Source organism: Elaeis guineensis, chromosome 1 (genome assembly GCF_000442705.2).
Source record: "Elaeis guineensis isolate ETL-2024a chromosome 1, EG11, whole genome shotgun sequence".
Taxonomy (NCBI): domain Eukaryota; kingdom Viridiplantae; phylum Streptophyta; class Magnoliopsida; order Arecales; family Arecaceae; genus Elaeis; species Elaeis guineensis.
In genome coordinates this window covers 103583521-103655609 of record NC_025993.2, presented here as the reverse complement: position 1 = coordinate 103655609, position 72089 = coordinate 103583521, and the positions used below count along the sequence as shown (strand labels likewise).

Genomic DNA, 72089 nt, shown 5'->3' with positions numbered 1-72089 from the left:
TCTCAGAAAACTCAAGATGGAGGGAGGAAAGATATGAAAACAAAAAAACCCTAGAAGAAGATCCTCTTCTTCTTCACATTTTTCTCTCTAGACACCCTAACTTGTGTCTTTTATATCTCCACAACCCAAAGGTCTTTCCCTCTGATTTTTGGATGGCTCAAAGGTCTCTCAAATCTCTATCTTCTTCAAAAATTTCATAAAGAAACTCATTTTATACAGAGAGATATGATAGAGTCCTTATCTAGGTCAAATACCTAGTCAAGGCTTATCCAAACATGGCAAGTTAAGGGGCGTCCAACTCTTGAGCACCTCCTCCATATTTTCATGCATGGATTACTAGCAAAGGGTGCACAATATATACCCTAAAAGTCACAAAAATTTTAAAAAAAATTTGGATAAATTCGATACAAAATTGAAAGAGTTTTGGATTTCTAAAACTCTATCTCATAGAATTCGAAATCCAAACTTATTCCTTTTTGATTTGATCCAAACCACCTTCCATGTAAGAAAGAAGAGAGGAAACCTTTTGTGAACATGGGAGAGACCTGGGAGAGGGCTTTTGTCGCACAAATAAGTGGAGATTGGCGTTGAATAAGAGAGAGGGCGTGGGGAAGGCTTATGTGGTGCAAGGTGGAATCTTAGTCTTACTAGGATTCTATCTCATGACTTGTTTTAATTTGGTTTCCCAAACCAAATCAAACCAAAATTAGATCAACCCAATTAAAATAGGCCTTAATCCAATTAAAAACCTAATTTAATCAGATTAAATTAGATTTAAATCTGATTTAATTTTCTAATCAAATTAGAAATTAGATTGACCCAAGTCCTAGTTGAACTAGGACTAGTTTTTTCTTGCACTTGGCTTATCCAATAAACCAATTGGACTTGATCCAATCAAGCCCAAATAAAATCTAATTAAATTATATTTAATTAGACTTAATCTCAGCCCATTGGCTTAATCAAATTAAGCCAATTAGCAATCGAATTGCTAATTGATCCTCCTGCAACACTTGCACTGGATTAAATGTCAATCGTATTGATCATTTAACCCTAGAACGATTTTTAATCGTTGATCAACCATCCGATCGGATCATGAACCCTAATGTGTGTGACCTCATAGGTCCGAACCTAAACCGGTAGCACAGGAATAAATTTTTGTACCAATCGAAGTGACCATCTAGCAATGGTATCCGACGATCGGATAGGTCGAATGTATAGAACAACATCCTTAGAACCCATGCGGATATAGTTTTCATATAATTCATCCCCTTGACCAAAATGATCATAGGACACTCCAGAGTTCAACTGTCAACTCTGATCAGGTTGTCCACATTGTATTTCAAAATATCAAATCCATCTGATGGATTACCCTGGCCAAGGTTTTGCTAAATTGAAATACAGCGACTCATTCTTCTCCAACTCTTGGAGTGGTCAATCCCATCTCGATCACACTCTGACTTCGCAAGTACTTGACTGTGCCCAGAAGCCTTCCATCCCTGAATTAAAAATTCAGTTAGTCCAGTACCAAAGCACAGTGAGTTGCTTGCAAGTCACTGAGACGATCTCAAGTCTAAGGGACACTTATACCTATATCCCATCAGAGACATTCTCGGCAGCAGAATACTCTGGAGTTGGTCATGTTCAATGATGATGTACCCTTACATCTCACCTGTATGCCATACCAGTGTCTCCACACTCCTTGGTTAAGAGGACAACCAACCCATATGGCCTACAGCGACCTATGCTCGATAGAAGCTATCGTCCTTATTAACAGCTTATCATTTGGTCGTGAACAATTTTAAGGACTAATCGATAAATCCTCTCTTTATCGAACTTAAATAGTCCTAAAGACTTTATCATAACAACGGAGTTCATTAGAAGATGAAAGCTTATGATGAAGATGCTAAATATATTTTATTTATTAACAAATCAATTACAATACTTGGTTGCTCAACCGTCAACAGCTTGACGATTGACTTTTTGGGATACATTTCTCAACAACTCCCACTTGTCCTAAAGCTACTCGGCACAGTATCTAATACCCATCTTTGACTTGTGGTTGTCGAACTCCTTTATCGCCAGGGCTTTAGTGAAGAGGTCGGCTAGGTTCTCCTTTTCGTCGATCTTCTGAAGGTCGATGTCACCTCGATCCATGATCTTCCGGATCAGATGGAAGCGGCGCAAGATGTGCTTCGTCCGCTGATGTGCTTTGAGTTCCTTCACCTGAGCTATGTACCAGTGCTGTCGCAGTAGAGCAAAATCGGACCATCAAGGGACGGTGCTACTCTGAGCTCGTTGATGAATTTCCTCAGCCACACAGCTTCCTTCGTGGCATCCGATGCTGCGATGTACTCCGCTTCACAAACAGAGTCTGCCACAGTATGCTGCTTGAAACTCTTCCAGCAGATGGCTCCATCATTCAGAGTAAAGATATAACCCGACACGCTCCTGCTGTCATCATGGTCAGATTGGAAGCTAGAGTCTGTGGACCCCATAAGTTTCAGATCTGACTCGCCATAAACCAACCATTGGTCCTTAGTATTTCTCAAATACTTAAGGATGGCTTTAACCACTTTCCAGTGATTTTCTCCAGGATCAGATTGGTATTTACTCACTACTCCTAGTGAGTATGCCACAGCTGGTCTTGTACATGTCATGGCGTATATGATAGATCCCACGGCTGAAGCATATGGGACTCTACTTATACACTCTCTCTCTTCAGGAGTTGTCGGACAATCCTTCTTAGAGAGAGAAATTTCTTGGCCTATCGGTAGATAGCCCTTCTTGAAATTCTCCATGCTGAACCTCTTCAGCACAGTGTCTATGTACATGGACTGGGAAAACCCAAGCATCCTTTTAGATCTATCCTTATAGATCTTCATCTCTAGGATGTAGGATGCTTCACCCAAGTCCTTCATGGAGAGCTGTGATGACAACCAAACTTTTATTCCCTGTAGTGCGGAGATGTCATTCCCGATTAAGAGAATGTCATCCACGTACAAGACAAGGAATACCACAATTGGACCATTTGCCCATTTATAGATGCAGGGCTCTTCTCCATTCTTAATGAAGCCATACATTTTGATCACCTTATCAAAACGCATGTTCCAACTCCGAGAAGCTTGCTTCAATCTATAAATGGATCTCTGAAGCTTGCACACCTTGGACTCATCTGTGGATGTAAACCCCTCAGGTTGTATCATATACACCTCTTCGGTCAGCTCTCCATTCAGAAAAGCTGTCTTTACATCCATCTGCCAGATCTCATAATCCAGATGGACAGCTATTGCAAGCATTATCCGAATAGATTTGAGCATTGCCATAGGAAAAAATATCTCATCATAGTCAATACCATAACGTTGACGATACCCCTTGGCAACCAGATGGGCTTTATAGGTCTCCACCTTTCTGTCGCGCCCCTCTTCCTTTTGAAGACCCATTTACACCCAATGGGTTTAACCCCTTCAGGTGGGTCAACCAATGTCCATACATCGTTGACCTTCATGGACTCCATTTCGGATTTCATGGCTTCAAGCCATTTCTCAAAATCAGATCTCTGCATTGCATCCATATAGGTGATTGGATCCTCATTATTCTCATCAAGTTCGATGGGATCACCGTCCCGGACCAAGAAACCGTATTATCTGTCCGGCTGACGTGGTACTCTACCGGATCGCCTTAATGGTGCAGGTATATTGGGCTCCGGATCTGATCTAATCATATCCGACTCAGGTTTAGCTATTGGTGTCGGTCCTTCTACCTGTTGAACTTCATCAAGTTCAACCTTAGAGGCAACGGTTCCTTCACCAAGGAACTCCTTTTCTAAAAAGATTGCCTTAAGGTTGACGAACACCTTTTGTTCATTAGCATGGTAGAAAAAATATCCTTTTATCTCTTTGGGGTACCCTATGAATGAGCATTTGTCAGACCTAGGTCCAAGTTTGTCTGTGACTAATCATTTGACATAGGTCGGGCACCCCCAGACCCTAAGGTGTGAAAGTATTGGCTTATGCCCTGTCCATATCTCATATGGAGTCTTAATTACAGACTTACTTGAAACCCTATTTAACAAATAACAGACCGATTCGAGTGCATATTCCTAGAAGGATATCGGCAAGCTAGCAAAACCCATCATGGATCGGACCATGTCTAACAGAGTCTGATTCCTCCTTTCAGACACACCATTATGCTGTGGTGTTCCTGGAGGAGTCCATTGGGAGAGAATCCCATTCTCTCCTAGATATGTGAGAAATTCACTAGAAAGGTATTCTCCTCCTCGATCAGATCGAAGAGTTTTAATACTCTTCCCAGTTTATTTTTCTACTTCACTTCGAAATCGTTTGAACATTTCAAATGAATCCAACTTATGTTTCATCAGATAGACATATCCATATCGGGATAGGTCATCCGTGAAAGTTATGAAGTAGAAATATCCACCTCTAGCACTGGTGCTCATGGGCCCGCATACATCAGTATGTACTAGGCCCAAGAGCTCAGTAGCTCTCTCACCTTTTTCAGTAAAAGGTGACTTGGTCATTTTACCAAGAAGACAGGACTCACAGGTTGGAAGTGATTCACAATCACTGACTTCGAGGATTTCCTCTTGAGTCAACCTGTTTATTCTGTTCTTGTTTATATGACCTAGCCTACAGTGCCATAAGTAGATATCTGACACACTATCTAATCTAGGGGCTTGCCAGTAGAATAGACTCTTATCAGGCTTGATCTTTTTGGTCTGGCTCTGCACAGATGTCCCAGCCTGAACTTGCACCTTCTTTTCTTCCTTCTTCTTATTCTTCTTCCCTTTCTCAAAAGGGTCGAGAACCAGAAGACGAACCTCCCACTGAGTTCACCGACTCCTTATGAAGTTAGTGATCCTTCTCAAAGTTCTAAAGCAACTCCAGTAACCCATGGTAGTTTACTTCAGGCTTTGTCATTCTATAATGAGTGAGGAATGGGAGATAAGACTTGGACAGCGAGTTCAGTATTGCATCTTTCCCAAGCTGCTCATGCAAGGAAAAGCCGAGCTTGCTCAATCATTCCATCAGCTCGATTATGTACAATACATGTTCAGTGACAGAGGCACCATCCCGTATTTTGACGTTGAAGATGGCACAACTAGTCTTGTGCCTCTCCACATCATCGGGTGTGCCAAAGGCATCCTCCAACACTTGAAGCATGTCCTTTGGCTGAGCCGTCTCGAATCTGCGACTGAACTCGTCGCTCATAGCAGCCAGCATGATACAGCGCACCGTGGTCCGGTCATTAAGCCACTTCTGGTAAGTGTCTCTGACTGTTCCACGTGCATTGACAGCTAGCTCCTCAGGTACAGGATCTATTATCACATATAGGATCCGTTCATGCTCCAGGACTATCTTCAACTTTCGATATCAACTATCGAAGTTGGATCCCACCAACTTATCATTATCCAACAATGATCGGAGCGATAGGGAAGTGGCCATATTTGCACAAAGGAGAACCATAACCTAATTAGTAATTGATTCATTAAACCTAAAGATTTAGACTTTAATCAAAAGGTTTCTCCCACTATTTTATTCGAATTGGTAGCCTCTACCTCCAACTCGAGGAATTACCCTAATTTCTTAGCGGGTACTAGAATCCACTTAGACTGCACACAAGCCCAACTTTGGTTGGTCAACCCATGTACATCTAAGGGTAGGTTCATAATCAATTGTTTCTCTAAATAATTTTTAGTAATTTTAATTTTGCCCCAGAAACCTAATCAGTAGGCTTTGGCCTCTACTGTAAGGATCCGGTTAGGTCCAACCATTAACATGATCATACTTGGTGTATCTAACCAACGAATGATTAAGCCCAACTTTGGTTGGCTCACCTAACCACCATTAGAGAGACACTTCCAAGCCGTCATATGATGAGTGATAATTCCATTAGTCAACAAGCACCAGGCCTTTGGGTCTGCAATGATTATTGAGTTAATGGACTCATTATCAAACACCTTAATGGGAGGCTATGACTCAGTTATCTTCATAACTTTATCATTTTAAGGACCTAATAATTTTAGAAGATTTAAATAATTTAGAGGATGAGGTCAGATGAACCAGCTTATCATGATCCTCCCACTGGCTTCACCAAGTCAGCTTAAGGGAGACCATTAAAAGGGCTGGTCTAGGAGCACCTAAATCAGTCACACTGATTTACCTAGTTGACATGGGTCAGCTCGAATAGTCAAGTGATCCGATCAAAACATAATTTCACCAAGAGGCCAGGTAAGTTCGATCAGTGGGAGGGTCTGCCAAAGCTTGCCTTAGATACCATCAGAAATGGTCAGGTAAGCGGACTCCCAATTAAAAATCACCGGTCTGGTTTACCTTAGACACCAACTGATTTAATTAGTTTCGATTAGATCAACCTAACAGTTCATGCTAGACCACTTAGCCAAGAATCAAGTCCATTTGGTTCTCGTTAAAGAAATGGACTTGACCAACTACAACTATTGTAATTGATCTAGAGAATCCTTGACCTAATCTAAGACAACAATTGATTAGATTTAGTCAATTCTCTAATTAAGTCCATCTTTAATCTAACCATAGGTCTAACCCAATTAATGGACCTAATTCCCACTAACCCATTAACCCAATGTGTTATGATTTGTGTCTTAGGTTCTTCAATTCACAATCCTAGAACCTAATCAAACAACTTCTTAATTCTTAATTAAGTTTTAGGCTGAGGGTTGGGTTCGGCTTTTCAAAAAATAATTTTCATATTTGTAAAATAATTTTACAATATGATTCTACCAACCATATTGCATGTTTAATTCATAATCAAGATACAAGTGAAATAAATATGAAACTACTTTAGATCTAGTCTAAATAGGTTCATGTAATTGAAACAGTTTCAACTTTAAATAATTTTTTTGCACAAAAATTATTTAACAAAGAGATTTTATTTCATATTTAAACATCTTTTAAATCTAATAAATCATAAATTTAATCTAGATCATATCTAACAAATTTATGATTAAAGATAGATCTACACAAACTAGGACAACCTTTGCACTGTAAGGGGTAAACCTTACAGCAGGACAACCTTGCAGTTTGTGATTGATCTAAAATTTTAATTTTAGATTTAATAATCAGATTATAAATTAGATCTAATCTAAAAAATAATCTAAGCATGTATAAATAATCATGTAATAAAGAACCTAGTCTCTGATACCAATTGAAGGAACCAGATCTAGGGTTTCTGGGTTAGATCTTGAAACTTTTTCAAGATCATACAGCGGAAGACTAAAATAAATCAAAATTTATTTTTTAAAACCAGAGAATTTCTAGATCTAAGATTTTATTACATAATTATTACATAGCATTAAATCAAAAATTAAAATATATAAATATAGCATGAACTACATGTTGATCATATCAACATGTTTCTATACCACATCTAATGTATGTATTAAACAATAGATCAGATCTATTACCTTGCAAGTTAGATGCTCTAACCTCGCTGATCCAGGCTTAAGGATGATGTTGCAAGCCGCACATGCGTCCGGCCTCTAGGAGTCATCCACACGAGCTCACGAATCTCGATCAGAAGTCCTGCTTCAGGAAATCAGCACAGTATGCTAGTACTGCGCTGATCCTTCTTTGATGGTTGATCAGGTGCCTCCTTCTTCTTGATTTGGACTCTTCCAAAGATGAAAAATAGAAGGAGGAGTTTCAGATCTAAGACGCTCTCAGGAAACTCAAGATGGAGGGAGGAAAGATATGAAAACAAAAAAACTCTAGAAGAAGACCCTCTTCTTCTTCACATTTTTCTCTCTAAACACCTTAACTTGCATCTTTTATATCTTCACAACCCGAAGGTCTTTCTCTCTAATTTTTGGATGGCTCAAAGGTCTCTCAAATATATATCTTTTCCAAAAATTTTATGAAGAAACTCATTTTATACAGAGAGATATGATAGAGTCCTTGTCTAGGTCAAATACCTAGTCAAGGCTTATCCAAACATGGCAAGTTAAGGGGCGCCCAACTCTTGAGCACCTCCTCCATATTTTTGTGCATAGATCACTAGCAAAAGGTACACAATATATACCCTAAAAGTCACAAAAATTTCAAAAAAAATTTGAATAAATTTGATGCAAAATTGAAAGAGTTTTGGATTTCTAAAACTCTATCTCATAGAATTCAAAATCCAAACTTATTCCTTTTTGATTTGATCCAAACCACCTTCCATGTAAGAAAGAAGAGAGGAAACCTTTTATGAACGTGGGAGAGACCTGGGAGAGGGCTTTTGTCACACAAAATAAGTGGAGATTGGTGTTGAATAAGAGAGAGGGCGTGGAGAAGGCTTATGTGGTGCAAGGTGGAATCCTAGTCTTACTAGGATTCTATCTCATGACTTGTTTTAATTTGGTTTTCCAAACCAAATCAAACCAAAATTAGATCAATCCAATTAAAATAGGCCTTAACCCAATTAAGAACCTAATTTAATCAGATTAAGTTAGATTTAAATCTGATTTAATTTTCTAATCAAATTAGAAATTAGATTGACCCAAGTCCTAGTTGAACTAGGACTAGTTTTTCCTTGCACTTGGCTTATCCAATAAATCAATTGGACTTGATCCAATCAAGTCCAAACAAAATTTAATTAAATCATATTTAATTAGACTTAATCTCAGCCCATTGGCTTAATCAAATTAAGCCAATTAGCAATCGAATTGCCAATCGATCCTCCTGCAACACTTGCACTGGGTTAAATGTCAATCGTATTGATCATTTAACCCTAGAACGATTCTTAATCGTTGATCAACCATCTGATCGGATCATGAACTCTAATGTGTATGACCTCATAGGTCCGAACCTAAGTCGGTAGCACAGAAATAAATTTTTGTACCAATCGAAGTGACCATCTAGCAATGGTACCCGACGATCGGATAGGTCGAATGTATAGAACAATATCCTTAGAACCCATACGGATATAATTTTCATATAATTCATCCCCTTGGCCAAAATGATCATAGGACACCCCAGAGTTCAACTGTCAACTCTGATCAGGTTGTCCACATTATATTTCAAAATATCAAATCCATCTGATGGATTATCCTGGCCAAGGTTTTGCTAAATTGAAATACAGTGACTCATTCTTCTCCAACTCTTGGAGTGGTCAATCCCATCTCGATCACACTCTGACTTCACAAGTACTTGACTGTGTCCAGAAGCCTTCCATTTCTGAATTAGAAATTCAGTTAGTCCAGTATCAAAGCACAGTGAGTTGCTTGCAAGTCACTGAGGCGATCTCAAGTCTAAGGGACACTTATACCTATATCCCATCAGAGACATTCTCGACAGCAGAATACTCTGGAGTTGGTCACGTTCAATGACGATGTACCCTTACATCTCACCTGTATGCCATACCAGTGTCTCCATACTTCTTGGTTAAGAGGACAACCAACCCATATGGCCTACAGCGACCTATGCTCGATAGAAGCTGTCGTCCTTATTAACAGCTTATCATTTGGTCGTGAACAGTTTTAAGGACTAATCGATAAATCCTCTCTTTATCGAACTTAAATAGTCCTAAGGACTTCATCATAACAACGGAGTTCATTAGAAGATGAAAGCTTATGATGAAGATGTCAAATATATTTTATTTATTAACAAATTAATTACAATATTTGGTTGCTCAACCGTCAACAGCTTGACGATTGGCTTTTTGGAACACATTTCCCAACATCGGGACCATCGGAGGGATGAATAGGAGCCGAATCATAGGGTTCGGATATAGCTTTAACCCTCCAGCAGCTCGCTAGTTTTCGACATCCTCCTCTCATACCTCGGTGATCCAAACATGGGGCAATGCATATGTCAAGAAGGTCATGCAAAGATTTTTTTGTCAGTGACCTCAGAGCTTTTGGAACACCATCTACAAGATAGTTGTTGAGATTCTCTGAGATCTATATTTGTACGATCAGTTGAGCTCATTGTCATAGCCATCACAATAGGTAAGTCAAGTAGTATTAATTATTTTTTTATTTATTTTAAATTTTTATATTTATAAGCTTCACAAGTTAGACTTGAGTCGAGAGAAGAAAACCTAGGGATCAAAAGTCAATCTATCCATCCGATAAATGGATCAGAGATGTAGATACATTTGTATAATCGAATGGGACATGTATAAACAATCAGTTTGAAAAGCAGAGTAGTGTATCAAAATATATCCCTTCGTAACAGTTTAGGCTTGAGGAGGGAGGAAAAGATACCAAGTGGGTCAAAGTTCAATCTAACTATTCGATAGATGGATTGAAAGTGTTTATAGTTCTGTATTATCGAATGAAATATGTAAGAATAATCTATTCAAAAATAGGAGAAGTATATCAAAATATATCCCTTCATAATGGTTTAAGCTTCAAGCGAGAGAGATAGGATATCCAGGAGGTCAAAATTCAATCTAACCATCCGATGGATGGATCGGAGGTGTTTATAGATCTATATCATCAAATAAAATATGTAAAAATAATACATTCAAGAATCGAAGGAGTATATCAAAATATATCTCTTAATAATAATTTAGGCTTCAAGCAGGAGGGAGGAGATATCCAGAGTCAAATTTTAATTTAACTATTCGATGGATGGATCGGGGATGTCTATAGCTCTATACCATCAAACAGATCATGTACGAATAATTCGTTCTAGAATCAGAGGAGTATATTAAAATATACTCTGTAAAGATTTAGGCTGGAGGTAGGGAAGACATCAATTACTTTAGTTTTATAGTTTTAAATAATTTAGTTCTAAAATTATTAATAATATTTTATTTTTCTTCATTATAGGATACTGAAATATCTGGCTCTCATCCATCTGCTGCAGTAAACGATGTACAGTAGCAAGGAGGGGAGGAGGATCATTAATGATTATTTTTAATTTTGATGTAATGTATTTAATTTTGACATTTGAACTATATTATCTTATGTAATGGCTAATCCATCACTAATACCGTCACTAAAATATCAAAGCACAAATAAGTGACCCATATCCAATGACTATTTGCAATGGCTAAAACTTATTAATGACGGAGTATAGTAGTCGCTAAATATCAAAACCATAGACAATTGACATGTATTCCATATTAGTAGCGACCATGGACAATCCACTAATGATGACATTCCATCGCTAATATATTTTTTATTTTTTAAATTTAAATTAGAAAACAATCAGAATAATACTATAAGTGACGAACTTGCCTTCGCTAATTACTATTGCTAATATTTATACTAGAGATGGTGGTTCCTACCATTGCTAATAATAGTCTTTAGCATCCAACTTTTTTTCGAAAGTTTATTGGCGACGATCTTTCATCGCTAATACTATTAGCTACAACTTTTTGATTATTAGGAACGGCATTTAGCCATCGCTAATAATCAATATTCTTGTAGTGTAAGAGCAAGATTTTTGCCTCTGTCTATTTTTTGTTAATTGTTTTATTGATGCTTCCATCATGATAGTTCTGCTATATGATAGAAAGGCATGTCTTTTTATCTATTCTAAAATATCTAATAACATGCTTGCTGTGTGATCTTCCTTATGGGTTCAAGAGACCTTTAATGGTATTTTTGTGTAGAGTGCATATTAAGACATGATTTTTATAGGGAATGTTATTTCAACATTATTATGTTGTTATAATTTGGCTGGAGTGTGAACCTCAACCTAAATTTATTTACAAAATAGAAGCAGTTTAGAAGTTAACCATTCTAAACCTGTTGAAGCTTTTTGGGCCATATTAGATGGAGAAAATTAGACTTTGTGAATAACCATTTGTACTGCAGTTTGTTATTAATGCATAATTTGAAAGATCTGCTTATGAATTATAAAGACTTCTATGAATTAAAGTGTTTCAGTGCACATGGTAAATGATAGAGCCATTGGGATCATTTTTTGTATTGTTCCTATTGTAACAACAACTATCTACCATCCATGTATTATTTATGGCTCTAGAAAAGCATATGCTAGCTTGTTGGAAACTGTCCATTCCATTGTTGATTTGTATGGCTTTTCTCGATGTTGGTTACGGAGTGCTATGGAACTGCATGGTCTGATTTGAACAAATTTTTCTCTTGTTCTCTTATCTACTTATTGATGTATGCATATTATAGGAATTTGATTTTTGATTAAATTATTTATGTTGTATCCTTGTGCATAGTGATGTATTAATGATGAATGAGATGTTATGTGACAAGCATACTTTATGTTAAATGAGTAGCCACAGCATCCTTAATTATAAGAATGTATACATTAAGGTTTATTTTCATAAACTTTATAGTTACACTTGGAGTAAATGACATCAATTGTAATTAAATGTATTGGTACATATATCTTTACCCACAGGAAGATAATTGTATTTGCGTATCTAATTAGGATGGAATAGAAACTTGTTTTTATTTCTTAATTTGCCCATAGGAATTGAGAAGTATGAATAATTTCTAGTTCTATCATAAAAGTTTACATGAATTATTTATGTATTAAAATCTTTCCCATAGGCAGATTTTAGTGACATGTTTATTCATGCTTTTGTGTATGACTTGCATTGATAAACATACCATATATATGTGATATAAATTGCCTCAATTTGTGTAATGTAAGTATTATTAATTGATCATTTTTTTATTTGCAGTAGTTTCATCTTTGTTGATATCTAAAAATCCATCTGAAATCATTTACTTGAGTGGTGACAACCATAAGACTTGGAAGGAGAAAGTTCTTCTTCATATGGGGTGCATGGACCTTGACTATACTCTTCGTAAGAAGGAGCCTCCTGCACCTATGGATGTTAGCACTCTAGCTGAGACTGCATTATACAAAAGGTGGGAGCGATCTAATCGCTTAAGTATGATGTTTATCAAATCTTGCATTAAGGACAACAGTCGTGGGTCTATACCTGATTGTGAGAAAGTCAAGGATTATATGAGGACTATTGATGAATAGTATGAGTCCTCAAATAAGTTACTTGCAAGTATCTTAATGGCACAGTTGTCATCAATGAAGCTCATCAGCACTAGGTGTGCGCGAGCACATAATGCAAATGAGGGACATAATTGCTCAGCTCAAGTTCTTGAAGATTGAAATTTCTGACTCTTTTTTAGTACAACTCATCCTCTTTCTTGGTGCAACTCTTTCTCAACTCACTCCCATCCCAATATGGGCCATTCAAAATCTCTTACAACACACATAAGGAAAAATGGTCGGTTAATGAGCTTTTAGCTATGTGTGTGCAAGAGGAAGGGAGATCGAATCAAGAAGTGGGTGAGAGTGCATATTTGGCTACAACAAGCAAGAACAAGAAGCAAAGCCATAAGAAGAAAGGGAAAGGAATTCCTCCTACCTATGCTGAAAATAAGGATGCAACCCATTGTTTCTTTTGTAAAAAGAAGAGATACTTGAAAAAGGACTGCCCCAAATATAAGGCTTGGCTTGAAAAGTAATCTCATTACTCTTATGTGTTTCGAATCTAATATGTTTGAAGTATCTCATAGCACTTGGTGGATTGATTATGATTCTACAATCCATATTTTCAATACCATGCACGGTTTCTTAAACCAAAGAAAACTGATGGAAAGTGAATGATGCATCTATTCAGACAATCAGAAAAGTTCACATGTAGAAGCAGTTGGAACTTACAGACTAGTTTTAAGTATTGACTTTGTTTTGGATTTAGATCGAACCTTTTATATTCCATGTTTTTCTAAAAATTTAATTTTTATTTCGAGACTTATACCTTTGGGCTTTTTTATTAATTTTTTTGGAACTTCTTTTAGTTTGTTGAATAACTCAATTGTTGCTGGAAATGATACAGTGGATGATAGTTTGTTCAAAATTCATTTGAATAATAATAGTTCCTATAATTTGATGACTATGCATGATAATGCTGGAATAGAGTGTTGTGTCATGAATGAGAAATCCTATATTTTGTAGCATCAGAGATTGGGACATGTCTCCGTTGAGAGAATTAAAAGATTAATAAAGGATGGGGTTCTTGAATTTCTTGACTCTACTAATTTTGATTCATGTGTGGACTACATCTAGGATAAGCAGACCAATAAGACACAAAAGGGTGCCCAGAGGAGTTCTGACATGTTAGAGATAATATACACTGATATTTGCTATCCTGATATAAGCTCAAGCAATCAGAAATACTTCATCTCTTTTATTGATGATTACCCACGATATATGTACATCTACCTGCTGAATAATAAGGATGAAGCATTAGATGCTTTTAAAATTTATAAAGCAGAAGTAGAGAAACAATACGAAAAATAGATTAAAATCATAAGATCAGATAGATGCGGAGAATATTATGGTAGGTACATGGAAAGTGGATAAGTACCTGATCTATTTGCTAAATTTCTTGAGGAGCATGATATTGTAGCACAATACACCATGCCTGGCCCACCAAATCAAAATGATATAGCAGAAAGAAGAAATCGGACATTATTGGACATGGTAAGGAGTATGCTAAGCAACTCCAAACTTCCTATATCATTATGGAGAGAAACCCTTAAAACAGCTTGTATATTTTGAACTGAGTTCCAACTAAGGTAGTTTCTAAAATGCCATTTGAAATATGGAAAGGTTAGAAATCAAGCTTGAATCATATATGCATTTAGGGTTGCCCAGCTGAAGTATGGATTTATAATCCACAAGAAAGGAAGTTAGATCCTAGGACCATTAGTGTATATTTTATTAGTTATGCTAAAAAGTCCAAGGGATATAGATTTTACTATGCTTCCCATACCACTAAATTTATGGAATCTATAAATGCTAAGTTTCTTAAGAATGATGTGGTTAGTAGGAGTAATCAACCTCATAATGATATTGTTGAGGATGATCATGTTTCTGATGCAAAACCCACTATAAGTAATAGAATGATTATTCTTTATGATACCTATTTAGATTAGATAAATATTGAACAACTAACTGTTAATGTACCACAGAATGTCTTAGAAGATCTTGTTTGAGAACAATCTCTTGAAGAGATAAATCCTGTTGTGCAACAACCTTCACAAGAGGTTGAAGCTACAACATTGAGAAGATCAACTGGGACAAGAAAACAAGCAATTTCTAGTGACTATGTAGTGTACTTACAAGAATCTGATTGCGAAGTTAGTAGAAATGATCACCCAGAGACATTTTCACAAGTGATGAATAGTTGTAAGTCCAAATTGTGGTATGATACCATGAAAGATGAAGTAATCAAGTTTGGGACCTTGTAGAGTTGCCTGGTGGAGCTAGCTAAAGCCATTGATTGTAAATGGATTTTTAAGATCAAAAGGGATTCATTAGGAAACATTGAGCACTATAAGGCAAGACTTATTGCTAAAGACTTCATCCAAAAGGAAGAAATAGACTATTGAGAGATATTTTCTCTTGTTTCTAAGAAAGATTTCTTTCATATCATCATGGAATTAGTTGCCCATTTTGACATGGAATTACACCAAATGAACATGAAAATGGCCTTCCACAATGGTGATCTCAAGGAAAAGATTTATATGAAACAACCTGAAGGATTTACCTAAGATGCTGGTGACCATTTAGTTTGCAATCTTAAAAAGTCTATTTATGGGCTAAAATAGACCTACTGTTAGTGGTACTTGAAGTTTCATAATGTTATATCTTCATTTGATTTTATTGAGAATATTATGGATCAATATATATACCACAAAGTTAGTGGGAGTAAAATCATCTTTCTGATTTTATATGTGGATGATATTCTGCTTGCAACCAATGACATGGGGTTGTCACATGAGATGAAATAATTTTTATCTCAAAATTTTGATATGAAAGATATGGATGAGGCATCTTATGTCATTGGCATAAAGATCCATAGAGATAGATCTCAGAAAATCTTGGGTTTGTCTCAAGATGCCTATATCAATAAGGTTTTCGAGAGATTTGGATGAAAGATTGTTCATCCAATATAGCACCTATAGTGAAAGGTGATAAGTTCAGGTTTTGAGCCAATGTCTAAGAAATGATCTTGAGAAAAAATAGATAAAAAATGTTCCTTATGCTTCAGTAGTTAAAAGCCTAATATATGTTCAGGTTTGTATAAGATCGGACATTGCTTTTGTAATAAGAATGTTGGGCAGATATCAAAGTAACCCTGGCTTAGACTATTGGAAAGCTGCAAAGAAGGTTATGAGGTATCTTCAAGGTACCAAAAATTTCATGCTTCTATATAGATGGACCAACAACTTGATAGCCGTTGGATATTCAGATTCAAATTTGGCTGGTTGTGTTGACTCTTGTAAGTCGACATCAAGATATATCTTCATGTTTGCTGGTAGAGCTATATCTTGGAGAAGTGCAAAGCAATCACTGATTGCTACCTCTACCATGTAAGCCAAATTTGTTTCTTGTTTTGAGGTGACCTTATGGGATATTTGGTTGAAAATTTTCATTTTTGAGCTTCGAATTGTTGATTCAATCACTACTACAATAAAGGTCTATGGCAGCGCTTACTGCTACAGCAATTCAAAAATCACTGCCATAGCATGTATAGCAGTGGTTATAAGAAATTGCTACCATAGATGGGATCTATAGCAGTGATTATTTATAACCGCTGCCATAGATCGAATATAGCAGCGGTTATACATGACCGCTACCATAAGTTAGAAATATAACAGCGGTTATACATAACCACTGCTATAGGTTCGATCTGTGATACCAGTTATATGTAACTGTTGCCATAAGCTTGAGATGTAGTAGCGGTTAATTAACCGCTGCTATATGTTGGACCTATGGCAGTGGTTACTCATAACTACGGCCATAGGTTAGGCCTATGGCAGTGGTTACGTATAATCACTGTCATAAGTTCAACTTATAGTAGCGGTTACATATAACCACGATCATATCTCAAATCTATGGCACCGGTTACTTATAACTGCTGCTATAATAGACCTATAGCAATGGTTATCAAGCAACTACTGCTATAGAGCCTAAATATAATTTTTTTTATATTTTTTTTCTGAATATGATATAATTTTAAATTTTAAAATTTATCTTCATCATTTATTATCTAAATAATTATCATTAGAGTGTCATCACAAAAAATTATCTCAATCTGATAGTCCTAGCTATGTCGATCAATAAATTTTGATTTCGACGGTCACAAACGACCGCATGATGATCTGATAGATAAAGACCACCAATGGATCCAAAAATTTGCAACAACATACTATCAAAATTTTACTTCAATCGGATATCATTATCATGATCAATTTAGCATAGGATGATTTCAACTATTAAATAAAAAATGAGTGATCAAAAGACCAAATGATGTTCGATTATAAAATAATTTTTTAGATAAATGATCTCTGCTACTACTTTAATTATTTATATGGTAGTGATCATAAAATCTAAACCGTATCTATATGACCCATCCATGTGAAGTAGATCTTACAAAAGCATAAGCATAATTACTTAAGGACTTTAAGAATGAGTATCAAGAGACATAATTTTGGATTGTTCATATATGCATGGTTTAAATTTTACGATCATCACCATATAAATATTTAAAATAGTAGCAAAGATCATTTATCTAAAAAATTATCTTACAATTGGATGCCATTTGAGCTTTTGATCACTCATTTTTTATTTAACGATCAAAATTATTTCATACTAAATTAACCATGATAATGACGTCTGATTGAAGTAAAATTTTGATAGTGTGCTATAATTATTATCGAGATCATCGTTATAAGTTTTTAGATCCATCGATGATCTTTATCCATAAGATCATCATGTCATCATTCATGATCATTAATATCGAATTTTATTGATCGACATAGCTAGAGCTATCGGATCAAGATGATCTTTTATCATAATATACTAATGATAATTATTTAGATAATGAACGATGAAGATAGACTTTAAATTTTAAAATTATATCATATTCAGAGAAAAATATAAAAAATACTTATATTTAGGCCTTATAGTAGCGGTTGCTTTGTAACCACTGCGATAGTATATTGCAACAATTTTTAAAACCGCTGCCATAGATCTCTAAATATCCATTGTAGCAGTTGATAACCACTGCTATAGACCTATAGTAGTGGTTTTTGAAAACCGCTGCCATAGGTCTGTGAATTTTTTTCGAATTGTGCCCTCTCTTTTTCATTTTGCGCACTGACCTCTCTTTCTCTCCTCTCTACCCGAAACCCTACCCACCCCCATCGTCGACCTGACCTACCGTCGCCCCTTCCCTCTAGCACCATTGTCAGCCTCTTTTGGCCCTGCATCCCTCGGCCCCATTTGGCTCTACCTCCCTTTGCCCCACCTCCCTCGGCCTCCTTTGGCCCCACCTCCCCCAACCCCAACCCCCTTTGGCCGCCCCCCTCCCTCTAGTGCCGCCCCCTCCCTTGGCCCCGACCCCCTTTGCCCCGCACCCTACCTCCCTCAGCCCCGACCCCCTTTGGCTGTTGCCCTCCCTCTAGCACCGCCCCCCTCCCTCTAGCACTACCCCCTTCCTCGGCCCCAGCCCCCTATGGCCCCGCACCTTGCCTCACCGCCGCCCCCTTCCTCTAGCGCCACCGTCGGCGTCCCCCACAACTCTACATGCCCTCACTCCCTGCAGCCACAGGTATGACTTTTTTTTCATTTCATTTCATAATAATATTTATAATCATTTATAATAATATTTATAATTATTTTATAATAATATTTAAAGACAACCCCCATCCGCGGGTTCTGGATCGTGCCGGCGGCTGTCGACTGTGCCATCAGGTTTTGGGCCATGCCGGTGGGTTTTGGGCCATGCCCATGAGTTCTGGACTGTGCCGGTGGGTTCTGGATCGTACTGTCGGATTCTAGACCATCAGGTTCTGGACTTTGTCGGTGGATTCTGGGCTATGCCAGTGGGTTCTAGGCCATCGGATTTTGGGCCGTGCCGGTGGGTTCTGCGCCATATGGTGGGAAGGTGTCGGGCAGCATTACAAACACGGGGCCTGAGTATGTCCTTCGTGCTCGGACCTCAGTTCACAGTGAACGTCTAAGGCATCTAGCCCTCGCGTGCCCAGTACGCTCAGGCCGATGGAAGATACCGGGCTGCATTAATTATATATTAATTTTAATAAAATTTATATTGCATGGAGTGATAGATTCGTCAGTTGATTGGTGTACATATTCTAATGTATCCATATATTTATTTATTTTTATATGGATGAAAGAATTATGTACATTAATCAATTGATTATCCACTATGGATAGTTTGAAAAATATAAATAATTTTATAGGTCATTACAGTAATCAAATGATATGCTGAGGGTTCGAAAGAAATTTTAGATAGTATTTTTCTTTTATTCTTTCTACATGGAAGAACTAAGAGAAAATGCTATCAAATTTTTTTTCGGCCTCTGTTGCATATCATTTGATTACTGTAATAGACCTATATAATTAATATATTTTCTAAATGGGATAGGATCTATCTTTACCTATTAGTTGATGATAGGATGTATTTATTATATATCTGAAAATAATATTTAGTATATTTTTGTTTCTTTAAATATTTGTTTATAATGCATGCAATATTTGGTTAGTCCTTCTTAACTTGTCATGACTGAAATAACATATTTTGTTTTGCCTATATAATGATGTAATGATATATGCATGCGCAAATTATTGAGCAATTACTATCAAATTATCTTGATGTTATTATGTTGTGTCTTATTTTTGCACATGATTTAATTACAGTATCAATATTTTTATAATGGATAAGGGTTGGATGAAGTTGAGTAGGCTCTCGCCAGAATATGAAGCTAGACTTCAAAATTTTTTGATTTTACTACAGAGAAATTTAGAGACCATGGACTTATCCAATATTCTTGTAAGAAGTGTATGGGTGGACCTTGGCAATCTCGTCCAGATGTAAATAATCACCTCACTATTTATGGCTTTGAACTTAGCTATGAAATTTGTTAGGAGCAACATGATAAGTGTAGGCCACAATGAGGCGATCAACATGATAGGGGAGTGGAATAAATGGTTCATGATATCTTTTCATTTGATGGCTATAATGACGGTGCATCTACATCTACGTCTGATCCCGTAGTTGATGGAATGACAAATAATGAGGATATGGAGAAGATTCACAAGTTAATAGAGGATGCTAATGTTCTGTTGTATCTCGGGTGTGAAAAGATGGCTAAGTTTGAGTTCTTAATCTGGTTGTATCATGCAAAATGCTCCAATGGATTTAGTAATAATAGAGTGAACTATATACTAGAGCTTTTGGGAGATATTCTTTCAGACAATGCAAAAATCTCGAAGAATAATTATGAGGCATCGAAGATTATTGAACAGTTGGGCTTTACTTATAATAAGATATATGCATGACCTAATGATTGCATACTTTATCGAAAGGCGGATACCAACCAAAATGAGTGTACAAGGTGTAGTGTATCAAGATAGAAACAGAACAAAGATGGCACATCTACCCATATTTTTCAAAAGTTGATATGGCACTTTTTTTGATATCGAGACTACAAAAGTTGTTTATGTCAGCAAGGATATCAAAGGATATGAGTTGACATGAAAAGGAGCAAACAAAAGATGATGCATTGAGACATCCACTCGATGGAGAGGTATGGCAAAAGTTTAATAAAATACATCCTGACTTCGCATAAGAGATACGTAATGTGAGGTTGGGCTTGTCATACAATGGTTTCAACCTCTTCAAGCACATTAAGACCAACCATAGTGTATGGCCAGTGTTTACTCATGTTTACAACCTTCCACCATAGATATGTATGAAAAAACCCTTCATTTTTATGACAGTGCTCATCCCTGGACCGATGGAGGTAGGGAATGATATTGATATCTATTTACAGCCTCTTATTCTCGAGTTGGAACAGTTGTGGAGTGTTCAAGATGTTTCAACTTTTGATGCTTTGATGAATAAGTCATTTTTTATGTGCGTGGTGCTTATGTGGACAATAAATAATTTTTCAGCTTATGCTCTAATATCAGGTTGGAGCACGAAAGCTAAGCTAGCATGTCCAATTAGTGAAAAATACATCTAGTTTAAAAGGTTGACATATCGAAAGAGCTTTAGCTTAATGGGGCATCGATGCTTCCTCCATTGAAACCATCCATATAGAAGGAATGCACGCTCCTTCGATGGCACTGTTAAAGAAGGTGAGGTACTTAGCCGAATGTCTGGGTATGAGGTGTTGAGAGAGTTAGATGATTTCAGTATTGAATTTGAGAAAGTTAATCCAATTGATAGTAAGAAGAGGAAGCATCGATCAAAGATAGATGACACACACTTTAATTGGAGGAAAAAAAGCATATTCTTTGACTTGTCATATTGGGAGACAAACTTATTGCACTACTGTTTAGATGTCATGCACATTGAAAAAAATATGTGCGAGCTCCTATTGACAATGATCTTGAGCATCAAGGATCAGACTAAAGATGACTTGAATTCTTGATTTGACTTGTAAGAATTGAAGAATTAGGAAATCACTCCATCTAAAGCCGATAGGGGGAGAATGGTCGAGGCTACTCATGCATGCTATATTATGAATGCCTCTAAACGGTTTATATTTCTTCGTGTGTTGGAGAACATAAAGGTTCCAGATGGGTACTCAAGCAACATATCAAAGCATGTGAATAGAAAAGATGTGAGACTTGGTGGATTGAAGACTCATGATTACCATTTGTTAATGCAGGAGTTGATCCCAATAACTATTCATCGTGTGTTATCAAAAATATAAGAATGATTGCTATCCGTCTTTGTAACTTTTATAGAGATATTTATGTGAAGAGGTTCCTTAAGAAAAATGTGAAGAAAATGAAGGTAAGGATGGTGACTATATTATGTGATCTGAAGAAAATATTTCTATCATCATTTTTCATAGTTATGATGCATCTCACCATGCACCTTACGGAGAAAGTTGTACTTGGGGGTTCAGTATTCTGTTGATGGATGTACCCTATCGAGAAGGATATTCAAACACTGAAATCTTACGTAAAAAATATGAATCGTCCGGAGGGATCCATAGCAGAAAGTTATTTGGGTCAAGAGAGTATGGATTTTTATACTATATATTTAAACAAGCTCGAGACATGTCGTAACTGGCCAATAAGGAATCAGGATGATCAGTATGAGCTAATTGAGCCTACATTTGAGTTCATTTCACAATCAAGATGGATTTCCCACTTCATGCTGCCTCACTAATTTGAGCCTTGAGGAAAGGGACAAGGCACACCGCTACGTATTGTTGAATTGTGATGTCATTGAGCCATACATAAGGTGAATCACTTAGCCTTATTTATTTCTTATTAATTAGAAGAAAATACCTCATTACACCTAAATTTGTTTCTTATGTAGCAAACATAAGAAGGTCATAAGAGTAAAACACGGCGCTTAAGTATGTGGGAAAAAGAGAAAATGCATAGCAAAGAGTTTTCTGAGTGGTTCAAAGATCATGTAAGCGAGTACATATTTCTACCTTGTACATCATATTTGAACATGTTTACTAATTAGGTGTCATCTTCTTAGGTGTGGAGATTACCGTTCGATGATGGAAGTCATGAAGTGCATGCTCTTTCAATAAAAACTAATCACACCGTGCATGAGTACAAAATGCTCATCATTAATGACTGCAAGTTCAATATTCACAATCGAGACATAAACATGACAACACAAAATAGTAATATAATGTTGAGTGCTACCACTGGGTGTTATGCTAGCTCGAGGGATTCACAGCCTCATACGAAAGATCTGAACTATTATGGGATTGTGAAGAAAATAGTCTTCTTGGATTACTATTCTAAAGGGAGGGTTGTGTTGATGAAATGTGATTAGTTTGACATCTTATTTCAGTCAGGGATAAAGACTGATGAGTGCAGTTTTACTCTCGTCAACATACAACACCATCTCCACATTGAAAAACCATATATATTTGCCTCCCAAGCTAGTCAAGTTTTCTACGTTAGTGATCCCTTGGAGCCTCAATGGAGTGTTATTGTAACGATGATGCCTAGGAATATTTTTGATGATATCGAGGTTGATGACGATGTTGAATCATACATATAAAGTATTCCTCTAGGACAAAACTTACTTGATGTTGTCGAGATCCCAGATACATCTGTTAGGAATGATGGTAATGTCCATATTGTAGATGCTAGTAGGCGATGAGTTCAACATTATAGTGTAAATATTAGTGTTTATTTATTGATGCTCTACTAATGTTATTGTTCAATAACATATTATATTTATTAATGTTCATTAATATTGTAGGTCACGATGGCACCAAAATGCCATCTAACTTTCACCCCTACCCCTCGACGGGCTATGCAGAGCTCGGCATCTAAGCTGCTACCGGCGCATGCTCCATCCATGTCCGTATCGACTTCGGCTTTGGCTTCACAGGTATATACTCCTTCCACTGACACATCTGAGCCTCCACCGACAGCTATGTCGTCAGCCTATGCATTTTCGGTACATACTCCACCCATCGATGAGGCTCCACCAACATCGACATTGCATGATCCCAATGAGAGTAGGTTTCATTATGTCAATTATTTATTTATTTAATTTTTATATAGTTATTGCACACTCTTATATATTCGTACTGTATTTTCATTGCAGGTACATCATCCAGTAATATATTTCGTAGTTCACATGCATGCTGCATGTGTGGAACATCAACATCAGATCATGGTGGAGTACGATCAAGAGGCAAGGCCAGTAGGGGAGACCATGTGGGAGATACATTCCTTTTTCAATGTGCTTGTGAGGCGGTCCGACATCATTCTCATATTGCCCATAAACTGACGATTGATGGATGCTGGTGTCAAGGACAAGATGTGGAAGGTGATTTGAGTAAGTGTATCTTAAATATATATATGCATGTGATATGTTTACACTATGTTTGATTAGAATAATTTCATAACTGTCTTTTGATAATTTTGTGCAGAGGAGGTATGACTTTTTAGATCATGAGAGGGCTCGAGATGTCTGACTGCAGAAGATTGAGGAGTTGTATCAAAACTGCAAGATCAAGCTCTACAAAGGATGGCCAGAGCATCGTAGAGACACAGAGGAGGAGCTCGTTCTTTGGATCCAGGATTGTCCTCCGAGTCAGTGGGAGGGGATAGTCAGGCATTGGAGGAGCCAGAGTTTCAGGTTTAATTTGTAACTTGTGAATTTTTTATTACACTGATAATTATATTTTATATTAACTTATATGATTTAAATATTTTTTCAACTGCATCTTATCAGAACCAGGAGAATCGGACTGCTTAGGAGTGCACACATACTCTCGAACATGAGTCTATGACCAGTCGTGTGCATAGAGAGATAATGAATTCCGACCCTTTAGTTTACAAATTATTGAATTGTTATTTTTATGTATTTGTAACATGCTGATTGATTATTATAGTTGATGAGAGAGGGGGTGATGCCCAGCCATAGCATCATCTTCTGATCGAGTCATACGGATAAGAAGGATAGGCCGATGAACATCGTGATCGGGAGGATTTCTGTAAGTAATAACCAGAGTATGATTAGTATTATAGTATTTTTTATGAGATTTTATTTAAATTTATAATTACAAGAGCAATTAGACGTGCTTGCGAGCGAGGGCCCGGATACCCCTGGCTCCCATGACCATCTATCTCCGGTCTTGAGACCTGAGCACTCTAGGAGGATTTATTGTAGGCTCGGACATACACTGATGAGCTACTGGTCTGGGGGAGTGTCTCTTCACATGTTTTCAGGATCGTCAGTCGGAAGTAACTTGACGAGACTTTGGCACAGGCAGCTCAGGTGCAGGAGCGCATATCTCAAACTGAGAATGTGCATCTCAGCTACAGAGCGTCATGTCCGCTATGGTGACACAGTTGTCTACTCATCTTGAAGTTGATTTTTCAAGTATTCAGGACATGTCGACTAGTGTTTCAGCTCCAACCCCTCCAGCACCTGCATAGCCTCTTCCGCTCCTACTACATCCTCTCACACTCCTACTTCAGCCCCTCCCAATGATGACGAGATGCTTGGAGAGGATAATTTTGATTTGCCTAATTTTTGATATATTTTATTTTATTTAAAAAATATTGTAATATAATTTGAGTAATACAATTTGAGTATTTGAGAAATATTGTGCTTGTTATTGAGTTTTATGTAAAATTTTTGATTCTTGCAAGTTTTAGTTTGAGTAATTATATATTGAACTACGTCTATCAGGTAAAAAAAGAGCAAAAAATGATGATTTTAATTTTTGTTTATTAGTCAACAGGCTATGGCAGTGGTTGCACAACTATTGTCATAATCGTACCAACCACTGTCGTAGCTATGTACCAACCACTGTCAAAACCTATGGCAGTGGTTGATAAATCACTATCGAACATTTATAGCAGCAGTTGTAAAATCACTGCCGTAGTTTGAAATATGGCAACAATTTCATAACCACTGCTATAGAAGATATAGCGGCGGTTCTATAGATGACTATAGCAGCGTTTAGATAACCGCTGCTTTAGAGAGCTATAGCAGCGGTTATTCAATCGCTACAATAGCCAATCTATAACAGTAGTCAGAAAATCGCTACTATACATTTGTTATAGCAGTGGTTGAGTAATTATTGCTATATCCTATATATGGCAACAGTTGTAGCAACCACTGCTATAGACCTACGGCGATGGTGACAGTAGTAGCGGTTACAGAACCACTGCCATAGGTTATGACGGCGATTTTTTTGGCTACGACAGTAGTTCGTAACTATTGCTATAGTCCTTTTCTGTAGTAGTGAATCTCTAAGCCATTGAGGATTTATTGTGACAATTCAACTGCTGTGTTCTTGGCTAAGAATAACAAAAGTATAAGCCATAGTAAATATATCGACATTAAGTACTTAGCCATCAAGGAGCGTATCAAATCAAATGAAGTGCTTATTGAACACATTAACACTGGACAAGTGATTGCAGATCTTTTGACTAAAGGCATGCCACCAAAGTTGTTTAAGGATCATGTAGCCGATGCAGGACTTAGTTTAGATTTGTCATTTGCTGTTTGATTTATGATGTTGTATTTATATGGCAAATGTTTATGATAAAATTCTAATTCTTGGTTTGACTTCTCTTTTAGTTGTATACATTTATGTTTGAGAATGATAAATATCATTATATTGATACGGACCCAAACAAGCATTTAAGACTTGTTCATAAAGTTAAAATGCCACATTTGAGTTTTTCAAAGATAAATTGCATTGTAATACATAGAATGTAATACTTGGTTGATCAAAGGACTTACTGCCATGATTCATGTAGTTTAACTTTATTTGAGCCTAGGGTTGCGGATTATGGATATGTGTGCACATAAAGTAAATCATGTTCGGACTAAGTGGGAGAATATTAGATTTTATTTAAATTTTAAATAAAATATTTGGTCTTCACCACTATCTCCTATAATACATATCCATTATCTCATGAGCCTAAAATTGAGAGATTAGGCTTGGTGGATTCAACCGGCTAAATTGTAACTTCCTTCCTTATCCTATGTGCCTAAAATTGAGAGATTAGGCTTGGTGGTGTCTACTGGCTAAGTGGGAGGAAAGTCTATAAAATAGATAAGATAGAGAATCTCTAACTTAGACAATTTGATAATCTCCGTAACCATCACTACAAATTGCACCTAAGTTAGATGGCATTCTGAATTCTCTATTGATTAAAGCATTGGTCTTAGGAGCACGACTCTATGGCTGGAGATTAGTTCTCTCATCTTGCTTTCCTACTATGTATCTTTGTGAATATGTGTTTGGTATGTTTGGTTTATGTTACTGCAAAAATCCGCCGGCGTCGGAGAAGCTGGAGTCGAGGGAGTCGCGATCACCGCCGGGACCTGCAAAGAAAGTCTAAACCGGAGTTGGGGGTGCTCCGACAAGACCCTCTGATATTCAAGTTAGTTCTCTGCCTCAACAAGAATGGAGTGCTCGAACAAAAATTTTAGCAGAGTTTCGAGATAGAAATTAGAGCTTAGAGAATAACGTATCTGAGGTCTCTTTTTTATAGGCAGAGGGTGCAACAGACTGATAGCGACGTTTGTAACTACCTGGTAGTGGGCCGTTCGGGGCCAGGAAGAGTTTGTTACGAAGAGTGATGGAGTGGAGTCGTGGCTATCACCGTGGCCTGCCACGTGTAGCCTGTTGCGGAGAGTGGAGCAGTGTCCGTTGTCGTGACTTGTCAGAGAGTGGTGGAGCCATGCGAAATCTGTTACAGGAAGTGGAGCAGAGTCGTGGCCATTACTATGGCCGGCCAGGGAGCGATGAAGCCGCGCGGAATCCATCACAGGGAGTGGAGCAGAGTTGTGGCCATTACTGTGGCCTGCCAGGGAGTCCAGACCTATCGACCGAAGCTCGGTTGAGGTGTCTGACGGAGAGAGATAGCTATCCATCTGAGAGGAGCTCGGATGTTGCTGGCGAGCCTTCTACCGTTGGGTGCCTTGGGCGTTAATACTGCAGGCGAGGGCCACTTGCTGTAGGAGCTCGGTCAGAGGCTTTCCATAGATGAAGTTCGATTTCACGTAGAATTTGATAGGGGGTCGACCGGCAGTGGATGTCGGATGGCGCTGGAGAGGTTCATCCGTTGGAGGGGTCTGGCTGCTGAATTTCGTGTGTCATAGGAGTTCGCCAGGAATTTGTCCACTACAGAAGTTTGATCGGAGTCCGATCTCCGTAGAAGTCCGGATGGGGATCATTTGTTGAGGAATCTTGACCGAAGCCTGCCTGCAATAGAAATCTGAAAGGAGTTCATCCATAATGGAAGCTCGGGCGAAGGCTTACAGTAGAAATCCTATGCGGACCGCTCGTAGTAGAAATTTGAAGTAAATCGCTTGTAGTAGAAGCTCGAAGTAGATCGCTTGCGGTAGAAGTTCGGAGTCTAGCCTTTGTAGGAGTTCGGATGAGGTCTACCTGCAACAGGAGTTCAGGGTGGAAGTCCGGCTCCCGTAGGAGTCCGGATGAAGACTACCTGTGGTCGGAGTTCGGGGAAGAAGTCTGGCTCCCGTAGGAGTCCAGATGAAGACTACCTACAGCCGGAGTTCGGGAAAGAAGTCTGGCTCCCTTAGGAGTCCGGATGAAGGCTACCTACAGTCGGAGTTTGGGGAAGAAGTCCGGCTCCCGTAGGAGCCCGGACGAAGTCTACCTGCAGCCGGAGTTTGGAGAAGAAGTCCGACTTCCGTAGGAGTCCGGATGAAGGCTACCTGCAGTCGGAGTTTGGGAAAGAAGTCCGGCTCCCGTAGGAGTCCGGATGAAGACTACCTGCAGTCAGAGTTTGGGGAAGAAGTCCGGCTCCCGTAGGAGTTCAGATGAAGACTACCTGCAGCCGGAGTTCGGGGAAGAAGTCCGACTCCCGTACGAGTCCGGATGAAGGCTACCTGCAATCGGAGTTTGGGAAAGAAGTCCGACTCCCGTAGGAGCCCGGACGAAGTCAACCTGCAGCCGGAGTTCGGGGAAGAAGTCCGGCTCCCGTAGGAGTCCGGATGAAGACTACCTGCAGTCGAAGTTTGGGGAAGAAGTCCGGCTCCCGTAGGAGTCCGGATGAAGGCTACCTGCAGCCGGAGTTTGGGAAAGAAGTCCGGCTCCCGTAGGAGCCCGGACGAAGTCTACCAGCAGTCGGAGTTCGGGGAAGAAGTCCGGCTCCCGTAGGAGTCCGGATGAAGTCTACCTACAGCCGGAGTTCGGGGAAGAAGTCCGGCTCCCGTAGGAGTCCGGATGAAGGCTACCTGCAGCCAGAGTTTGGGGAAGAAGTCCGACTCCCGTAGGAGTCCGGATGAAGACTACCTGCAGCCGGAGTTTGGGGACGAAGTCTGGCTCCCGTAGGAGCCCAGACGAAGTCTGGAAGGTGGTCGACCATCGTAGAAACTTGGGTGGAATCCATCCGTCGTGGAGAATCCGATCAACACTGGTGGGAGTTTATTCGTCGGAAGAACTTGGGAATGTTGCGGAGGCTCGGCCACTGGAGAGGTTCGGAAAGATGTCGTCGAAGGTTGGACATCGGTAGAATCCCTGGAGGGTCACTCCTGACACGAACTTCGGTTGGAGGGTATTTTATACCCAACACCAGTCCCCTACTTCTGAGTTCGAGTTTTGAATGAAGGAAGTACAGAGAAATTTTCACAGCCGAAGTTGCCCCCTTGAATCCTGTGCACGACCGTCCTCGAAAATCCTGACATTTAATGCGTGCGTGCTGGAGTCTTTTCAAATCAGAGCAATCCGAAGAGTCCTTTCAGAATTTTCGCTGGAGCATTGTCCCAGGTACGATGCAGTAATGGCTTTGTCAGCTGTCAACCGCTTTTAACTGCCTGCCGTGGTGAGTGGGACACGTGGCGAGCATGGGTCGGCCTGGGGAGATCCGCGATCATTATAGCGTCGGATCCCAGGGTCTATTTAAACCCGCCTTTCCGTCTCCAGGAGTCTCATTCTGCCTGAAAGTTCTGTCGGTGTCTGCCTTCTCTCCGAGAGCTCTGACCTTCCTTGGCATCCACTTTGGCCCTAGACGTTCTTCGAGTCATCCCTGTCCTTGCACCTCTGCATCCTTCGGAGTGACTTAGGTTAGTCCCGAAACTTTCATTTCTTTTCTTGCCATCTAGGTGCCCCTTCTCCTCCATTTTTCTTCTGCCGCATTCCTCTGGTTTGGTCCCCCGCGAACCTTTCATCTCTTATTTCGCTTGATCCCTCTGGGATTTTTAGGGTTCTTGTTTGAAATGTCTTCTGGCACCTCCGTCTCTAGTGGTTCCAGGAGCTCGTCCGCCTCAGTCTCCCAGAACCCTCATACTGTAGACGAACCCACATCTAGGGTTGGGCCTCGCCCGATTTTTGTGCCGGGCGCCATTTCCTGTTCTCTGATTCTGGATAAATTTTTACTGATAAAGGTTCAGTATGGAGTTCCTTCGAAGTACGATCTGGAGCTTCCTGGTCCCGCCAACCGGGGTAGCACCCCCCCACCTGACCGTTTCTGCCTGTACCAGGAGGCCTTCCGTGCTGGGCTCCGACTTTCGCTTCCGCCCTTCGTCGTCGCTCTTTTTCATTTTTTAGACATTTCTTTTGCTTCAGTCGCGCCGAATTTCTTTAAGTTTCTGATATGGTTCCTCTCCCTTTGCCACGTAGTCAAAGTTCAGCCATCTCTTTCTTTGTTTAGGTATTTTTACACCTTCAAGCGCCACCCCTCGGCAAAAGACTGATGGTACTTCTCCCTCCAGTTCAGCAAGAAGGGGTTGCTGAAAGGTGCTCCCTCTTCAATCCATAACTGAAAGAAAAAGTACCTCTACGTCCAATGTCCGACCTTGAAGCTGGGATTGCCCCCTTGGGGCTCCCTGAGAGACTCTGTCCGTCGGGCTCCTAGCCTAGGGGAGGACGACCTTCAGGCCGCCCGAAAGCTTCTTAGTTATCCAACTCCTTCCCTTCCCAATCTTCTGAAGGAGCAGTTTTTGTTCAACATCGGCTTGAGCCCCCTGGATCCTGCGAGTATTCCATCTTTCCTTTCTTCTTCTCCTCTCCCCTTTTCTCTTTTTTCTTTCTCTTTTTTTTTTTAACAGTGCGTTACCTCTTTCTTTTTCACTCCATTACTGATCTCTTTTTTTTTTTATTTTTTTTTTTTTAGAAATGGATGCCGAAGCAGCACGGATGCTTGCCAGGGGCCTCAAGGTTTACAAAAAAAAAGACGTCGCGGCCTCCGGATCAGCAAAGAAGGCCAGAACGGAAGAAACTAGCTTGGCCATGCTTGCCCAGGCGGCGCTTGCGGTCGATGTTCCTTCAGATGCTGAGCTCCCGGCTCCCCGGGCCTCTTCAAGGAGTTCTCCCACTGAGGTTCCCACCTCGGGGGCCTGCTTCGAGGAGGTGCCAGGGGTTGAGAGGAGGAGGAGAAGAAAGATGGTGGCCCGCAGGGTGAGCAGCCATCGAACCGCCATCGAAGAATCCCACGGTTTCAAAGAAGAGCCGGCGGAGAATCTCTTTAATGACAGAGACCTGATAAAGCGACTGGTCGACGGCTGCATCCTGCCTGAAGTCGTCCAGAGGATCGTTCGCGCCGATCCCGAACAGCGGGTTTGGGACTCTCTAGGGTCCTTTCTCGAGGTAAACAGGTTCACTTTCCTCCTTCTCCTCGCTCCTTCATTTAATTAATTCCTCAACTTTCATTCTGACCTCCTGGCCGCCCTTGCAGATCGGGCACCAGCTCCTTGCCAATATCGAGGCGATGAACCGAGCGAGGAGGGACGCTATCCAGGCAGAGGAGGGCCGCCGGGCCGAAGCCGCCCGTCTCAAGGAGAAGGCTGCCGATGTAGCCAACCTCCGAGAGGCCCTTGAGAAAGAAAAGCAGGCTTCAGAGGAGATTGTGAGGAAGGCGGAGGCTAAGGTAGCCAATTTGATGGAGCATATTTCGGTTCTGGTCTCGGAGGCCAGGGTCTAAGCGGTGGAGGAGTTCAAGGCCTCTGCGGAGATGAGGGACCTGAACGTCAAGTTCGGCCAAGATGCATTCATCAAAGGGTTCGAGCTCTGCCAAGAGAAGATGGTCAAGAAATTTCTCGAGCTCGACATCAGTTTCTTGGATGAGACGTCTGAAGACGAAGCCGGGCCCTCTCCTATTGCCGCTGCCACCGCAGCCCCCCTTCCAAGAACATCAAGCTCTCCAACTCTTACTTCAGAGGTCTGAGACCTCTGACTTTGTATTTTTCTTTTACTGTAATTTTTCTTTTCCCTTTTGTCTTTAAGAAACATTCAATCAATAAAATTGGGTTTCTCCTTATGGAGGGCTTCTCCACTCTTTTTTCTTTTCTTTCTGCAATGAGACGTGCCTTGACGCTTTTGTCTCCCGATGGCAGTGTCCTGCCGAAGCGCTTCTCTTGCCACAGGGAATTTCACTGAAGTCCATGATCCAACATCTGAGGAAGAAAGTTCATCATTTAACAAAAAAGTCGAAGGAGATGGAGGGCGAACTTCGCAGGTTGAGGGAGAGCCACTTTGAGGCCATCGTGGAGGCCACCTACTTTTGGAACCTCCACGTGAAGGGGATCATGGAGTACAGCCGGAGGAAAGCGAACTTCGAAAAGGAGCTCGAGGAACATAAGAAGTGCGCCAGTGATCGATCTTGGGCTCAAGCTTCTAAGATCAGCTCTCTCAGAGTGGAGCTGTCAGCTGCACAGGAGAGGATCAGCCAGTTGGAAGGAAGCTCGTCCTGGCTTTCGACTCAGACCGACTGCGACTGAGAATGGTCGAAGAAGTTCTCTGACCTTCAGTAATAGCTCCAGGATGCTGAGGCGAACTATAATGCGTACCGGACCGGCTGGTGCAAGCAGGTGGACGACTGCAGGGGGAAGCTCAGGATGGCGACCGACGAGGTTGCCCGCCTTCAAAGGCAGTTATCTGAAAGAGCTCCGTTTGCTCCTGTTCGGGATCCCGACGAACTCCAATCCCTGAGAAGAACCGTAGAAGAGCTATCTGTCGCCCTTGGGGAGGGGAAGGCCGAGCTGCAGCAATTGAAGATCCAGCTGGTATACGAGCAGCAGGCAGTCAAGGACGCGAAGGTGGAATCCGAGGTCCTGAGAGAGAGGCGCCGAGAAGCGGAGAACGAAAGCCAGCGGCTTCATCGGAGGTATATGGAGATGCTAATGAGGGAGAAAGAATTGGAAGAAGAAGTCGAGAGCTTAAGGCACTCCCTGATGAGGGTCGAAGCCAAAAGTTTGAAGTCGGAGGAAGCTGGGCCCCCTTAAGGCTCTTTTTGCCTTTCGTCCTTCTATGTGTCTTCTTTTGCCGTTTGTTTGTTTGTTGTTGTGTTTTTTTTTTAGCCTTCTGGGCTCTGTAATGCACACTTTGCTGATGAAATGAAAGGAAGATCTTTGTTACCTTGTCTGCACATCATGTTGGATTGTCGTCCGTCGGACTTCTTTCATTTTTTGTCCTGTACGATGTTGATGTTGTCCGAAAGTTTCTTGTTCATCTTTGTATCAGATCGTCATTATCGAATTTCTTGAGTTTTTTTATTTGTTCGACGTCGACCTCATCTGAAGGTTCTTAGGCATTGCCGTGTTGATTCGCCTTTTCATTCGTGACTGTAGATCTCTCTTTCTCTTTCTCCTACTTCACGGAAATGAGGTCCTTTGTGTCTTTGATATAGTTTGGCCTTCATTTTTTCGTTGGTGTAGTCCGCCGCTTTTCCTTCACATCTCCCTCTTCCTTTTAAGCAAGGGTTCCTCCTGGTTTTTTATGGGGTCGCGATAGCATAGAAGGGCCGTTGAGAAGGTTTTCTTCTTTCTTATCAGGTCTCGAATGGCCGAACCTTAGTTGGTGTCAGGATGATGTTCTTTCCCTATTTCTGATGCAGTCGATCTCAGCTCAGATTAGGACGATGTTCTTCCCCTGCTCCTAATAGGACTGTGGGGGCACATATGGGCGTTGCAGGACCTCTCCCCCCATCCGGTCTCAGAGTAACCGGGCCTTCGACTTTGCTCATGTTAGGGCGAGATTCTCCTCCTGTCTCTAACAGGGCTGTGGGGGCGCATATGGGCACTGTAGGGCCTCTCCCCTCATCCGGTCTAAAAATAACCGGGCCTTCGACCTTGCTCATGTTAGGGCGAGGTTCTCCTCCTGTCCCTAATATGGCTGTGGGGGTGCATATGGGCACTGTAGGGCCTCTCCCTCCATCCGATCTAAAAATAATCGGACCTTCGACCTTGCTCATGTTAGGACGAGATTCTCCTCCTGTCCCTAACATGGCTGTGGGGGCGCATATGGACACTGTAGGGCCTCTCCCCCCATCCGGTCTAAAAATAATCAGACCTTCGACCTTGCTCATGTTAGGGCGAGGTTCTCCTCCTGTTCCTAACATGGCTGTGGGGGCGCATATGGGCACTGTAGGGCTTCTCCCTCCATCCGATCTAAAAATAATCGGGCCTTCGACCTTGCTCATGTTAGGGCGAGGTTCTCCTCCTGTCCCTAACATGGCTGTGGGAATGCATATGGGCGCTGTAGGGCCTCTCCCCCCGTCCGATCTTAAAATAATCGGACTTTCAATTTCGCCCATATTAGGTGTTGTTTCTGTTGTCTGAAGGGGTTATCCCCTGTCATTACAAGTCCATGCTAAAAGAGAAAGATGTGCGAATCTGAAAGGAATCTTGATTTAAAGCGAAGTTGTTCGTAATACATTTACAGGTTTTTCAAATCTCAGGGCTGTGGAAGGTCTCCTTTCCATCAAGGTCCTCCAGAGACGGAGTTGATGATCCCAATTGGAGGCCGATCTCCGGGCTGCTCTTCCCTCCTCGGCGGCTCAGGTTGCGGCAGGGCCCTTGGCCGATCTTCTCTACCCTCAGGCCGGTGTCGAATGAACCTGTCGAGCCGACCTCGTCTGATGAGCTCCTCGATCTCGTCTCGGAGTTGAATGCATTCCTCTATGTCGTGGCTGTGGTCACGATGGTAGAGGCAGAACTTGTTAGGATTGCACTTTCCGGGGTGTGTGTGCATCCTTTTCGGCCTTGGGAGCTGCTCTCTGACTTCCATCAGCACTTGGGTTTTCGATGCATTGACAGAGGCATAGCTGCAGAATCTTCCTGGGGGAGAGCCCTGCCGGACCCAGCGCTCCGGGCTTCTCTGTCTGCGTGCTCGGGGAGGAGTCTGGGCGCACTTGTGCCCGAGAGGAGTTCGAGAACGTGGCCGAGCTTCTCTCGACCCTTTTTCGACTGCGGGCTTACTCGAGTCTCCCGCCTGCCGCTCTCTCGCGGTCTCCTCATCCTTCATCTTGAAGGCTTCTTCTGCTCGGGCGTACCCTTCGACCCGAGCCAACAAATCAGCAAAATCCCTGAGGTACTTCTTTTCCAGAGAGAATAGAAGGTCGTTCTTCTGAAGGCCGCCTTTCAGAGTGGCCATCGCGATCGATTGGTCCAAGTTTCGGACCTCCAACGCGGCGACATTGAAATGGTTGACGTAAGCCCGAATGGACTCCCCCTCCCTCCGCTTGATGTTGATGAGGGACTCCGAACCCCTCTGGGGACGCCGGCTGCTAACAAAATGAGTCGCAAACTGGTGGCTCATCTGATCAAAGGAAAAGATGGTACCCGGCTTCAGCGTCGAATACCAATTTCTCGCTGCTCCCTTCAAGGTGGATGGGAAAGTTCGGCACAGGATGGCGTCTGGCGCGCCATGAAGTAGCATCATTGTCCGGAAGGCCTCCAGGTGGTCAACTGGGTCCGAAGTCCCGTCGTAGCTTTCAAATTGAGGGAGCTTAAAGTTTGGCGGGATCGGTTCCTGCATGATCATTTGAGAAAAGGGAGGGTCAATACAAATATCCTCACCTTAAGCGGGGGGAGCGTGACGGAGTTCTTCGATCTGTCGGTTCATCTCCTGGAGCCTCCGGTCCAAAAAATCCTCTTGACTACGGGTCTCGAGGGTCTTCTGGTAGAATGGAGGTAGAGATCTTCCAGGAGTAGAATCGTGATCTGACTGAGGGCTCTCTACCCTCGGATTCGTCTTTCCGAAAAAGACGGGACGACTGGCTCAAGTGGCCCATCCTACTGCCGGATTTTGGAGTTCCGGCGATGTTCTCTCTAGTCGCACTGACGCCTGTGGCTGTTGCTGCTGCTGCATGGCCTGCACCGCTTCAGCGAGGTCTCTGACCTGCTGAACTAGTAGGTCGAATTGCTCCACGCCAACCGCCATTGCCGGGGGAGGAGGAGAAGCCTGAGAAACTGGAGGTGAGGCCGGAGCCTGAGATCTGGCCACGGAGGCCGTGGATCGCCGAGTGGATGCTTTGCGGGGAGGCATCGGACGAAGATCTAGTGAAGGAAGGAGAAGAGGATGTCGGAGAAGATGATCGGAGGCGGTCCCGTTGAGCGCTCCTTTAAGAACAAGGGTACTGCGAAGACACATGCTCCCCTTCCTCTAGCGCTAATCCTGTTGCTGCAAAAATCCGTCGGTGTCGGAGAAGCTGGAGTCGAGGGAGTCGCGGTCGCCGTCGGGACCTGCAAAGGAAGTCTAAATCGGAGTTGGGGGTGCTCCGACAAGACCCTCCGACGCTCAAGTCAGTTCTCTGTCTCAACAAGAATGGAGTGCTCGAACGAAAATTTTAACAGAGTTTCGAGATAGAAATTAGAGCTTAGAGAATAACGTATCTGAAGTCCCCTTTTTATAGGCGGAGGGTACAACAGACTGATAGCGACGTTTGTAACTGCCTGGTAGTGGGCCGTTCGGGGCCAGAAGGAGTTTGTTACGAAGAGTGGTGGAGTGGAGTCGTGGCTATCACCGTGGCCTGCCACGTGGAGCCTGTTGTGGGGAGTGGAGCAGTATCCGTTGTCGTGACTTGCCAGAGAGTGGTGGAGCCGCACGAAATCCATCGCAGGAAGTGGAGCAGAGTCGTGGCCATTACTATGGCCTGTCAGGGAGCGGTGAAGCCGTGCGAAATCCGTCGCAGAGAGTGGATCAGAGTTGTGGCCATTACTGTGGCCTGCGAGGGAGTCCAGACCTATTGGTCGAAGCTCGGTTGAGGTGTCTGACGGAGAGAGGTAGCTATCCATCTGAGAGGAGCTCGGATGTTGCTGGCGAGCCTTCTACCGTTGGGTGCCTTGGGCGTTAATACTGCAGGCGAGGGCCACTTGCTGTAGGAGCTCGGTCAAAGGCTTTCCGTAGACGAAGTTCGGTTTCACGCAAAATTCGGTAGGGGGTCGACCGGCAGTGGATGTCGGATGGTGCTGGAGAGGTTCATCCGCTGGAGGGGTCCGGTTGCTGGATTCCGTGTGTCGTAGGAGTTCGCCCGGAATCTATCCGCTACAGAAGTTCAGTCGGAGTCCGATCTCCGTAGAAGCCCGGATGGGGATCATTTGTTGAGGAATCTCGATCGAAGCCTGCTTGCAATAGAAATCCAGAAGGAGTTCGTCCATAATGGAAGCTTGGGCGAAGGCTTACAGTGAAAATCCGGCGCGGACCGCTTGTAGTAGAAATTTGAAGTAGACCGCTTGTAGTAGAAGCTCTGAGTAGATCGCTTGCGGTAGAAGTTTGGAGTCCGGCCTTTGTAGGAGTTCGAATGAGGTCTACCTGCAACAGGAGTTCAGGACGGAAGTCCGGCTCCCGTAGGAGTCCGGATGAAGACTACCTGCGGCCGGAGTTCGGAGAAGAAGTCCGGCTCCCGTAGGAGTCCGGATGAAGACTACCTGCAGCCGGAGTTCGGGGAAGAAGTCCGGCTCCCGTAGGAGTCCGGATGAAGGCTACCTGCAGCCGGAGTTTGGGGAAGAAGTCCGGCTCCCGTAGGAGCCCGGACGAAGTCTACCTGCAGCCGGAGTTCGGGGAAGAAGTCCGGCTCCCGTAGGAGTCCGGATGAATGCTACCTGCAGCCGGAGTTTGGGAAAGAAGTCCGGCTCCCGTAGGAGTCCGGATGAAGACTACCTGCAACCGGAGTTTGGGGAAGAAGTCCGGCTCCCGTAGGAGTCCGGATGAAGACTACCTGCAGTCGGAGTTCGGGGAAGAAGTCCGGCTCCCGTAGGAGTCCGGATGAAGGCTACCTGTAGTCGGAGTTTGGGGAAGAAGTCCGGCTCCCGTAGGAGCCCGGACGAAGTCTACCTGCAGCCGGAGTTCGGGGAAGAAGTCCGGCTCCCGTAGGAGTCTGGATGAAGACTACCTGCAGTCGGAGTTTGGGGAAGAAGTCCGGCTCCCATAGGAGTCCGGATGAAGGCTACCTGCAGCCGGAGTTTGGGGAAGAAGTCCGGCTCCCGTAGGAGCCCGGACGAAGTCTACCTGCAGCTGGAGTTCGGGGAAGAAGTTCGGCTCCCGTAGGAGTCCGGATGAAGTCTACCTGCAGCCGGAGTTCTGGGAAGAAGTCCGGCTCCCGTAGGAGTCCGGATGAAGGCTACCTGCAGCCGGAGTTTGGGGAAGAAGTCCGGCTCCCGTAGGAGTCCGGATGAAGACTACCTGTAGCCGGAGTTTGGGGATGAAGTCCGGCTCCCGTAGGAGCCCGGACGAAGTCTGGAAGGTGGTCGACCACTGCAGAAACTTGGGTGGAGTCCGTCCATCGTGGAGAATCCGGTCGACACTGGTGGGAGTTTATCCGTCGGAAGAATTTGGGAATGTTGCGGAGGCTCGGCCGTCGGAGAGGTTCAAAAAAATGTCGTCGAAGGTCGAACGTCGGTAGAATCCCTGGAGGGTCACTCTTGATACGAACTTCGGCTGGGGGGTATTTTATACCCAACAGTTTACAAGAGGTCCTCAAGCTGTCTATTATGTAGCCGAAGAGAAAATTCAGCCGGATTTAGATGGGCGTGGGATCAACTTGTGATGGCTAGAGAGGACTGGGAAAATTTTCCTTAAGCAAAAAATATTTTATGTACTCTGTTCTTCTAAATGTCCTCCATTTTTTCCAACTTTGGGAGAATCTCGATTCACAGAAGGTCTAGGAAGGCCACAACAAAACCTAGCAGTGCTTGAAGCCCTTGTTGGCAGCTGGTCACCATTTGATCCAAACACCTTGTCTTCTGAAACTCTTGAGGTCTTCTGCACCTCTGTAACTGACCTCTCGATTTATCTTTCTTCTTTCACTCCCTATACATTATCATCCTGTGCTTGGTAACATATTTTAAATCAATAAATCGGGGGAAGATTCTTCTTCTCCCTGATTCCTGAAAAAAAAGAAAACCTTTAATGTTCTGCCTGGTACCTCTAACGGGAGTATCGCTGTTGCTTGTTTTCATCTTGCCGTTTTCATTTTGAGTCATTGTGTGATTTGGTAGACGTTAAATGTTTCAAATTAAAGTGTTGTTGCATGGTTGAACAGTATGACGCTGTACACTTCAAAACATAACATAAGCTGAAAGATAGAGGAGCTGGAAGATGGATATTTGTTCAAGTCAGTTGAGTTGAATTTGGATAGTGGGTGAGGATGCAAATAAATCAAACTTCTCGCGAGCTATTCGAATTCGAATTGAGTCAAAGCTCGACTCGATTCAGTTATTATTGATTTCGAGTCGAGTTCGACTAGCAAAATACTCGATTTGAAAACTCACAAATCTATTCAAATTTATATATATATTTAATAATATTATTTTTTATTTATAATATATATGTTATTAATAAGTCAAAGTTTGATTGTGAGTTTGAATTTGAGTTTGAATATGATTTAATTGATATTAATTCGAATCAAGTCGAGTTGATCTTAAGTTTTGTCTATATTTTTATCAATAGAACTCGAGCTAGTAATATTGAGGCTCGATAAATCTCGATTCGAATTTTGAATTCTAATATTTTAAATCGAATAGAATTTGAATTTTCAGCTACTCAACAAAAAAAATAACCACATTCCTCTTATAAAAAATATCAAAGTACAGCAAGGGCTGCGCCCCATAAGTTTCCCCTTGAGCACATCGACTCTCTCACCCATTTTAGATATTGCAGCACATCCTGTATCATTTGAATCAAGGGGATCGATAATCTTGAGCTTTTGTTCATCTCATATGCCTCTGATTTTCATGTAAATGATCAATGGGTCGGACAAGTTGGCCCCGCTCGGTCTGGTCTGGTCGAGCATGTGATAGGTTATGACCGGTCACAAGTTTTCATGATCGTAACGGGATTGCCCAGAAGAAATTGGAGGAAAAAAAAATGGTGTGAAAAGGACACTGTAGGTTGCACTTTTAAGGCATCTTTTTCTTTAAAACAAGCACACGCATATGCACACTTGCTGCGCTCAATCAATATTTATTAAATTGATCGATACGGTGCGGGTGGAATTGTAAAATCCATGTGCAAAAATGAATTTATGTCATTACATTTTCTTAGTTTCTCTTGAGGCAACTTGCGCTAGCGATGGATCACGTGAAGAAGAGTTTTGTCGAACGGAGAAATATTTGAATAAGTGTTTTAATAAATTTTGGATATATTTAAATTATATGATAAAAATAAAAAAAATGATTTGATTTATCCAATATTTGGATGGATTGGTCCGTTGATTTAAAATAGGGAGGGAGAAGAAATCTGAAAGCATATTAGATATTGTTTTAAAGTAAATTTTTGATTTTTGTGCCAATGTTATCGTGTTTGAAGATATGACCAAGATGTTTTTTTTTTTTTTTTTTTTGGAGCATGACAGTGGAGATGATTGACAGATTTCTTTCAATACTCAATAAAAATAATAAAAAAGTATAAAAAATAATGAAACGGTAGAGAATGAAGAAAGGAGGAAGCGATGAAACAAAAGACATCGCTCTCTCGAGATATCCATGAACTTGTTATTTTTTTTGTACTCACACGCATGATGTAAACCCCACTTCCATCTATAGTCCAAATAAAGATGGGCAAAAAAAAGATGATTTATAAATATCAAAAGATGATTATTTCTTTCTAATGGGGGAGTAAAAAACCTTACAAAAATTTTAAAAAATTTTGAAGGGAAGAAAAAATTTAAGTTCAGTCTCAAAATTTTAATAAGAATTTGTTATACGTGGGAAGCCACTTTTCTTTTTTTTTTTCTTCCTGCTCTTGTGCTTTGACCACTGGAGCTGGGGCATCAGCTATTGGAGAAACTCAAACACAAGTATTCTGTGCCAAAAAAAAAAAAAAAGCTCTAACGCAAGTATTATGATGTTGAAAACATAGGCTTAGAGATTACATTAGAGATTTTTTTTTTTTGTCATGTCACTGGCATTTCATAGTCCTCCCTAGTGAATACAGTTATTCGCTGTTTAGTTGGAACAAGTGAGGGATGGTAAGAAGTGATGGTATAAAAAAAAAAAAAAAGATGCCAGGGATCAAAATAAAATATAAAATAAAGCAGAGGGGTGGAGGGGCTGATGGTTTGGTTAACTTTCCTTCTCTCCTATTACTGGGGTTTAAATATATTTCTTATCTTTTAACCTTGTTTGCTAATGTTTGGCTGATTAAATCGATAGCTTCTGTTTATCCATCATTTAGCCTGCGATCAAACCCAGCGCATGCGCGTGATGCCCACCCTTAGTCCACTAAAACATTTCAAAGGCCACGCCATTGGGCCAAAAGCCCAAATGGAGGCGGCTAGAGGTTGATGTTGTCGTTTCGGAGAGCGACGGGCAGAGACGCCACCACAAGCTATCCTACCCGAAGTTTGGAATGAATCAACACAAAGGCCTTCCTAATCAGAATCAGAGGTTGATGTAATAATAATTATTTTACTTATTTGAACTTCTATCATGAAACTACAAAAATTATTTGATGTAGATATGATATTTCAATTTTAATAGTCAATTATTTTCATAAAAACAATCATTCTAAAAATTTTATTAATATTTTGATAATCACATATGATTTTTATAAATTATCTTAAAAAATTACTAATTAATGATTATGATTAAGAGAAATGATAATATTTAATATTAAAATATTGATATCTCTATATTACATATTTTATGTTATGAGAATCTATTTAGTTAAAAATAATTTGATATAAAAAAATAAATTTTATATCAGATTTTTATGTTTGGTATGAAAAAAAAAAATGAAAGATGACATAAAAGTTGATAAGTTCTATGCTTATTTTTTAAAAAAAATAAGCTCTATACTTATTTTTTAAAAAAAATAAAATAAATATTATAAAAAATTGATATTTGATAAGTTTTTGAATAATAAAAATTTATGTTTGACACTATATAATTATAATCGTTATATAAAAATTAATCGGAGATAATAATATAATTTTAGTATTAAAAAAATTATATTAAAAAATATATTTATAAATTTAATCATATTTTTATATAAATTTATTTTCAATTAAATATAGTAATTTTTTAATATTATTTTTTAGAATAATTTTTGTATCGATTGAATACAATAAAAAATATTTTTTTATAATTATATTTTAAATAAATAATTATTAAAAATCTTCGGATTATCTCGTAAATTGATATATACCAACCAAAGGGTCCTAAAATTTTTAGGCCACACCCGGAGATTCCAGTAGGCAATGGAAGGTTCTAGATCACCGCAACCAGCATCGGGAACACGAGATGGAGGGCGGCGGCAGCTCGCAGTTGTGGATGATTCGTAAAGCGCAACGGACGGCGGAGATCCTCTAGCCGAGGGTGTAGGGGGGCGCTACAAACCCTAGCTCCTGTTCCAATAAATCATGCGGCTCCTTCCGCCCCGCAGCTCTCTCACTCGCGCTCTCCTCTGCTCTGCTCTCTGCCGCATCTTGCCCCTCCCCTTCGATCGATGGAGTTCTGGGGTAAGCGCTCTCCTCCCTTCCACTCGCGCTCTCCTTTTCACATCGCATGCGTGTCTGCTTGAGCATGGCGGCTTCCCTCTTTTGCTTTATTTTTTTTTTATTTTTTTATTTTTTGCTGTTAATCCCGTTATCTGGTTTCGGCCTATGTTCTTTCTTCTCTATGCTGCTATTATTATTTCCCTTTTTTTATTGGTACATTATTATTATTTCCCTTCAAGTTTTAGGTGTTTGCTCCATTATTCTTCCTGGATTATTTCTGTCTATTGATGATGATCACGTTGCAATGACCTGCATCGTCGTTATTCCATTATATTTTATCTATTTCATGTTCTGATAATTGTGTGAAGTCTTCGTCTCTCTCGTTTCCATTGCTGTTTGACGCTTTGATTTTGGGCGTCGCTGCCTCTCCGTGGTCTGCCCTCGCGGATCTCAGTTTTATTTCTCGAGGACTTTTCGGCTAACGGTACTATTTTGCGATTATGGGTTCGACTCGGTGCCCGGGATTTATTTTGTTTTTCCACTTCAATATATTGACTCCACAATCATTTCAAGAGTTTTGATCGTTTTGCGGAAACCACTTCAATGCAGTTCTTCTTCTTTCCACCTTGATTTTAAGCATCCTGGTTGATCTGAATCTTGTGCTCGTGAACTGGGAACTGTTATTCCTCATTCTTTCTATGCTGTATATTTAATGAGGTTATACCCTCGACCTCCTCTTGAGTTTCCCTGCTATGAGTTTCAGGTGTGGAGGTCAAACCTGGGCAAACTGTTAAGTGCGATCCTGGAGACATCAAATATTTGCATCTGTCACAGGTTGCTGCTGCTGCTTTGCTCTCTCTCTTTGTTATGACCCGACATTCGAGAAACCTCATCCTTTAACTTAAGCTTTTCCTCATTCTGTATAGGCATCACTTGGGGAGACGAAGAAGGACAAAGCAGCCGAAAATGTTCCCCTCTTTGTGAAATTCAATGATCAGAAGCTAGTCCTTGGAACTCTCTCTGCAGAGAAATGTGCCCAGATTTCATTTGACTTGGTATTCGAGAAGGAATTTGAATTGTCTCACAGCTCAAAGAATGCCAGTGTGTATTTCTGTGGATACAAGGCGATCGTGCAAGATGCTTTTGGATATCCTTTTCATTTTCCTGTTTATTTGCAATCCCTTTGGTTTGGAAGTACTATGTCCGATTAATTTAACAGTTAAGGTTATTTTGATGTCCTTGACTGTATCTTCTTGTTCTCTTCGATCACTTCTGATGATGACCTTTCAGGTAATCTTCTTCCCCCCGAACTTTGTGAAAAATGCGATCCCCCTACTTACAGGACCTAATGAATTTCTTTCCCTGTAACATTTGCAGATGATGAATCTGATTCTGAAGATGATCTGCAGATTGGCCAAAAACAAAATGGTATGATCTTTCTGGATGTTAAATGCGATTATGGTTTATATATGCCTTGAAACTGCAGTGGATAAGAAATAATTTTGGTAGGGGCTGTATGAAGCGATATGCTTACCTTTTAAGGTTTTTATGATTATGTGATTCAATAGGGCTTATTGAATTTTTTGGCCTGCAGTCATATAACTGGTTTGTACTTTTAATGTAGTCATGTAATTACTTGATAACATTATCAGTTTGTTAGCATCTGCTGGTGAATTCTTATTTTCTTTGATTATTGATGTTTTTGTAGTTGTCAGAACACTTCTTTTAAGTAAGCATAACTAATCTGATGGGACTAATGTGGAACATCTTGTTGATGATAAATTGAGACCCGTCAGAGGTTCCATCTGAAAAACCATTCTGTCTGGTGCCAAACAACTGCTGAGAGCACAACTTTTTAGGTATATGGATAGGATTAGTGTTTCAGTGATATGCAACACCACTTGTTGTTGATATATATTGGTGAAAGCTCATTCATTCTGTAGTTACTGTTGTTCTGCTTATCAATGAAACTGCCTTCAGCAAACCTAGTTTGATGGGATCAATGTAAAATAATGACTAGTAAGGAGTCAAGACTGCAAATGAGATTAATTTGAAACACAATTTAAGATCTGATATGAATCACTCATCGATGAAATGGCCATCATGGTTTTTTGAATTGTTGCCTAGTAATTTATTGATCTTTATTTTTTGGTTTGCATAGAGTCAAGAGTGGACCACTCAGAGTTTCAGCCCCTTGACTTCACCACATTGCTGATATAAGGTTATTATATGAGATGATACTACATATATGCCCGAAGGTGGTCCACCTAATACTAAATGCATATACAGCACTTTTAACGTTCTGCAGCTCCTTATGCAGCTCTTCTAGCACTATGAGCCACATATGCAGCCTACTCTTCTGTGAGCCATGTAGATGAAACTGGTTCAGTCTGATGGTTTGGGTTTTTTCTTGTTTCGGATTTGGTTTTAGGTGTGCCTGATGCAGGTACTAATAACTTTTAATATGTTAAAATTTATCATAACTATTGCTATTGGACATAACGTGCTAGGTACTAATTATTAGTGGTTACTGATATTGCTATTATTTGTCCAAAAAAACATTGCTAACATAATTTCTGTTTTTTATAGTATTTATTTTACTTTATTATTATTTTTAATAGTTAAGAGTAGTAATTATGTATGTATCCGCATATGTAGCCAACATACTGTATGTACCACCTGCATGCCACAACCATCTTCTAACACACTGTTTATGTCATTTGTTGACATAATTTAGCAACATGCCTTGCCTTTTTGTCTCCTTTTTCCTTTGCTTTAAGGAGAGGTGCATTTTATGACGGAATATGGCCTTAACTTTTTAAACTTTCTTTCTGGGCTTATAGTGTAGTTCTTAAACCAGGTATCATGTCATATCTTGTGTTCCCATTCAATCAACCTACGGTTGCAATACTATTTCTTTAACTTTTATCTTATTGCGAGTTGCCTGTATTTTTTTTTAATTTATCACGTGCCCATGTTCTATAAGCTCTCCTGCTTCAAATGCATCAGATGGTTTTTCACCAATATCTCCTCTTTATGCAATACGTATTAAAAATTTTATCATGTTCTAATGCTGACAACCCAGAGTTAAATTTGACATGCAACTTTAGCGTTCTGTTCAGTTTTCCCACTACTGGTTGCTGGTTATATTGATACCGGACATGTGCTATACATTTGAAAATGACTGACAAACTGGGTAGGACTGTTATTTTTCCTCCCCATAATTTAGCAGTGACTTGCCCTCCTACCGAGTATGAGAGATGTCTAAGTGTTTTGAATGTCTGAGAAATGTTTTTGCAGTTTCTGTGATATACCGGTATAGAAGTATTTGAAACTTTTAAGATTTTTAGATGCCCCTATCCCAATGGAAAGTTTGACATACAATTCAACTATTTCATGTCTGTTGGGTATCTAAAAGCTGTGGTCTGGCTGATCTCCTGCATATGAATTCAGCAACACCTTCATCACTTATTTTTTGAGTATCATTAGCTGGACACCAGTTATTTTAATCTTCTAGCAATGTGATACTTCTTCCAGTATTGCCTGATGGGTACTCGATGGTTATTGGCCATATCTGGTTCTGACTTGAAGTGAAGCACTGAATTAGCAGGAATAATGATGTGCGGTCACATGTCTGGGAGTCCAAGAAGCATTTCCTTTGTTGTTAAGCCATTTGCTCCTTCGATTTACTAATGACCTTGCTGAAGCTGAAATAGACTAACTTAATTATAATCATAAAGAATAAATTTTATATTGGTGTCCATGCCTTACTAGTGATGTTAATTGTTGAAATTATTGCTCTGCCTTCCACTTCATTAACTTTGTTTTATGATTCCCACTTCTGTGCTTTTACCTTCTTGCTTCTTGGTTCTTTCGCTGATAGTTTTTTATATGTATTACAATTGGTACAATCAGGCAAGCTCAATGTCAAGGGTGAGCAGGGCAAATCTGCCACAGGAAAGGTTGGCAATAAGGTGGATGCTCCTCCTGCTAAGCCCAAGGCTAAGGTGGAGGAACCAGTAAAGGCTGATAAGCTGAAGGCAGCCGAGGATGATGAAGATGATGAGGATGAGGAAGATGATGAGGATGAGGAGGAAGATGACTCTGAAGACGTATCTGATGAAGATGAGGTCTGTCTGAATTTTTACATACTCTTTTCTGATCAATCAGCATTAGCCTTTGTGCCATTCACATTCCTGTTACCTTTGTTATGTGCTAAGGAGCACTACCCTGTATGCTCTCTTGGGTCTTTAGATGCATCAAAAAAGAATTGGAACGTAAAGCACTTAGGAATTTTTTTTTTTTTTTTTTAAGTTGATAAAGCCAAAAGTTGAGCATTGATCATTATGTAATTCTTGGATGGGCTTTCTACAACAATAATTTCTTTATTCTGGGAAATCTTACTAATATATATGTTTTTGATTCAGGACATGGCTGAAGCTCTGGGTGACAGTGATGATGAAGATGAGGATGAGGACTCAGAGGAGGAAGATAAAGTTACACCCAAGAAGGTAATCAGTGTGGATCCTCTTTTTAATTGCACTAATTCGGTAATGTTGCTGAGAAGATTGTTCATTCCGCAATTCACTGTGTAGGCTGAAACTGGCAAGAAGAGAGCAGCGGACTCAGCTTCGAAGACACCTGGTTTGGTAAAGAAGGCAAAAATTGAGAAAACAGGTTAGTTTCCGGCTTATTAACCATCAATCTTCATGTCTGTACATGCTCATGTGAAAGCTCCTTATGGTTGCATCCTCATAGTTCGGTACTTGCTATGTACTGTAGACTTTTTTTTGCTGAAATGTTCAAAAGAATTATAATATTTAAAAATCAGAAATAAATTGTCCAAAATAAACATGTTGACCAATAGCAATGATTATAGATGTGGCAGGAATCATGGGGATTGTTGAAACAAGACCACAACCACCAACACATATTACCATGCCTTTTAATCTATGATTTCCAATTTAGTTGAGAATATTTGACGAGCATGTTACAAATTATATTGATAATTTTTATAATCTTTTTGTCGTTGTAACAATTGTAACTATGACTTGGAGAATCATTTTGTGGATCAAAGAGGACATGTATAGTTTGAAATTTTCAATAATTTTGGTAATACTATTGCTGTGTCATTGAAATTTACTCTATACAGGTGCTGCTGATGGGAAGAAAGGTCAAACGGCAACTCCAACCCCTGGTAAAAAGTTTGAGAAAACACCTGCAGAAAGTGACAAATCGAAGCAGCAGACCCCTAAATCCTCTGGATCAGTGAGCTGCAAGTCATGTTCCAAGTACGTCCCATGCCGTTTGTATTTCCTAGATTCTATATTTCTGTTACCTAAATGCAATGGTGCCTAAATTGTTATATTTTTTAATGGTTTCCTTGCTAGAACTTTTGGCTCTGAAAATGCTCTTCAAGCTCATACAAAAGCGAAGCACAGCGGTGGCAAGTAACGGAATTGCGGCACCCCTCAATTTTGTAGTAGTTGACGTAGGGAATGATCGAAGTGGTAGTTGTCGTGGCGTGGAGGATTGGGAACTTGGTTCTGCTTCGAGTTTTGCTGGCTAGTAGTTGAAGGCCTGGGATCAGGAATGCCATTTTTGAGTCTCATTTGATACTGTTCAACTCAGTTTTGTTATGCAACATTTAAAAATACTTTAATGCTTTCTGAAGGATGATGTTTTTTATATGCTGCTCTGTTTGGTTGTATTTTGTCGTGGGCAGATTATTGTCCCCATCTGTATTTGTGCTGGTTTTTCGTTTCGTAGATTTAGGTATTGTTTAGTAGCTGCGCTATTACCGAATATTGGATGTTAAGACATGAGTTCGTTCCTATCCGTGTTTGGCCAACCTGAGTTCGCAGCCCGTGCACGGTCTGCTGTGTGAGCACGGGGCCTAGTCTACGCCCAGGTCGAGAGGGATTATCAAGTAGAGGGAAGGGGAGGTAGAGGAGGGTCTGGGTGCACCAGGATTAGCATGTATATATTTTACTATTATTATTATTCATTGGATGTATTGGAATATTTTAGAGGGAAGGGGAGGTAGAGGAGGGTCTGGATGCACCAGGATTAGCATGTATATGTATTATTATTATTATTATTATTCATTGGATATATTGGAATATTTTATATTTATAAGGCAGGCCTCGGGCCGGGGCGCTCTAAATCTGATTCCAAAGCTCTTGTAGAAGAATGCTGTTGCATGTTTCTTGTGCTAATTGTTACCGTAGATTTCTTTTGTACATAAGAAATGGAAAAAAAAAAAAAGAAAGGATGAACTTAGATTCCGTGTTCCATGGTATTACTAAGACGTCATATTATGCTTTCTATCCCTTCTTTGCGGTAACCTTCAAAGCCATGTTAGAGGCAATCTGTTCCTTGCACGGACCAGTTATTTGCACAACCATAGCTGTTCGTGCTGTAACGTGTCTGGTGTGTGGACGCATGTGGAACCCATTTTCGGAGCAAGAGCACCGACGACGATCGATCAATACATCGTAGGTTTTTTGACAAGGTTTTATAAACCATCCTAATTTTCTTTCATTAGAGTTAGATCGATCGATTTAGCCAAATTTGCCAGTGCAAGTGCCTGTTAAGCGAGATTAAATGAGGCTGTACCCCAAGGCTCCTATGTGCGCTTGTATCTGAATACTGCTGGTTGCGATCTTGAAGAACAACAACGTGCTGGAGCACAGGTAAGCATCAAAGGTTGATCACGTTCGTGTGCACTCAAAAGTCAGGCGGTGCATACCAAACTCAGAAGACAGACCACCGTTCTGGGCTAAACTATTACCATCATTACTATTTCGTTGTTCTTGTTGGCAGATTCTGCCTGCTCTCTTCCCTGTTCTATTGCTCTATTTTGGCTCTCCTTGCAGCGCTACCTCAGCTGGGCTTCTGTTTCTTCTCCCAATGTTGCAGCAGTTCGGAAGAACGACGAAACAAGAAAAAAAATAATTAGAGCATACAATATTGATATTGTTGGGATATACCGATCGATCCTGATGCCGACTCACGACGGATTACGATGCCGACCCATTCTCGACGCCGACTCACCGATGGGTCCCGATGCCGACCCATCCTCGAGGATGGACCAACCGACTTTACCCGTCTGACGACGGACAACACTAACGATAACTACCGATCATGCCCGGCCGGAACGTGTCGGCCTAACAGGCCAACACTGTCTCCGATCGTCTGAAAGCCGATCTCACATCACCGACTCCCTGTCAGCTTGGACAACCGGCCCCCGACCTCTACAGGCCTTTCTGGATGCCGAACGAGCGGCGTGGGCTGCAGTCCTATCAAGGACATGCCGTGCCACCGCCGTGGGGCGCTGTCCTGCCAAGGACGCGAATTAATTTTTAAGACCTGTCAGCTCGTCAACGACGTGACAACCCCCGACGATTTGACAACTCTTTAGTTGTCTACATCACCGACGGCGGGACCATACCACCTCCTACTATAAAACGAGGTAAGGCAGCAGCTTGAGGGGGGCTTTTCTCTCTCTCTCGCTCTCTCCACCGCTGAGTCCCCTGATTCCTCTCTACTGTTGTCTAGTCTCCTCTCTGACTTGATCGTCGGAGGGTCCCCGCCGGAGGTATCTCCGGTCAGTGTGAACTTTCCTTTGCAGGTGCTCGTTCTCGGTGATCAGGAGACGAGGGGATTGGCCGCAACAGGTTTGGTGCGCCAGGAAGGGGCGGTACGACCGGCATACGACCTCCACGGAGTTCGAAGAACCTTTTCGAGATGACGAGGACAAGGGCTCAGCGATCGAGAGCCACCGGATCGGCGAGACGCTCTTCCCATCGGGGAGAGGCTTCTCCACCATTCCCCACCGCAAAGCCTAGCTCTTCCCATCCTACGGTGATCCCGGAGGCGCAGATCGCAGCGATCGTGCGGCAGATGACCGTGCTGACGGACGCGGTCAAAAGCCTGCAACCCATCCGGTTGCTGCGCTCGCCAGCGGAGCAATCGGCGGCGCGTCCGATGCCCTCCAGGAGCAGCCGCCGACGCCCGCGTCGGTCTTCGTCTCCTCGGGAGCGGCGGTCGCAGCGCTCCCACCGAGAGGAAGAGAGGCGGCCATGGCATGATGCCCGTCGATCTCGACGACTGACCCCTTCTCAGCTGGAACGAGCAAGGAAGGAGAAGCGGCCGCGAACACCGTCCGCCTCCCTCTCGGATTCATCAGGAGACTCCACCCCTGGGGTCTCTCAGCACCGACGGGCCGACGACTACGAACGTAGGTTTGAAGAAATCGACTGTCGGCTTGCCCAGTTGCAGGTGGACGGACAGAAGTCCTCGAACGACATCGACTTCCAGACCGCCCAACCTCTCTCTCGACTCATCCTCGACGAACCGATCTCCGGTCGGTTCAAGATGTCACACGTGAAGCCTTACGACGGCTCCACCGACCCAGTTGACCACCTGGAGAGCTACAAGGCTCTTATGACGATCCAGGGGGCAACCGATGCTCTTCTTTGCGTCGGCTTTCCTGCCACACTTCGCAAAGCAGCCAGGGCCTGGTACTCCGGTCTTCGCCTGAGAAGTATCCACTCCTTTGGACAGCTCGAGCACTCCTTCGTGGCCCACTTCAACACCAGTCGGAAGCCACCACGAACTTCAGACAGCCTTTTCTCCCTCAAACAGGGAGAAAACGAGATGCTCCGACACTTCGTGGCACGATTTAACACGGCCACGCTTGAGGTCCGAGACCTCAATGAAGACATGGCCATCTCGGCCATGAAGCAGGGGCTGAGGACATCCCGATTCACATACTCCTTGGACAAGACCCTCCCCCGGACGTACGCCGAACTGCTGGAGCGCACGTACAAGTACATGCGCACAGATGAAGGAGCTTCCGACCGGCGCCTGACCGAGTCCAAGGGCCTGAAGGAGAAGCGAAGGAAGGGTCGGGCCCCTGTCGAGCCTATCAGGCCCCCGACCGACAGTCGGGTCTCACCCCCGCAACGGAACCAGAGGTCGCCTCGACGGCGGAGTCCAAGGCCGACGCGTCCCAGGTATGACTCCTATACTCCTCTCTCTGCTCCTCGTGCACAGATTTTGATGAAGATCGAAGGGAAGGAATATCTGTGATGGCCTCCGCCTCTGAAGGCAAAAGGCCTCGACCGACGAAAGTACTGTCGATTCCATCGGGGCCATGGCCACACCACCGAGCAGTGCGTCCAACTCAAGGATGAGATCGAGGCCCTCATACGTTGGGGATATCTCGACAAATTCTGGAGGAACCCGCCGACTTGGCCCGTCACCGACCGATGACCCCAGCCGACTGAAGAAGCAACGACTAACCAGCCTACGGTCGGGGTCATCAATATGATCTCCAAACGACTGGGCCTAGGGACGACTGCTGGAGGGGAGCCGACGAAGAAGCTGCGCCCGGATGATGTAATTACTTTTACAGATGAAGATGTTCGGGGTATCCAAACCCCCCATGACGATGCTGTTGTTGTCTCGACAACAATAGCAAATTATGATGTAAAAAGAATCTTTGTAGATAATGGAAGTTCAACGAACGTTTTGTTTTACTCGACTTTCTCTCGGATGCGACTGTCGGCCGATCGGCTCAAGAGAGTCTCTACGCCCCTGATAGGCTTCGCTGGAGATGCTGTCACGGTGCAAGGGGAAGTTACTTTGCCCGTGACGGCTGGAACCGAACCACGACAAAGCACAGTCCACTTGACCTTTGCGGTCGTCCAAGTGCTCTCGGCCTACAATGCCATACTTGGAAGGCCCGGACTAAACACCCTCAAGGCGATAGTTTCGACGTATCATCTCCTGATTCGGTTTTCGACCAAAAACGGAGTCGGAGAGATGCGCGGGGATCAGCAGCTCGCCCGACGATGCTTTCAGATCTCTGCTCAAAGCGACGAATCAAAGAGCTCCCTGACGGTTGACAAGTTGGACCAACGGGAAGAAGAAGAACGGGGTGAACCGGCCGAACAGCTCGTTCCCATCTCGATAATGGAGAATCCCGAACGAAAGGTATGGGTCGGATCTCAATTATCCGACCCCGAGCGACGATAGTTGGTAGAGCTACTGAAGACCAATGCCGACGTATTCGCTTGGTCGGCAGCGGATATGTCGGGCATCCCCCTGGAGATAATGACACACCGACTCAACATCGACCCAGCAATGAGGCCGGTGAGGTAGAAGAAACGGTCTTTTGCTCCTGAGAGATAGAAGGCCATTGACGAGGAAGTGGATAAGCTACTCGAGGCGGGCTTCATTAGAGAAACTACCTATCCTGACTGGCTCGCCAATGTCGTTATGGTGAAGAAAGCCAACGGGAAGTGGAGGATCTGCATCGACTACACCGATTTGAATCGGGCTTATCCGAAAGATAGCTTCCCACTTCCGAAGATCGACCAGCTGGTGGATGCGACATCCGGTTATCGACTGTTCAGCTTCATGGACGCTTTCGTTGGGTACAACCAGATTCGAATGACGTCTGAGGATGAGGAGCAAACGGCTTTCGTGACCGCCAAGGGCCTTTACTGTTACAGGATAATGCCCTTCGGTCTGAAGAACGCCGGGGCTACTTACCAGCAACTTGTCAACAAGATCTTCAAAGACCAAATCGGGTGCAACATGGAGGTGTACATGGACGACATGCTAGTGAAGAGTGCGCAAACTTCAGATCACGTGCAAGATCTTGAAGAAACCTTCCGCACTCTACGACGACATCGGATGAAGCTGAACCCGACTAAGTGTGCCTTCGGAGTGACCTCGGAGAAGTTCCTCGGATTCCTCATTTCGCAATGAGGAATCGAGGCCAACCCCGAGAAGATCAAAGCAATCGTCGACATGCGACATCTGGACACCAAAAAGGAGGTGCAGCAACTTAACGGAAGGATTATCGCGCTTAGCCGATTTATTTCTCGATCGGCCGAGAGATGCCTCCCGTTCTTCAAAACCCTGAGACAGGCAAAGCACTTCTCTTGGCCGGACGAGTACCGACGAGCCTTCGAAGAACTGAAAAAATATCTGGCTTCTCCGGCCCTACTTGTGAGGCCGAAGGTCGAGGAGGTATTGTATCTTTACTTGGCCACCTCCCCAGAGGCAGTTAGCTCGGTGCTCGTCCGAGAGAACAAGAACCGAGTTCACCAACCGATATATTACGTCAGCAAAGTATTTTACGAAGCCGAGACTCGGTACTCGAAGGCAGAGAAAATGATATTTGCTCTAGTCATTTCGGCACAGTGGTTCCGTCTATACTTCCAGGCGCACACTATCGTGGTCCTCACCAACCAACCCCTAAGAGCAATCCTGCACCGCCCTGACACATCAAGATGGCTGGCAAAGTCGGCTGTGAGACTGAGTGAGTTCGACATTCAATACCGACCGCGATCTGCTCTGAAAGCCCAGGTCCTGGCCGACTTTGTCGCGGAATGCCCGATGACCGATCGAGCATTGGGAGAGGGGAGCCCCGAAGAGGTTGGGACCTCTGAATGTGACCCCGATTCAACCTGGGTGTTGCACATCGACGGAGCCTCCAACGCTCGAGGGAGCGGGGCTGGGTTCCTGCTCACCAACTCGGAGGGAGTGGTTACCGAGCACGCCCTCCGGTTCGACTTCAAGGCCTCCAACAACTAAGCCGAATATGAGGCACTCATCGCGGGCTTGAGGTTGGCACTGGAGCTCGGGGTTGACCGCCTCAAAGTCTTCTCCGACTCTCAACTGATCATCGGACAGGTCAAAGGCGAGTTCGAAGTGCGGGATCCGACCATGGCCAAATATCACCAAAAAGTAAAAGATCTCGTAGCACCCTTCGAGTACTTCGAGATCTTCCACATCCCCAGGGCGGAAAATGCTCGGGCAGACGCACTCTCTAGGCTCGCGACATCCGACTACGGCACCTTGGGCCGGACATTCATAGAAAGTCTTGAACAACCGAGCGTCGATAAGATTGAAGAGGTGCTGCAATTGGTGACAGAGCCAAATTGGATGGATCTGATCACCCAGTATCTGACCGACGGAACTAGCCCTGAAGACCCTGCGGAAGCCAAACGACTCCGGTGGGCGGCTTCCCAGTATGTGGTGGTGGACGGCCGACTATACAAAAGATCGTTCTCTCTTCCCTTGCTGAAGTGCCTGGGGCCGACCGACGCGGACTATGCCCTCAGAGAAGTACATGAAGGGATCTGCGGTAATCACTTGGGGGGCAAATCCTTGGCTTACAAAGTCCTGCGATAGGGTTACTATTGGCCCACTATGAAGAAGGACACGGCTGAATTGGTTCGGAGGTGCGAACCGTGCCAAAGGTATGCCAACATACAACACCGATCCGCCAGCCAGCTTACTCCAGTCGTCGCCCCGTGGCCCTTCGCCCAGTAGGGAATCGACATACTCGGACCTTTTTCTCTGGCATCCGGTCAACGGAAGTTCATAGTCGTCGCAATCGACTACTTCACCAAGTGGGTGGAAGCCGAACCTCTGGTGCAAATTACTGAGCGAAAGATGGAGGACTTCGTCCAGAAGTCTGTCATCTTCAGGTTCGGATTGCCGCACACTATTATCACCGATAATGGACGGCAATTCAACAACCAAGACTTCAGAGACTTCTGTGCAAGATTTTGAATCACGCACCGACTGACCTCGGTCAGGCATCCACAGTCCAACGGTGAGGTCGAGGTGACCAATCGGACCATTCTGCATAAACTAAAGATCCGACTAAATGAAGCCAAAGGCCTATGGGTCGAAGAATTGAACTCTGTCTTGTGGGCGTACCGGACGACGCCCCGTGTCCCAACTAGAGAATCTCCCTTCAACTTAGCCTACGGAACGGAAGCCATGATCCCGCTAGAGATCGGGTTACCATCATCCAGAGTCGAGCAGTATCGCGAGCCGGACAACTCCGAGTGTCGGAGAGCCGACTTAGACCTCTTGCCCGAACTCCGACGCGAGGTGCAACTCCGTATGGCTTCCTATCGACAAAAGGTGGTCCGATATTATAACGCCAAGGTCAAACCAAAGCTTTTCAGGCCTGGGGATCTAGTCCTAAGAAAGGCAGAAGTCTCGAAGCCTCTAGACCGAGGGAAGCTAGCTCCGAATTGGGAAGGACCCTACAAGGTGGCGGATGCCTACGGGCCGAAAGCTTACCGACTAGAGACTCTAGAAGGGAACGCCCTTCCCCGGACCTGGAATGCCGACAACCTAAAGTTGTACTACCAATGAACTTCGTATCCCCTCACTTGGAATACAAATTCAATTTCAAAACCTCAGAGTCTGGAATCTGGACTCTTCGACTGTGGGTCGGCGCTCGCCAAGAAGTACGAGCCCCGACGTTCCGACTTGAGCCTAACGTTCCACTGGGGACCAACGGCCCGATCGCCGACGATGCATCGAATGCTTAAAAGGATCGATATATCCACGACGACGGGAGTTACACTCCTTCTACAATTAAAACGATCGGCTGACTTGCCGACTTGGCCCCGGCCGAGAAAGGCAAAGCGCCAACGCGACCAACGTCGCGTTCGCAACTTACCGACCAGGTCACGGTCGGTCGAAGGATATTCGGCTTACCGCCGTTTATCACACGGTGCGACGTAAGTACCCGACCTAGGTCTGGATAATGAAAACTCGACTTGTCATCATTTCTCTGACTAAATGCGTCGGATGCCATCCGACTGATCACATCAGACGACATTCGACCCTACGCAATGATCGGGTCATCGGGGTGTGCCCGAAGGTCGGTCGGCCTTCGACTCAACCAACGTGCCCGACTCATGTTGGGACGACGCACATTCGACTTTAACCTTCGACTCATGATCGGGCGACGGATGTTCGGCTCAGGCCCTCGACGGGCGCACACCACGACCGTCGGACGGACGGTCTGTAATCGAAATTTACTTTGCCTTTTCCATGGCGTGCGTTACCGACTATCACGACTAACGACTTAGGGTTTATCGAGTGACCTAACATGGCATGTCGGGTCTACGACTCTGTGACTCTAAGTCAGAGCACATCTAAACATACGAAGGGAAGAAGTTGAAAATACTTAATTTCATCAAGTCTACAAAATTGGGCCGAAGCCCGATTACAAGTATGTAAAGCGAAGCAAAAAGTGACAAGACTCCGATCATTCTTCGGAGTCGACCTCTTCGATCGAGAGGAGCTCGGGGACGGCCGGTGTATCCACTCTGATCGGCACTGGGTCGGAGGTCGGAGTCGGGTCGGAGGTCGGAGCTAGGTCGGAGGTCGGAGCTAGGTCGGAGGTCGGAGCCGTCTCCTCTTTGGCGATTTGCTCTGAGATGGTTTCCTCCACCGCAGTAGCGTCTCCCGATGATGGGTCGGCCACCTCTTCTGTGGCTTGGTCCTCGGGTCCCGGGGGGACAATGCCGCTGAGGTCGAGCTCCGGGTACAAGGCTTGGACTGCATCCCGAGCGTCTTCGTACCCAACCCGGTACGACGCGAAGCCGCTTTCTAGGAGTTCCTCTCGATATGTGTCGGAGCCGCGAAAGTCTTCCACCACCCGATCCAATGACTCCTTCGCCGACCTCGCCTCTACCTCTGCCCGATCGAACGACTCCTTCGTCGACTCCGCCTCCACTTTCGCTATGTCGGCGTCGGCTTAGGCAATTGACAAGTCCTCCTCTACCTTGGCAAGATTCTCCAGGCTGACCCGGAGCTGCTCGCGTTCGGCCTCGAGTTCGACGACGGTGCCGTCCCGCTCGTGCCGCAGTCGGTGAGCGGTCCGACCCTTGCACTTGGCTTCCCCGCGGGCCGACTTAAGTTCGGCCCCGAGATGAGAGATCTCGTCTTCAAGCCTCGCCTCTCGGTCGGTCGACAGCTTCAACTGCTCGACCAGTACCGCCTTTTCGATTTCAACGATCGTCGCCCTGTCCTTCCAAACCGTCCGAATATCCTCGAACCTTCGATATTTGGCCTCTAGTTCAGACATAGTGTAAATCAACTGCAAACGAAAACTGACCGTCAGAAAGATGAAATAATAAAGACAGTAATGGAGGAAGGAGGCGAGGCAGAACTTACCCCGATCATGGTCGGATAAAAAGAAGACAACATCTCGGTCACCTGCCGAGCCTTTAGAACCTCCACGTCAGCTGAGAGGAGGGTCCCCTGACATAGTCTCCTGGCCAAATTATGGTAGGTTAGGGCTGACGCTCCTTCGGAGACCCGGGTGCCAGACGACGTGGCGTGACCCCCCGACCTTGGGTCATCAGCGGGGGCCATCGGGGCCTTCCCTCGATCGGCCGCCCAGGCCCGCAGATCGGGGAAGGAAGGGATGCTCGAGCTTGATTGGGCACCCCCCGAGGCAGCAGTGGGCGCCGACGGAGGACGTTCGGGTTCCCGAACAATATCCTGCACCTCCTCCATCGGTGAAACCGTCGATGCTCCATCGGTCATTCCCTCCACTGGCTGCTCCTCCGGTGGCACTGTCGGGGCAGAAAGTGCGATGACCGGCTCCGACTGATCGGCCGCCGACGTGGTGGCGGTCGGCGCTGCTGTCGAGGGTTTATTCGACGGTCGTGAGGGCCCGACCCCGGACGCCGACCTCTTCCTAGCCACATATTGTCGAATTTCGACGTCGGTCGGCCTCATCCTCGGCGGCATACCTGCAATTTCAATAAGAGAATCAGTACATGTTCGGAGATAAACACGAAGCGAAAAGACAACCGATGGATCGGACAGTACCTAGACGGGGGACCAGGCTCAGGCCAGCGTCATAGAGGGCTTGTTCGGTAACAAGCTCCCTCTGCTTCGGTACCGACATGTCTTTGAGTCGGTAGAAATCCTCCCGGTCGTTCGCCTCCACTCGGCTGTTCTCGTTCGTCTCGGTCCGAGGCTCGCCCCAGCGAAAAGAAAAACCCCGAGGAGAAGAAGAGGAAACGAAGAAGAACTGATTCTTCCACCCATGAATGAACGATGGAAGGCCAGTGATGAAAGAAAGACCCTTCTGGAGATTGAAGAGCCACCACCCTCGAGCCTTAGGATGGGGTCGGAGGACAAAGAATGCCCGAAAGAGAGAGATTCGAGGGTTGGTCGGCAAGAGCTGACACAACAGGGCGAAGCTGATTATTAACCAAACTGAGTTCGACGTCAGTTGCGTCGGACAAAGTCCATAATAATCTAGAAGATTCCGAACAAACTCCGAAATCGAAAGCCGAAGACCAGTCTGGAGGTCCTCGATATACAGAGCCACCTGGCCCGCGGGCGGGTTGTTGACCCGTCCTCTGGCCCTAGGGGCGAAGAGTTGGAACTGCTCTGAGATACAATATTGATCCCGAAGTCGATCGACATTCGGCTCCGAAAGTGAGGAGACCTCCACTTCCGGGGTCGACCGAAGATCATCGGTCGGATTCCCCGACCGAGCTTCCCGAGGAGAAGTCCTGGCCATGATGCCAGAACCAAGAAGAAGGAAAAGACAAAGATGAAGAAGGAGAAAGGATTTCAAAAGAAGCAAGAACAAGGCGAATGGAAACACAAGTCTCGGATGGACCTTTCGAAGAATGAAGGTGGAAGCAGCTACCTGGGATGGAGGGAGGACCGCTCGGGCAGAGTCTCCACAGCAAAATCGTGAGAAGTGAGATTTTGGAAACAAGTGACCTCATATATATAGGGCCCCTCGACGGTCGGGATGAGGGCGTGCCGACGAGAACCTCTCGAATGATCGACACGTGGCGGCCCCCAGGCCCTCCTCTAGCCCGACGGTTCGACGCACCCATCCCAGATCGGGCCACGTTGCCTTCATTTGCACGAATGACTCCGGCCCAACGACCTCCCGACATGTGGCAGAAAAACCGCACCTCAGAATTAATTCGCTGACCGCAATCCACGTTCCCGATGGGATGCCTGACGGCGGCCCGCGCTCCCAAGGGAGTGCCAGGCGGTGGTTTGCGTTCCCCAAAAGCTGCCTGACACCAGATCGTCCGACACTGGATCGTCTGACACCAGATCGTCCGACACTGGATCGTCTGACACCAGATCGTCCGACACTAGATCGTTTGACACCGGATCGTCTGACATCGAATCATCGAACATCAGGTCGTCAGGCACCGATTTGTCCAGATTGTCCGCTGGTGAGATCAGCAGAATCAAGGCATGACACAGTGAAGAATCCACTCCTTTCGTCCGACGCCCCTCCTGCGTGGAAACGCGGGCCAACGTGACATCAAGCTCAAGAGTATGGGGGGCAACTGTTGGGATATACCGACCGACCCTGATGCCGACTCACCGATGCCGACTCACCGACGGGTTACGACGCCAACCCATCCTCGACGCCGACTCACCGATGGGTCCCGATGCCGACCCATCCTCGAGGATGGACCGACCGACTTTGCCCGTCTGACGATGGGCAACACTAACGGTAACTACCGATCACGCCCGGTCGGAACGTGTCGGCCTAACAGGCCAACACTGCCTCCGATCGCCTGAAAGCCGATCTCACATCACCGACTCCCTGTCAGCTTGGACAACCGACCCCCGACCTCTACAGGCCTTTCTGGATACCGAACGAGTGGCGTGGGCTGCAGTCCTATTAAGGACATGCCGTGCAACCGCCGAGGGGCGTTGTCCTGCCAGGAAACCTGGGGCGCTGTCCTGCCAAGGACGCGAATTAATTCTTAGGATCTGTCAGCTCATCAACGACGTGACAACTCCCGACGATTTGACAACTCTTTAGTTGTCTACATTATCGATGGCGGGACCATACCACCTCCTACTATAAAACGAGGTAAGGCAGCAGCTTGAGGGGGGCTTTTCTCTCTCTCTCGCTCTCTCCATCGCTGAGTCCCCTGATTCCTCTCTACTGTTGCCTAGTCTCCTCTCTGACTTAACCGTCGGAGGGTCTCCGCCGGAGGCATCTCCGGTCAGTGTGGACTTTCCTTTGCAGGTGCTCGTTCCCGGCGATCAGGCGACGAGGGGATTGGCCACAACAGATATGATTCAATTTATTGATCTAAGTTTTATTATAGAAAATTGGAGATTTAGTGTATGAGATTTTCACATATAACCTTGGTCCTAATTCATCCAATCTCTAGAACACTCAATTATTTTTTTTTTTTTTTTAAAAGATTACAAGATTGTGTGTGTATGTGTGTGTGTGTCTGTATAGTATATGAAGTTGGTTTGAATTCAAATTGGTATTCTACGATGATCAAATTAGTTCGACCCATAGGAACTCCACCTCCACACCCCTAGCTAACTATTCATGAGGCCAAAGTAAGATATAAATGCTGGCCAGAGGATCTTTTCCCTTGGCTTTATATGCTTTACTTGTTGCTCCTCATTCCAAAATATGATCTTTTTTGCCTTTCTATGGTTTACAAATTTGGGACATGCCAGGGTTCCTATTAAAACCCTTCCTAAGCCCCAAGCTTCAACTCTTGGGATAATTGCCTCCTCAACTCTCTAGTAACGGGCCAAAAAAAAGAGAGAAATAACCAACTCTATTTGGAAAGATATAAGTCTTTTTTTTTTTTCATTTATTATGAAATTTACAATCTGATGTTGTTCTTTCAATTGATTTTTCTATTTTTTTTATGAAAGAATAGTGGTGTATAGTAAAATCAATTAATAATGATTCACCAAAATGATCTGTAATATAGAATGTCATCTGGTCCATTGCTCTATTTGCCTTCTGAGACACATGAGAAGCATAAGGAGATACATTAGCTAGCTAACTCCCAAAAATTTGTCAAGTAGTGGATGAAAATCTAATGACTTATTCTATCCAGATATCCACCCAATAACTATTGTAGAGTCTCTTGCTATGAAAATATGGTTGCATGCAGAAAATACAATGCATACCTAAATCTTTCTCATTCTCCCGGACCACCAGCTGATCTTCTTTCTGGGGTAGCGTGTTCGGGCTTTTATCAACGAACAAATTATTAGCAGTCGAACACCCGATACACAACGCTGGTTTGCCCGAGTGGTTAAGGGGAAGACTTAAGATCTTCTGCACATAAGTGCGCATGGGTTCGAACCCCATAGCCAGCATCTATTTTGCGAAAAATTGTCATTTTCTGAAAAATAAGCACCAATCACTTTATAATATATTGATTATCAATTTTCCCAAAAAGTAATTATCAATCTCTGCTTTTCTGGTCTATCCTGCTTTAATAACAACAAAACAATCCAATATTTTTTTCAAAGAAGGAAGCTTACTGACTCATTAGAACAAAATAGTGATTTTGAATAAGCATATAATAATTAGGTGAAATCATCATTTTCTTTCATTTATATCGGAATCATATTCTAACATGGATGTACCATGTTTGCCATTCACATACAATTTTTTTAAGTATTATTTTTATTTTTAAGAATCGTGAACATGTTCCATCCAAATATTCCAACACGAGATGTAATGCATTCTCCTCATATTTGTTCTTATAGCCTCTTTTGGTAACGAGCACACTTGTCAAATATTTTCCTCCAAAGCACCACGACATTCAATGTATGACAATCATTGTGGAAGCATTTGTGGAATTTATTTTGTTGGCATGTTGCCCCTACCCTGATTTCATGTGGTAATGAAATTAGATGCGGCTCTTTGCATATCCTCTTCTTTTAATACAAAATTTTATTTGCTTGTTGAATCTCTTCCAAGCATCTAATGATGATAATTAACAAATTGGTTTGACGTTGCATGAACCAAAGTTGGTTCAAAATATTGTTTGGCTTGATTCTACAATTTCATTGAAAATAATATTTATAAATTTAGTCAATGATCGGATGACAAATGCATGGTTTCGTCCCTTTGTTAACCCTTTGTTAACTTTCTCAACAAAATACCGTGAGATCTTAGAAAAGGGACTTTGTTTTCCCCCAACGAAATATTAAAGGCGAAACACCTTCGGTTAGTTTAACAAAATATAAACAAATATTCTACAGTTGACGAGGCCGTCGGTTTGATGCAAATAGGACGTGATCATGTATGGATTTCTGCCTGCGCGGTCGGTGACCCTGCTTGTCCGTCCAATATTCATACGGTCCCAGACCGGCCTCGTCGGTTTGATGCAAATAGGACGTGATCATGTATGGATTTCTGCCTGCGCGGTCGGTGACCCTGCTTGTCCGTCCAATATTCATACGGTCCCAGACCGCATCCACCGCCCAATAGGCAGGGCCTCTTGCCCGGCTTACGCCCGCGGCTCCGCGCAGAGGGGCGCATCGAGGGCACACGGCGACAAAACCTGGACGTGCCTCCGCCTGCCACCCGTCCCTCGTCAACCATATCTCATATCTCTCCCTCGTTTGCTCCGCTTCCCTAAGAATTCTTATCTCGTATAATCCCCTCACACAGATACTCTCTCCTTCCACCCTCACCCAACTCAAACCCAAACCCTAACCGGAAAGCAGAGAAAGATGGCAGCAGCAGCAGCCTCCCTGACCTGCGCCGGCGCCGCCTTCGCCGCGAAGCTCCTTGCCCCGGTTTCCACCGCTCGCCTCCGCCCCATCTCCAACGCCCGCATCCCTCGCCTCATCTCCTTCCCTCCGCCCCTCCGCTTCCGTCACCACCCGATCAGGCGGATCTCCGCCTCCACCGCCGCCCCTGCCGCGACGACCACCATCGCCGTCGGGGACAAGCTCCCGGACGCCACCCTCGCCTACTTCGACCCCGCCGGGGAGCTCCAGACTGTGACCGTCTCGGAGCTTACCAAGGGCAAGAAGACCATCCTCTTCGGTGTGCCAGGGGCCTTCACCCCGACCTGCTCACAGAAGCACCTTCCCGGATTCGTGGAGAAGGCTGGCGAGCTCAAGGCGAAGGGCGTTGACACCATCGCCTGCGTCTCCGTCAACGATGCCTTCGTGATGCGGGCCTGGAAGGAGAACCTCTCGGTCGGGGACGAGGTTCTGCTGCTCGCCGACGGCAACGGGGAGTTTACGCGCGCCCTCGGCGTGGAGCTGGACCTCCGGGACAAGCCCGTCGGCCTGGGCGTCCGCTCCCGGCGGTACGCGATGCTGGCCGAGGACGGGGTCGTCAAGGTCCTCAACTTGGAGGAGGGCGGGGCTTTCACCTTCAGCAGCGCCGAAGACATGCTCAAGGCCCTCTGAGAGAATGCTCCTCCATCCTCTCCCTTCACCGTTTTTCTTTCTCGCTATCTTCTCCGCAGGTCGGTGGTTCTTTGGTTGTTTTCTTGTTCTTTTTTACCCGCGGTTCCTCTACTCTCTGTTCTCTCTCTTTCGATCAGCTCTATGCTTCTGGTGAATTCGGATGTTCTGTTATCTATCTAGTATAATTTGGCCTGTTTCTGGACGTTCGAATGGTGATTTGGTTGTTCTCAAACATATTTCTTTGATATTTAATATACTATTTGTTGGGCTCCAGGGGAAAACAGCAAAGCAAGATAATAGTTTCATTATACGCACACTCAAAATAATATGCAGAATACGTGTTTGTCAGAGTGCCAAACACACTGGGAAATAAGCCATCGGAAAACCCAATGCTAGCACAAGGTACACTCGTGGAAAAAAAGGGGAAAAAAAAAAATCTGATATAGCATAGACTTAGGTGTGTATGACATAGGTATACGTCTAAAAAACCACATGGGCAAAGTAACTGCTCATCTCTTCCATAGGCTAAATTGTCTTGAACTTTGATTACTTACTGTTGCAAGACTTGCTAATCATCTCTTTGCAAAGGTGCTTCATAATGAGTTGCTTAATCACACTATCTTTTGTATTGAGCAATCATGGTGAGTGAATATTCTTGCTTTTATAGATCTTGAACTGAGACTGCACAAGTGCAAAGATAGGTCATAACAGCAAACTGATGCTTCAGTAGAGGCTATATTACCTCTTCACTTCTGTTAAACCCAAAGTACCCCAACATGACTTTTAGATATAATTATGGGCATGACATCTAGCTATCATTTCACCGGGGCAAAATCTTAAAGTTCACAAGGATACGAATTAGACACCTGCCAAATAGGCATTCCTGAGCTTATCTTGATGTTGTTGTGCACAATCTTATGTGTATGCTCCAATAATATTCAAGCATATTGGTGTTCAGAATTGGATTTGGTGCTCAAGCTTAAGCTACGAATTTGATTGCTGAACGATCCTAACATTCCGTTTGGTTCCTGAATAATTTTAACTTGTATATTTGAATAACTTTATTCAAATATGTAATGGTGCCTTGTTAATCAACCAAAACTTTTAGATCCCTCTTTCGAAATAGTTTTAAATAAATTCTAACTGAATAGGTCTTAAGAAGTTATTTTCAGTTTTTTGAGATCCTAAAAGCATATTGGGGCTTTGCTCAAGAGCCAAAAAAGGTTGCTTGGTTAAATAATACTGAATAAAGCTGTAAAAGTGAACTTTGTTCATGTTTATTCTTATTATTATTTTTTTGGCAACCAAATAAAGCTTAAGTATACTTGACCAACTTAGCACCGGAAAGTTTAGATAAAGAATTCAAGCCTAAGCAAGTCATTCAAGTAAGGTACTCGATGGGGATTGTAATGGATTTTGAGTCTACACAAAGCGAGCAAAGAAGTGTCGAAGCCTTTGATTTAAGTTGGATGATCTGACATTGTGACAGGAGCTTTGCGAATATCATCAAGGATCATTGGAGTTTATCAAGTTTTGGGCCTTAGTTTTTTTTTTTTGGGTGTATTTTAATTATATTTTTTTTGTTTTAGCTATGTTTTCTTTAGCATCAGGTGAAAAGGACTGAAGTTACACAACCAATTTAGTCCCATGCGTTATAAAAGAGTCAAGAGGGCATTTTAGAAATGAAACAAGGGACGACTATCTGCTCATGACATTGTAGCATGAATGGTAATGCTGCAACACTGCGCCTTTTCAAAGGTTTTTTTTTTTTCAAAAGGATTTTTCATGAACATTATATGCAGAACTTTTCATCAATAGAATCAAAGTTCTGTTTCTCTTTTCTCTGTATGTGAAGCATGAAATATGGGTGTGAGGTGCTAGAAAGCAATTCCTTACTGGATCAGTTCAGTTTGAGATCGTTTTGTTTTGTTTTCTTTTCTTCTTCCTTCACAAAAATATCTCCTTGTTGCATATCTGCTATATTACAGCCTAAAGCAAATACCCTTCCATCATTGTTACTGTTCTCTCGTAACAGTCACTTTACAACAACCCTATTTCAGGCCTTGATCTGTCTAAAGCCCGATTCATGTGAGTTCAATCAGATCTGCAGCTTCTATAGAGAAGTTAGCCCTCTTTCCTTGGTTTTAAAGAACCTTGCAATGAATCGCAAACCCTAAACCTAGTTCTTGGAGTGGGTTGATTCCGACAATATTTGAAAAGCAGGTCTCAGATCTTGGGCTGTCATACATGATGTATAAGCAGGAAAAGATAAAATTCTGGATCTGGACAGCAATTGTAGCATATTCACTGAGGTGAATGAAGATTCATCGCTTTGCAAATTCTTGTAACTTTGGTACTTTTGCTGCAAGATCATATGCTTTATTTGTGAAAAACTATTGTCCCAACCTGATTTCAGTAAGTGGCATTTAGGCATCTATATCAAGTATCTTCTTGACAATATAATATGGTATAATTTGAGTCCCAAGCCAAATAGCTTTTTAATTTCAATTTTAGATTGCTGTTTAGCGTTGCATAGCATAATATTGTCAGATATCTGTATCCATAGCATTTAAGTTTGTACAAGTTTGAGTTAGGATTTGTCATATTTATGTGTTACTAAATTCTACATTAGTACTGCAATAAGGTAATCAAGCACGACTCTGAAATAAGTTCAATTTATATTGATTAAACATGAACCTCTAGCATAGCACAACCATATATAATAAAAACTGGAGTACATTTGGCACGATTTCTGGCAGCAAGTTTACCACTCAAATTAAATGCCTGCACCTATCCAAAATTTGGAGTTTGAGCTTCGGAACCGAATGTCTTCCAATGGTACGAGAAAATTCAGATTTATGCATAGCACGGACATGGAGGTGGGCACCCCAACCTATGAGATTTGGATGGAAATTGATACTCGTGGAAAATTGGAAACTTGTAGGCTCGAATACCAATGTGCGCATGTCCAAATGGGTTTTTGGTCACGTTTAGGGTTCGTTCTTCTATATAAAAAATTTATCTAGAAATCTGTATTTTTCTGGATTAGTATTTTCTAGACAATATTTAGACAAAAAAATAATTTATACATGTTCTTTTATACATTGAAAAATGAATCAGGAATTTGTTATCCATGATCTTTTACATTACTAATTGTCTGGATAAGTTGCTAAGATCTATCTATGCTTTTCATAATACTCTTTATTATATAAATATTATTATATATAATAGTATAATATATTATAATATATTATTATTATAGTATATAATAATATATTATAGTATATAATAATATAATATATTGTTATATTATTATTATAATATATTAATATATAATAATATATCATATTTTTATGGAATTATATTATTAAAATATATTATAATAATATAATATATTATATTATACTATATTAAACTATAATATAGTATATTATAATATAATATATAAATATTATTATTATAGTATTATATTATTATAATATTGATAATAACATAGTATATTATATTATAATATGTAATATAAATATTATTATATATTATATTATATTATTATTATTATGATATAGTATATTATAATATATTTTATTATTATATTATATTGTTATTACAATTATAAGGCTAAGGGTATATTAAGAATAAATTAAAAATATTACTTTCTTGGTTGATAGAAAAATGATTTAGCCACCTTTTAGGTGGGTAAGATTTTCTTTCATTTTATGGGTAAATGCTATCCAGAAAAAAGTAATTTACCTATTTTATAAAGTGTGAGAACATGAATAAGTTGGTCAATGAAAAAGTTGACTAACTTTTTCATGATATTTATCTATAAAAGAACATATCCTCAAGAGAAAAGCATTGTGTTTTGGTGTAAAGTAATTAATTTTGGAAGTTTCACCTAATGTGAAACAGAGTTCAGATGCATGAGCCTTCTTTGCAGGAGATTCGTAAAAAGACATGCCTGAGAGAAGCAGAAAAAGCAGACTGACATTAGAGAACAAGTTTCAGGTATATATAAGCCTGATGTTATAACCTTACCATAATCACCAAAGCCTTTTCTGAACTACCTACAGTCCACCTTATAAACCATTATTCACTCACCATGCTCTTTTAGTGAAATAAATCTGAGGGAATCAAGCATGGTGTACGACATTGAATATAATTCAGAAAAGCATAACATCATGTACAAGGTAGGTCTGGTAAGCAGCTTCTTTGGTATGTCTTGTCTTTAGAGCGAGCATCTCATTAAAAGGCGTCTCCTTTTTTTTTTCTTTTTTCTTATTGGTAGAAAGGAATCTCTTTGTCGAAAACCTTTCCACTAAAACCAACCCAAACGCGCACAAACAAGAGGAAGAGATTTTTCTACAATATCTTTGGGCAGTCTATTGTGTTTTTGCTCTGCATCTGCAAAATATTGTTCCTGGTAGAAGGTCTCTCCCTTTTGCTGTCTCACTCGTTCACCCATCTACCTGCCATGGCTCATAGAATTTACTACTTTCAAGTTGGGCTTTGCAACCCCTGTTAACCATTGAGATTATCCTGAATACCATGGGACCAACACAAAATTACAACACCACAGTTTGGTTGAGCCTAGAAATTGAGAAAATTTGTGGCAACTAGTCAAAACTTGTTTTCTCAATATGGATTGTGGGTTTTGAAAGAGTTTTGTTGCTTGTTTGGTTACACATGAAATTAGATTATATTGATTATATGAGAACCCGGTAATGGTGGTTGTCGTTCATGGTATCTACTTGTTTACTTGTCACGCTTCTGACCCGAGATTGTGAATCAAGGGTCATGGCAACCGTCGCATACTCATAAAAAACTCTTTCCATAAGCATGCAAGGCATCTTATCATACTATCCTAAAATAAGAGCGGAATAATTAGTCAATAATTTAAATTCAAAATATAACGATTTAAATTTTTTTCTTTAATGTCTCAATAAATTCAACAATGATTCATAGTCCTTACATCAAATTCAATAAGACTTTCAATCGAAAATAAAAGTATAGAGATTTTGCTTCTGATCACTCTTCCATTCATATCTTGTATCATCTTAATTCCTCAACATCTATAAAAATAGTAAAATAGGAGGTAATGAGTTAGACAGCCCAGTAAGCAATGACACTTTTCAACAGATTTCATTAGACATTTAAGTAAATAATCATTTATAGAAAATAAGCATATATAGTTCATTAATTCGAAATCAATTTTTAATTATGCAATATAATTCATGTCAAATTCATTTCTTTTTTCGAAAATTCAAGTTTCTTTCGAGATTTCAATTTCTTTTGTTCTTCAATTCTTTTCGTCAACCATGAGTTATGATCACATTTTTTCTATGGCAGAGTCATAACACCGTGTATCTTTTTGCGGTGAGCTGCGAATTATCTGGCAGCAAAGTCCTTCAGAACCGCTGGTCTCTCTGGCGATTTGTCGCTGGTCTCTCTGGCGACGTAAACCCTCAGGACAAATCAATTGCCAACGTATATGCCCCCATTGGCGGGGTCCTTTACATAGTCAGGTTGTCAATTCATAATGTTTCTTATATCATAATTTTTCATAAATCATGTTTTATATTCTAATTTCGATAATAAAATATATAATCATGTAGTATCGAAATCAATCAATATAATGCATCATGAAATCAATATGTTCAATCATGCTTCATCATAACATTTTAAATAAGATATTTTCATAATAAAATACCATTCATCCAATTCATGTATCATTTCACAAATCATGTCAGAAAAATACATTATAATTTACCGATAAATCTAGAAAAAGTAAAACATTACTTACCTCGAACGCATTCCAATAAATTCACATAATTCTATAAATTTTCTTTCAAAAATTCTGTTCGTAGATTATATCGCGATATTCCATGATCAAACATCCACAATCCTATACAGAATCAATTTCAATAATTAGAAAGAATACGAATACCATATTTCAACAATTTAGATTGGATCCGATCATCTAATTTCATCTAATCAAAAATCTAATTAGGATCTAAACGATCCAAAGTTTGACTATCAGATCAAATCGGATAAGAAGTGATAGGACCGAGGTTTCTTCATTGGTTTCATAAAATTAAGTGGAGAGAGAAAATCAGAGGAGAGAGAATTCATGAGGTACAATTCGAATTGATCAGGTGACACAATCCAACATTATGATTGGTCCAATATCTCGATTGGTGAAATCAACATAATCAAATCAAGTCTGACTAGATCGAAATCATAGATGACCAAATCTAAAGATTCATGGTCTGATCAAGGTGGGTGCCAGTACGCTGTCTGACAATCATGGATCAGGATTCTTTATTAGAATCAGATCAGGATTATTAAAAAAAATTTCTTCATTCACTAACCTTTTTAGAGAGAGAATCAATCAAGAGAGAGTATTTTAGAGAGAAAAAATTTTAGAGAGAAAATTTTAGAGAGAGAAAATTCATCTTGAATTTTTCAGACAATATAATTCAACAAATCCGATCGATCGGATCAAATCATGCTGAAATTATCATGTGGACAATTCAATAAAATTATGAGAAATAAAATCTAAAAATACCTGATCTGATCAAAGTAGATGTCGGTGTACCGTCCGACGATCACAGATCAAAAATCCATCACGAGGATCATTTAAATTCATCATCATTCTTCTTAAAATTTTAAAAAATCTTAGGAGAGAGAAATAATCTAGAGGGAGGATTCTAGAGAGAGAAAGTAGAGAGAGAAAGTCCAATTCTAGAGAAAGAAAATACTAGTTCAGGTTGAAGAAAGAGAGGAAAGAGAGAGAAACTCTCTTTTTCATATTTTATTATTTATATCATTATTTATTAATTAATTTATTTTATTTTTCTTTCTTCTTTTCTTTCTTTCTTTCTTTTTTTCTTTTTCTTCACGGAAGAGAGAGGAGAGAAAATCCTATTTATTATTATTATATTATTATTATATTATTTTTTTCTTCTTTTTCTTCTCTCTCTTTTTTTTTCCTTTTTCCTTTTCTTTTTCCTTTTCTTTTCTTTTCCTTCTTCTTTTTTTTTCTTTTCTTTTGCTTTTCTTTTCCTTCTTCTTTTTCTTTCTTCTTCGGGCTCTTTCCTGGCCGAAACAGCCGACCGGCAAGTCCCCTCCTTAGAATTTCGACCGACGGTGCAGTCGGCGTGGGGCGGCCGTCGGCAGGAGGGGGCAGCCCAACGACAAGAGGAGGGCCAAACCGGTGGTCGACGGTGACCACCGGCGCCCAAACATCCAACGGAACCGGAAACCTCCTTTTTTCTCAAAAAAATCCGGCGACTCTGGTCGCCAGCGAACATGCACACCGGCATGGAAAAGAAAGGGGAGAAGAGACGAAGGGAAGGAGGCTTACCTCCGACACCGGCGAGGCTTTTCCGACGAGCAAATTAGACGGGCACAGATCGGTCTTCCGTGGTAGTTTTCCGGCGATTGCTGCCGACTGGACTTAGGATCTTCGATGGAAGAGAGAGAGGAGGGATCTTCTCCTTAAATAGAGCGAGAGGAGGGATCTTTTCCGACTCCGATTGGGAGCCGGCGAGAGGAGGAAGAAGACTCCCTTCAGAGGTTCTTCTCCTCTTTTTTTTTTTTTTTGGGCTTTATGGGCTGGGATTCATTACATGGGCCGGGCCCTGACAACTTGCAAAATCGAAATGATGTTAAACTGAAGATGGAATGGATGCTACGAAAGTCTAGATGATCTTCTAAATAATGTCTTGATGCTTCTGCACTAAATTATTTGGTTCTTGGATTTTTTTTTTGGCCCCTAGATATTTTCAAAGAATGTAAAATGTCGTGAATGGATAAAAATCGGTCCAGCTTCTTCTTGTTTCTTGGACTGCACTAGTCATGTGCACCATCGAAATTGTTAAACATTGCTATTAAAGAGATTAGTGGCTGTTTAGTTGTGTCCTCTGAAACAGTTTGGTCACGTCATCATGCATGCAACGGTTGGATGCGGTGCACTCAAGCAAAGAGAATGGTCTAACTAAAACTCTGGTAATCCTCAAAAAACTAAAAGTCTGGTATCCTAATGCCCGTATCATCGTTACTGGGGGCATCCATTGACCATCCTAGAACCATGAGCATCATGGGCCGCAACTCTTTTGGACTTTTGACATCCTTTGATATGTTGACGACATGACGGTGCATTAGTTCTAGATTACTTGACGGTTTCTTAAGAACACTGATATTATTGTTGAAATTTAGATAGGAGAATTTTTGATAGCAAATGTACCAAACTGAAAAGAGCGCTTCAGAAACTCATAAGCTAAATCACGAACAAGCCTTATCTTGGCAAAATTGGGGTTGGATTTCTGAATCCTGCTCTTTCTCATAGATAGTTGTATCTTTATTAATAATAACCTTGATCCTGAGCTGTTGACGTTATCATAAACCTTTCATTTTTTTTTCTTTTTTTGGTCCTGTATGTCCAATCTATAACCTGCTTGGTTGCTAAACATTTATAGAGGGTTGCTTGACCATAGACTACATGCCAGTCTGAAATGTAATTGAGATTCCAATTTTTTCCAAGTTCGGGTGAACCATACTCGAATTTGTAAAGCCGAGTCTGTACAGAAAGATAAAGATGGTAGGTTCAGGTAAAGCCTGGCATGACTCATGCACTTCCTTCGTGTTCATTTGTTCGAACACACATTAAGTCCCAAGCAACTATCTTGGCTTCGCAAAACTTCTCCTCGAGCTTTTAACGTTGCAGATTTCTTTCGAATCTTCATGAGTATCTGTTGACAAACAGAAGTATAAACAGAAGAAGAATAGAAAAGAGGGTGAAGACGAAAATTTCAGAGGAAGAAGGATACATCTCTAGGACCAAATGGGTCCTTTTTGTTAATTTTCATGGGCTCAATTTAAGAA

The 72089-nt window shown here is 42.3% G+C and overlaps 2 protein-coding genes and 1 non-coding gene across 4 annotated transcripts; all 3 read left to right on the top strand.

Annotated features, from left to right (window-relative positions):
* Positions 1–42034: 42034 nt before the first annotated feature.
* LOC105038201 (histone deacetylase HDT2) lies at positions 42035–47858 on the top strand. Its single transcript, XM_010913926.4, has 10 exons — positions 42035–42191; positions 42934–43004; positions 43097–43317; positions 43441–43460; positions 43548–43598; positions 46086–46300; positions 46598–46681; positions 46766–46847; positions 47323–47461; positions 47561–47858. The coding sequence occupies exons 1-10, from the start codon at positions 42179–42181 to the stop codon at positions 47622–47624; spliced, it is 960 nt and encodes a 319-aa protein (XP_010912228.1). The 5' UTR covers positions 42035–42178; the 3' UTR covers positions 47625–47858.
* Positions 47859–61066: 13208 nt separating this feature from the next.
* On the top strand, positions 61067–61148 carry TRNAL-UAA (transfer RNA leucine (anticodon UAA)). Its single transcript has one exon. It is a non-coding gene; the product is annotated as a tRNA-Leu (tRNA).
* Positions 61149–62267: 1119 nt separating this feature from the next.
* LOC105038200 (peroxiredoxin-2E-1, chloroplastic) lies at positions 62268–68830 on the top strand. 2 transcript variants are annotated; one of them, XM_073257900.1, is made up of 2 exons: positions 62268–63265; positions 68553–68830. In XM_073257900.1, exon 1 carries the CDS (start codon positions 62517–62519, stop codon positions 63204–63206), a length of 690 nt encoding a protein of 229 aa, XP_073114001.1. In that variant the 5' UTR covers positions 62268–62516; the 3' UTR covers positions 63207–63265; positions 68553–68830. The 2 variants fall into 2 exon arrangements, with proteins under 2 accessions (XP_073114001.1, XP_073113998.1); XM_073257897.1 differs by lacking the exon at positions 68553–68830 and adding an exon at positions 65267–65599.
* The last annotated feature ends 3259 nt before the right edge of the window (positions 68831–72089 follow it).

What these genes read in the sequence shown, in the direction of transcription:
- LOC105038201 (XM_010913926.4), top strand. An exon ending in GATTGGCCAAAAACAAAATG is followed by an intron (nt 43,599 to 46,085) that starts GTATGATCTTTC and finishes TGGTACAATCAG; the next exon opens with GCAAGCTCAATGTCAAGGGT. An exon ending in AGCTGCAAGTCATGTTCCAA is followed by an intron (nt 47,462 to 47,560) that starts GTACGTCCCATG and finishes TTTCCTTGCTAG; the next exon opens with AACTTTTGGCTCTGAAAATG.
- LOC105038200 (XM_073257900.1), top strand. Translation starts at nt 62,517, where the DNA reads ATGGCAGCAGCAGCAGCCTCCCTGACCTGCGCCGGCGCCGCCTTCGCC.